The sequence below is a fragment of the Anarhichas minor genome, unplaced genomic scaffold (genome assembly GCF_050575085.1).
Source record: "Anarhichas minor isolate MPS153535 unplaced genomic scaffold, ASM5057508v1 ptg000016l, whole genome shotgun sequence".
NCBI classification, from domain to species: Eukaryota; Metazoa; Chordata; class Actinopteri; order Perciformes; family Anarhichadidae; genus Anarhichas; species Anarhichas minor.
Window position 1 is genome coordinate 288,195 of NW_027466462.1, and position 70,830 is coordinate 359,024.

Sequence of the window (70,830 nt, forward strand, 5' to 3'; positions counted from 1 at the left end):
CAGTGAATTTTAATAATGTCGAATTCAGACCGTTTTATTCAGTTTGTACAACATTTAACATTTGCAAACTTTCGCTTTTATTTTTTACTTAAAAAGGGGGTTTTCTAGAAAAAGTTTATTTTGCAAATGAATGTTGAGGTTGGTGCCTTTACTGTAACTTAGGCAGTGTAAGAATGTTTACAATAGTATCGAGCGCTAGCTAGCAGAGGAAGCATCCAATCCATCAACATTATTGAAAGAAAATCTTCAATGTTAATTGTATATTTATCCAGGTTCCATATAGTCCTGGCTGCCAAAACAAGAAATATTACCTTTCAAAATAAACTGGACAGGCAGTTTGCTGATAGCGACGTTTTCATTTAAGATCATATTAGACCCGTTGTCTTGAGTCAAGGTGATGGTCTGCCTGGTAAAGTCCTCCATCACCAGCTGGACAGCGTACGAACCTTCGTCACCGCTAGTAGTGGGGCTGAAAGACAGAGTGCAGGACTGCAAGAGGACAGAAAGGGACATGAGGTCAAAATAAGGTATTTTCTGTCAGTTAATGAAATACCCAACGTGTACATTTCATTTGGAACAAAATGTCTTTTCTTGTTTTATTAGTTTGGTCTTTTTGGTCAAAGTGAGCCGGAACCAGAGGTGAATGTAACTAAGTATATTTATTCGAGAACTGATATTCTTCAGCTGAATAAACTCTTTAAAAAGCCTCTTAGATCAGCTGGAAAATGCATCGTCACAAAACAGTTTGTTCTTTTTAGAGATACGTGGTTCTCACAGGACAGCGACGCTACAAACATATGATGATCTTTGACCTGTAGCATTATCACAGTGTCATTAAGTACTTCTACTGCAGTAAAGGATCTGATTCTGGGTTATGATTGGACTATAATGGTGCGATTGTAAAGCATCAGTGTCTGTGTTCACTCACTGAGGAGAGGCTGAGAACGGAGGGCGGTGTGCAGACGTCACACTCTGCTAACGTTGTGTTTCCATATCTGCATTTGATCTCGTCACCGTCGGGGTCGAACGCCAACAGGTGGAAATCTCTCCGACAGTTTGAAGGAACTCTGATGGAGAGAAACATTTCCATGTAAAGCTTGAGTCAGGAAGCCAATCGCTGCTGATGATTCACTTTTGTCTCGACAAAGGTATCTCTTCAATGTCACAAGACAATCTAGTGACTGTCTTTCTGTTGCAATTCATGTAACCTGACTCACTTCTTCCTCAACGTTTGCACCATGAACTTTACTGCAGACGTCTTTATGAACTTAACCTTGAATCTGAGCCTGAACACAAGTCAGCAGATTTCATCCTTTAAGCTGTTTTTAAGTATTTTTTTATCTTTCGGTTTAAAAGTTTAAATTGAGTGAAACAAATAAAATAAACCAAATTCACATATTTCTTCTTCTATTCTTTAAAAATGTGTCGTGAGGTCATCTTACAACATGTGTTGTGACACATTCAAATTTAAACACATTAAAGTGTATAATCACCTCAGAACTGGCACGATGGTGGTCTGGGGGGACCCGTTGGCTCGGCCGGTGTCTGACCGGTTCCTCAGCTCCACCAAAGTCTCAGCTCTCCAACTTGTGACACGTTGTTTGTTACTGATCCAGTCGCGACCGCTCAACCTTCAGTGGAAGTTATGAAAAAGTTATTTTTACCTCCTAATATAAAGTGTGCTAATAACTCATTAGTTCACATGATACCAGAGCAGCAGCACTGACAGGTAAAAATGTTTCAATCGTATCGTTGGGATGCCACAAATATGAGGAAATGAACACTCAAGGAAACAACCATCACAGCAAAATGTTAACTTTGTTAAACTTTACAAAACATTTTCATTGTCACCTGAAAGAAAAAAAACGGATTATCATTATTTTAGGAAAGTAACAGATAATTTGCATATTTTGAGAAATAAAAATAGACATGAGGAAATGTGTCTGTCTCCTCCTAACTGACTGACAGAGCGCCCCTACAACTATCATACTGTGTGATACACATGGCAAATTACATAAATGTTTCAGCAAAAGCTTCTTTTCTTTCCAGGGCCTCAAAATATTGATCCATTTCATTTTCTGTTTGCATCATCATGGTGCACTCACTGCAGCTGCAATGGAGCGTTGCCGTCAAACTGCCGAGTCATGATTCCCTCTCTCTGACACCACTCTCCGCTGAGCTCCCGGTCCACTATGTTCAGCTCTACAGAAATCTCGGTCCCACAGTTCCCGATGCAGGTCCACGGGTTGAATGCTCTGCAAGTTTCTAAGGTCAGCTTATAGCGGAAGACCACCTGTAGTGTCACAGTGGAGACGAGTCAAAGAAAACATCTTACTGTGAAGACAAACACGGGACAGAGGCCAGGTTGGTTTTTCTTCAGGTAGGTTTAGAAAAAGATCATCTCTTGACCCAGAAGTGTCGTTCCTGAATTAAGCAAGTTACGTGACAATAACATCAGTTTGTTGGAGCCGTTGACCCCCCCTCGTGCCCGGTGTGTGATTTAGAGGTCTTTATACTTCCTCGTTTATAACATACACAATACATGTTGTGAGATATCCACATTATTTTTCGTAGGTAAAGCTACGAATGCTGGATTAGACCAACCCGACCTGTCTTCCACAGAGATATTGGAAACGTTTCACTTCCAGTTAACAGACATTGGAATCAGCCACGTTTTGAAGAAGAGATTTGAAAGTCTGTCATTGTAGCCGGTTAACAATTTTCATCCAGAGTTGGGTCAAATGTTCTCATTGATGTTAATATTTTGTTTTGAGAGATTTAAAACAATGTACATACTATTACTTCAATTTTATTTTGAAAGGAAAGTTTGACTTTCTTGCTGAAGAATAGCCTGAAACATGTTTTAGAAATGGGCAGATATTCTATCAACTGTTTGAATCAAATGTCCGGATTGTTTCGAATTGAATCGATTCGATTCATTTTTTGTGACTAACTGTGTTTAGATGGTTCCACAGAAAACACCTCATGGAAAGTTATTCTTAAAACCCTTTACTGTGTAGTATATTTAAAACATTGTTGAGAGACATCCCAGAACTATTATCACTTTTTATTTCCTGCTTCTATTCATTCATTAACAGTTGAGTTATTTTTACTTCTGTCTTGTCACATTCTAAGCGGTAAATATGGAAGAGGGGAGCTGTGCACGTACCGTGATGGATCCAGATGCGTCGGGGTTTTTTGGGTAGTAATTCATCACTGTCCCAAAAAAATGAGAAGCCTGGGCGACGCTGACCAGCAGCAGCAACAGGGAGAGCGACATGGTGAATGTGTTGGTCTCTCCCCACAAAGACAGCAGGTGAATACCAACAGGATTCCAAGGACTCTCTCTCTCTCTTTCTCTCGCTCTCTGTCTCTGTCTCTGTCTCTCTCTCTCTCTCCCCATCTGAGTGAAACTGGTATGAGGAAATCTTTTGTGAACAATCACAAAATGAAAATACTTTTCTAGCTCTGCGTCAATAGTGCAAAGTAACTTGGAAACAATTTTTTTTTAAACTTTTGGCATGATGCTGATCATAGACGGTGAGATAAACAGTAAATATTGTGTATTTGCAGTTTGTTTCAGAAAACAGGTTGAACAGGCTCTGAGTGGACTCACCCTGAGATGGAGTTCATCAAAGGAGCTCTGATTCGTTTTAATCCAGTGGATGTAGATATTAATGTACGATATATGAAGACTGTGCACATGTATCTTAAAACAAGAGCCTGAGTCAGAGCGAGGAAAAGAGTCAAAAAGTTACAATGAGGGTTTGTTCCGTGTTGTCGATTCATCCATTATTTACCGAACGGGAACAAAGTACAGGCACCAACTGAAGATGAAAAATATAGTTGAAGATTTAAAAAATAGAGATCAGTAGACATAAGAGGTCTGACCGTAAGCTCACAATCTGATCCAGTAATAATGTGTTTGGTGATGTAAATGTAGTGGCTTTTCTTTCAGCTACTTCAACAAATGTAGTAAAGTTTAACAAAGTCGGAAATGCTGTTAAAACACGTTCACGATACGCAGCCTATTTTTAAAATAACTATTAACATATAATCTTCAATATCAGTAACATCAACTGTGTGCACAGTCAGAGCTGTTCAAATAAGTAACTCTAGATTATCCTGATACAAAGGATTCACATTGTCATTGACAGTAAACCGCTGCTAACTAATGTGCTGCGAGACAGAGAAGGAAAGTTAAAGCAGGTTAGGTTCACAGAGTCAGAGTTTAGGTCCTCTCTCTTTCTGAAACCCCAAACTTTCCTTCATCTCAGGGTTTCCTCTGAACCTGCTTTGTGAAACGGGGCCATGGCAGTATTAACCACGATGGCTTTCCTTTTGGAATTCGTGCCCCAACAATAAACAGTAAAGCATTTGAGTTGCGTGCCATCAATGTGTCAGAAACAAGTGAACTGTCCACTTCTCTGCGTTCAGACAGAGGAAGGAGAGAAAAGCAAAGCAGAGGTGGGTGTGAGAAAAAGAAACGTGATCCAGAAAATCCAGTTCCAGCAGTGTGAGGTGTTCAGGGGTCTTTGTTTCTAACCGCTGTGAACGCACCAAATTGGGCCTGAAAGAGGCTTAAACGCTGCATTCCACGCAAACGTTTTGACTTGGCAGGAAACATAAGGCTTTACTTTCACTTCATATTACACGTTATTCATATAGATCCACTGTCACGGGGTGTGGTGGAGGACTCAAACACAGACGAGACCAGAAGTAGAGTGAAGCAGGTATTTAATGAATACTTAAATCAGAACAGGAAACTTACAGAAACACACAGGGAATCCACGGACGAGACAAGAGACGAAGGGGGAAATCCAGCAGGACGAGGCAGGGCAGGCAGATGGGGAAACCGGGAACAGGACTAGCCAAACGGGCGGGTAGATATGACAATGATCCGGCAGTGAGTGACTGAGGGGCAGGGGTTTATATAGTGGCTGGATAGAGGCAGGTGAGGGGAGTTGTGCTGATGAGGAGGGAGTGCTTGATTATTGAACTGAGGCAGGTAATGATGGAGGCTCCTCTGAGGCCGAGAGTCAGAGTCCACAACCGGATGGGTGGAGGGGGTCCGGAGGAGGGACGTCTGGATCCAAAAGCTCAGGGGAACCGGACTGGGGAAACAGACAATGGGACTCTAGAGACTGGGAGTTGGGAGGACGGAACTCTAGAGACGGGGTCAGGAGGACGGAACCCTAGAGACTGGGGATCAAGAGGGGAACTGAACTCTAGAGGATGGGGATCAAGAGGGGAACTGAACTCTAGAGGCTGGGGATCAGGAGGAGACAGGGCTCCGGGGAACAGGATTCAACCTCTTAGAGACGGGGCGGCAGCGGCAGGAACTGGTGGATCGATGCGGCTCGGAGGCGGCAATGGCAGGAACTTGAGGTCGATGCAGCTCCCAGGTGGCAAATGTCATTTTTGCGGTTGTCGTAGCCGGTGTAGTGCTGGTTGCAGTTGTCGAGGGAGTGGGGACTGTCGTCTCTGCGGTTGTCATAGCCAGTGTAGTGCTGGTTGCAGTTGTCGAGGGAGTGGGGGATGTTGTTTGTGGGGCTGTCATAGTCGGTGTAGTGCTGGTTGCAGTCGTCGAGGGATTGGGGGCTGTCGTCTGTGCGTCTGTCGTAGCCGGTGTGGTGTTGGTTGCATTCGTCGAGAGAGTGGGGGCTGTCGTCTGTACGGTTGTCGTAGCCGGTGTGGTGCTGGTTGCAGTCGTCGAGGGAGTGGGGGCTGTCGTCGGTGCGGCTGTCGTAGCCGGTGTGGTACTGGTTACAGTCGTCGAGGGAGTGGGGTCTGTCGTCTGTGCGGCTGTCGTAGCCGGTGTGGTGCTGGTTGCAGTCGTCGAGGGAGTGGGCTCTGTCGTCTGTGCGGCTGTCGTAGCCGGTGTGGTACTGGTTGCAGTCATCGAGGGATTGGGGGCTGTCGCCTGTGCGGCTTTCGGAGCCGGTGTGGTGCTGGTTGCCGTCGTCGAGGGAATGGGGGCTGTCGTCGGTGCGGCTGTCGTAGCCGGTGTGGTGCTGGTTGCCGTCGTCGAGGGAGTGGGGGCTGTCGTCTGTGCGGCTGTCGTAGCCGGAGTGGTGCTGGTTGCAGTCGTCGAGGGAGTGGGGTCTGTCGTATGTGCGGCTGTCGTAGCCGGCGTGGTGCTGGTTGCAGTTCTCGAGGGATCGGGGGCTGTCGTTTGTGCGGTTGTCGTAGCCGATGTGGTGCTGTTTGCAGTCGTCGAGGGAGTGGGGGCTGTCGTCTGTGCGGCTGTCGTAGCCGGTGTTGTGGTGGTTGCAGTCGTCGAGGGAGTGGGGGCTGTCGTCTGTGCGGCTGTCGTAGCCGGTGTGGTGCTGGTTGCAGTCGTCGAGGGAGTGGGGGCTGTCGTCGGTGCGGCTGTCGTAGCCGGTGTCGTGCTGGTTGCAGTCGTCGAGGGAGTGGGGGCTGTCGTCTGTGCGGCTGTCGTAGCCAGTGTGGTGCTGGTTGCAGTCGTCGAGGGAGTGGGCTCTGTCGTCTGTGCGGCTGTCGTAGCCGGTGTGGTGCTGGTTGCAATTCTCGAGGGATTGGGGTCTGTCGTTTGTGCGATTGTCGTAGCCGATGTGGTGCTGTTTGCAGTCGTCGAGGGAGTGGGGGCTGTCGTCTGTGCGGCTGTCGTAGCCGGTGTGGTGCTGGTTGCAGTCGTCGAGGGAGTGGGGGCTGTCGTCTGTACGGTTGTCGTAGCCGGTGTGGTGCTGGTTGCAGTCGTCGAGGGAGTGGGGGCTGTCGTCTGTGCGGCTGTCGTAGCCGGTGTGGTACTGGTTGCAGTCGTCGAGGGATTGGGGGCTGTCGTCTGTGCGGCTGTCGTAGCCGGTGTGGTACTGGTTACAGTCGTCGAGGGAGTGGGGTCTGTCGTCTGTGCGGCTGTCGTAGCCGGTGTGGTGCTGGTTGCAGTCGTCGAGGGAGTGGGCTCTGTCGTCTGTGCGGCTGTCGTAGCCGGTGTGGTACTGGTTGCAGTCGTCGAGGGATTGGGGGCTGTCGCCTGTGCGGCTTTCGGAGCCGGTGTGGTGCTGGTTGCCGTCGTCGAGGGAATGGGGGCTGTCGTCGGTGCGGCTGTCGTAGCCGGTGTGGTGCTGGTTGCCGTCGTCGAGGGAGTGGGGGCTGTCGTCTGTGCGGCTGTCGTAGCCGGAGTGGTGCTGGTTGCAGTCGTCGAGGGAGTGGGGTCTGTTGTATGTGCGGCTGTCGTAGCCGGCGTGGTGCTGGTTGCAGTTCTCGAGGGATCGGGGGCTGTCGTTTGTGCGGTTGTCGTAGCCGATGTGGTGCTGTTTGCAGTCGTCGAGGGAGTGGGGGCTGTCGTCTGTGCGGCTGTCGTAGCCGGTGTTGTGGTGGTTGCAGTCGTCGAGGGAGTGGGGGCTGTCGTCTGTGCGGCTGTCGTAGCCGGTGTGGTGCTGGTTGCAGTCGTCGAGGGAGTGGGGGCTGTCGTCGGTGCGGCTGTCGTAGCCGGTGTCGTGCTGGTTGCAGTCGTCGAGGGAGTGGGGGCTGTCGTCTGTGCGGCTGTCGTAGCCGGTGTGGTGCTGGTTGCAGTCGTCGAGGGAGTGGGCTCTGTCGTCTGTGCGGCTGTCGTAGCCGGTGTGGTGCTGGTTGCAATTCTCGAGGGATTGGGGGCTGTCGTTTGTGCGATTGTCGTAGCCGATGTGGTGCTGTTTGCAGTCGTCGAGGGAGTGGGGGCTGTCGTCTGTGCGGCTGTCGTAGCCGGTGTGGTGCTGGTTGCAGTCGTCGAGGGAGTGGGGGCTGTCGTCTGTGCGGCTGTCGTAGCCGGTGTGGTGCTGGTTGCAGTCGTCGAGGGAGTGGGGGCTGTCGTCTGTGCGGCTGTCGTAGCCGGTGTGGTGCTGGTTGCAGTCGTCGAGGGAGTGGGGGCTGTCGTCTGTGCGGCTGTCGTAGCCGGTGTGGTGCTGGTTGCAGTCGTCGAGGGAGTGGGGGCTGTCGTCTGTGCGGCTGTCGTAGCCGGTGTGGTGCTGGTTGCAGTCGTCGAGGGAGTGGGGGCTGTCGTCTGTGCGGCTGTCGTAGCCGGTGTGGTGCTGGTTGCAGTCGTCGAGGGAGTGGGGGCTGTCGTATGTGCGGTTGTCGTAGCCGGTGTAGTGCTGGTTGTAGTCGTCGAGGGTGTGGGGGCTGTCGTCTGTGCGGCTGTCGTAGCCGGTGTGGTGCTGGTTGCAGTCGTCGAGGGATTTGGGGTTGTCGTCTGTGCGGCTGTCGTAGCCGGTGTGGTGCTGGTTGCAGTCGTCGAGAGAGTGGGGGCTGTCGTTTGTGTGGCAGTCGTAGCCGGAGTGGTGCTGGTTGCAGTCGTCGAGGGAATTTGGGCTGTCGTCTGTGCGGCTGTCGTAGCCGGTGTGGTGCCGGTTGCAGTCGTCGAGGGATTGGGGGCTTTCGTCTTTGCGGCTCTCGTAGCCGGTGTGGTGTCGGTTGCAGTCGTCGAGGGAGTGGGCTCCGTCTTCTGTGCGGCTGTCGTAGCCGGTGTGGTACTAGTTGCAGTCGTCGACGGATTGGGGGCTGTCTTTTGTGCGGCTGTCGTAGCCGGTGTGGTGCTGGTTGCAGTCGTCGTGGGAATGGGGGCTGTCGTCTGTGCAGCTGTCGTAGCCAGTGTGGTGCTGGTTGCAGTTGTCGAGGGAGTGGGGGCTCTGCGGGTGTCATAGCCGGTGTGATGCTGGTTTCAGTCGTCGAGGGAGTGGGGGCTGTCGTCTGTGCGGCTGTCGTAGCCGGTGTAGTGCTGGTTGCAGTCGTCGAGGGAAAGGGGGCTGTCGTCTCTGCGGCTGTCGTAGCCAGTGTAGTGCTGGTTGCAGTTGTCGAGGGAGTGGGGGCTGTCGTCTGTGCGGTTGTCGTAGCCGGTGTGGTGCTGGTTGCAGTCAAAGAGGGAGTGGGGGCTGTCGTCTGTGCGGCTGTCGTAGCCGGTGTGGTGCTGGTAGCAGTCGTCGAGGGAGTGTGGGCTGTCGTCTGTGCAGCAGTCGTAGCCGTTGTGGTGCTGGTTGCAGTAGTTGAGGGAGTGGGAGCTGTCGTTTGTGCGGCTGTCGTAGCCGGTGTGGTGCTGGTTGCAATCGTCGAGGGAGTGGGGGCTGTCCTTTGTGCGACTGTCGTAGCCGGTGTGGTGCTGGTTGCAGTCATCGAGGGAGTGGGGGCTGTCGTCTGTGTGGCTGTCGTAACCGGTGTAGTGCTGGTTGCAGTCGTCGAGGGAATGGGGGCTGTCGTCTGTACGGTTGTCGTAGCCGGTGTGGTGCTGGTTGCAGTCATCGTGGGAGTGGGGGCTGTCGTCTCTGTGGCTGTCGTAGCCGGTGTAGTGCTGGTTGCAGTTGTCGTGGGAGTGGGGGCTGTCGTAGCCGGTGTGGTGCTGGTTGCAGTAGTTGAGGGAGTGGGAGCTGTCGTTTGTGCGGCTGTCGTACCCATTGTGGTGCTGGTTGCAGTCGTCGAGGGAGTGGTGGCTGTCGTCTGTGCGGCTGTCGTAGCCGGTGTGGTGCTGGTTGCAGTAGTCGAGGGAGTGGGGGCTGTCGTCTGTGCAGCAGTCGTAGCCGTTGTGGTGCTGGTTGCAGTAGTTGAGGGAGTGGGAGCTGTCGTCTGTGCGGCTGTCGTAGCCGGTGTGGTGCTGGTTGCAGTAGTTGAGGGAGTGGGAGCTGTCGTTTGTGCGGCTGTCTTAGCCGGTGTGGTGCTGGTTGCAGTCTTCGAGGGATTAGGGGCTGTCGTCTGTGCGGCTGTCGTAGCCGGTGTGGTGCTGGTTGCAGTCGTCGAGGGATTGTTGGCTGTCGTCTGTGTGGCTGTCGTAGCTGGTGTGGTACTGGTTGCAGTCGTCGAGGTATTGTTGGCTGTCGTCTGTGCGGCTGTCGTAGCCGGTGCGATGCTGGTTGCATTCGTCGAGGGAGTGGGGACTGTCCTTTGTCCGGCTGTCGTAGCCGGTGTAGTGCTGGTTGCAGTCGTCGAGGGAGTGGGGGCTGTCGTCTGGGCGGCTGTCGTAGCCGGTGTGGTGCTGTTTGCAGTCGTCGAGGGAGTGGGGGTTGTCGTTTGTGCGGCTGTAGTAGCCGGTGTGGTGCTGGTTGCTGTTGTCGAGGGAGTGGGGGCTGTCGTTTGTGCGGTTGTCGTAGCCGGTGTAGTGCTGGATGTTTCAGTTGGTAGGGATGTTTTGGATGGAGTAGTTGTTGTAGCTGGTGTGGTTGTTGTAGTGATGATGGTTGTTGTCACTGGTGTAGTTAGTAGACGATTGGTTGCGGTTGTCATTGGTTTTGTAAAAAGAAGTGTATATAAAAGATTACGAATGAACTTTATCTATCCAGCGACATAAAAAATAAGGAGGAGTTCCACTCACCGATTCCAACACTCACAATGACACATCGGAGCTCAGAGTGATACTTGACTGAACTGTGGAGATAAATCAGTACGATAGATCTTTTACACAATTGTGTCAATGATCCCAAATTATTTTTAGATATTAAAAGTCACAGTCTTTCTTGCCATAGCTCTTCTTCATATTAAAGGAATAGAGAGAACTGCTTCTGAAACGCAATGCGTCGCAATAGATGGAATCACAAGCATTGTCTGCAGTTACTGTCCCTGACCTGGTGGAGGCTAACTGTCACAAACATCAGTCAGATAAGTCTTTCAGTCCAAGTCTTTCATAATGTTTAAAAGTATGTGAGTGTCTTTCTTTTCTTTTGGGCATGCATCTCTACTCCAGCTCTGCAAACTATTGGCTAGTTGGTTTGTGTTCAATGCAAAAGTGTGTCGCAAAGTGACTCCTATTGTGAATGAGCTGTACACATGTCCAAAGAATGCTCCTAAAACCAGAATAATATCAACATATCACACGTCTTTGTCGGAAAACGCTCCATTCGAAATAAGACCTATTTCAGAATATCCAAACGGAATATGATGTTTACATAAACTATATCAGATTTGGAAAATTGTCATATTCTGAGTAATAGTTCTATATGAGTGTTCATGTAAACAGAGTCAGTGTTAAAGGGAAATGTTCATGGGAGAAGTGACTGACTTGAAAACTGCCTGGAAGCTGAAACAGATGGGGTGGCTTTCTCCATCTTCGTTGTCAGATGGCGTCCATCTCAGGATGTACTCTCCTACTCCTACTCTAGTCTGGTTGACGTTGTGCGGCCCGCTGAACAGCAGCTCGGAAATCCTTTTAACAAACAGAAGAAAAAAAGTCATTGCACGTTAAGATAACTTTTCCAAAAACAGCCACACCCACAAATGCAAACAAATTGTCTTCCGTGACGGCATGCTGGGAATCCTCACCTGGCACCTTCCTCTTTCAAACGTTTCCTCAATGGCAATTCTTCCACTGCTGGCTGTTGTTTATAACAGTCACACTTGTAGCATTTAGGTGGATCTTACCAGTAATCACCTTTTTAAACCCTGAGCTTGTGAAACTACAACTGAAACAACATGGTGCTTGCACACAGTGTTCTAGGTCTAGGACGTTTTTCATGTTTTTTGTGGCTTCAAATGCAAACTGCATTGTTATATTTGATACAGTTGGTTGGTTTTTACACTCTTGTCAATCCTGTCCAATGCATCAGTGTTGACAGAACACAACAGATCAGATTCCTTGTACGCCTGAATTTTGCATCATTAATCTTCTTTGAATTTTTTGTTTGACTTACGTGGAGACATTTGCCTCAGCAATGATGCTGATATCCAGGGACTGATTGACAGGCGTGTACAGCCGAGCTCTGTTTGCTGGGGTTGGAGGCAGGAACTTGGGCAGATAGACTCCCTCTGTGCAGGACGGCACCACAGGATCCACTGGAACAACAGAGACAAGCAAGACTTTTTCTAAGGATGGAAATACCAGTCGGTCCACCACTTTGGTTTGGAGTAGAATATCTCGGCAACTGTTTGATTGCCATAAAATGCTTTACAGACATTCATGTTGCCCAGAGGATGAACCCGAATGACTTTAATGACCCAAGAGTTTCACTTGCTCTGTGAAATGTTCACATCTACTATATCGACTGGAACAAACGTGCTTGCTGGAGCTTTACATTGAGCTTAATGTTAGAGACACCAAACTAGCAATCGACCCTTCCATAGACTCTCATGCAATTGTTTCAGATTTTCTTCTTTTTCATGCTGGTTTAGTGGATTTGTAGCTCGTTATGGTTAAACGTGAACAATGATATATTTACGTATATATATATACGTATATATATGTATATGATTCTAAAACGTTACCTTTCTACCTAAAGATCTGTGGAGCTAACATTAGCAGAGTATGTTAGCACATCTAACGTTAGCACTTCTATGCTACGCTGAAGGTACTGAATGTATACACATGGTGCTGTTGCTTTTCAATGATTGTTACAGTGAATAAAGACCTACCCGGCTTTACAGGAACAGTGAATTTTAATAATGTCGAATTCAGACCGTTTTATTCAGTTTGTACAACATTTAACATTTGCAAACTTTCGCTTTTATTTTTTACTTAAAAAGGGGGTTTTCTAGAAAAAGTTTATTTTGCAAATGAATGTTGAGGTTGGTGCCTTTACTGTAACTTAGGCAGTGTAAGAATGTTTACAATAGTATCGAGCGCTAGCTAGCAGAGGAAGCATCCAATCCATCAACAACATTATTGAAAGAAAATCTTCAGTTAATTGTATATTTATCCAGGTTCCATATAGTCCTGGCTGCCAAAACAAGAAATATTACCTTTCAAAATAAACTGGACAGGCAGTTTGCTGATAGCGACGTTTTCATTTAAGATCGTATTAGACCCGTTGTCTTGAGTCAAGGTGATGGTCTGCCTGGTAAAGTCCTCCATCACCAGCTGGACAGCGTACGAACCTTCGTCACCGCTAGTAGTGGGGCTGAAAGACAGAGTGCAGGACTGCAAGAGGACAGAAAGGGACATGAGGTCAAAATAAGGTATTTTCTGTCAGTTAATGAAATACCCAACGTGTACATTTCATTTGGAACAAAATGTCTTTTCTTGTTTTATTAGTTTGGTCTTTTTGGTCAAAGTGAGCCGGAACCAGAGGTGAATGTAACTAAGTATATTTATTCGAGAACTGATATTCTTCAGCTGAATAAACTCTTTAAAAAGCCTCTTAGATCAGCTGGAAAATGCATCGTCACAAAACAGTTTGTTCTTTTTAGAGATACGTGGTTCTCACAGGACAGCAACGCTACAAACATATGATGATCTTTGACCTGTAGCATTATCACAGTGTCATTAAGTACTTCTACTGCAGTAAAGGATCTGATTCTGGGTTATGATTGGACTATAATGGTGCGATTATAAAGCATCAGTGTCTGTGTTCACTCACTGAGGAGAGGCTGAGAACGGAGGGCGGTGTGCAGACGTCACACTCTGCTAACGTTGTGTTTCCATATCTGCATTTGATCTCGTCACCGTCGGGGTCGAAAGCCAACAGGTGGAAATCTCTCCGACAGTTTGAAGGAACTCTGATGGAGAGAAACATTTCCATGTAAAGCTTGAGTCAGGAAGCCAATCGCTGCTGATGATTCACTTTTGTCTCGACAAAGGTATCTCTTCAATGTCACAAGACAATCTAGTGACTGCCTTTCTGTTGGAATTAGATACTTCATGTACACATTAAAGTGTATAATCACCTCAGAACTGGCACGATGGTGGTCTGGGGGGACCCGTTGGCTCGGCCGGTGTCCGACCGGTTCCTCAGCTCCACCAAAGTCTCAGCTCTCCAACTTGTGACATTGTTTTTGGTACTGTTCGAGTTGCCACCGCTCAACCTTCAGAGGAAGTTATGAAAAAGTCATTTTTACCTCCTAATATAAAGTGTGCTAATAACTCATTAGTTCACATGATACCAGAGCAGCAGCACTGACAGGTAAAAATGTTTCAATCGTATCGTTGGGATGCCACAAATATGAGGAAATGAACACTCAAGGAAACAACCATCACAGCAAAAAGTTAACTTTGTTAAACTTTACAAAACATTTTCATTGTCACCTGAAAGAAAAAAAACAGATTATCATTATTTTAGGAAAGTAACGGATAATTTGCATATTTTGAGAAATAAAAATAGACATGAGGAAATGTGTCTGTGTCCTCCTAACTGACTGACAGAGCGCCCCTACAACTATCGTACTGTGTGATACACATGGCAAATTACATAAATGTTTCAGCAAAAGCTTCTTTTCTTTCCAGGGCCTCAAAATATTGATCCATTTCATTTTTTGCATCATCATGGTGCACTCACTGCAGCTGCAATGGAGCGTTGCCGACAAACTGCCGAGTCATGATTCCCTCTCTCTGACACCACTCTCCGCTGAGCTCCTGGTCCACTATGTTCAGCACTACAGAAATCTCGGTCCCACAGTTCCCGATGCAGGTCCACGAGTCGATTTGTGTGCAACTGTGGAAGGTCAGCTTATAGCGGAAGACCACCTGTAGTGCCACAGTGGAGACGAGTCAAAGAAAACATCTTACTGTGAAGACAAACACGGGACAGAGGCCAGGTTGGTTGGTACGCGGTTAATTTCTGGTCCTCTAAAGGTCAATCTTTGCTTTCTTGACCTGCACTCATCGAAGATGTTAAAACATCTGAAAATCACTAACTTTTGGCGGGATTTTATTCAGGTAGGTTTAGAAAAAGATCATCTCTTGACCCAGAAGTGTCGTTCCTGAATTAAAGCAAGTTACGTGACAAAAAACAACGTTGACTTCTCGTTTCACATTGGGAACGAACATCGGTCTCCTGCTAGAAAGATTTTCATCCAGAGTTGGGTCAAATGTTCTCATTGATGTTAATATTTTGTTTTGAGAGATTTAAAACAAAGTACATACTATTACTTCAATTTTATTTTGAGAGGAAAGTTTGACTTTCTTCCTGAAGAATAGCCTTCAACATGTTTTAGAGATGGGCAGATATTCTATCAACTGTCTGAATCAAATGTCCGGATTGTTTCAAATTGAATCGATTCGCTTCATTTTTTGTGACTAACTGTGTTTAGATGGTTCCACAGAAAAAACCTCATGGAAAGTGTCTTGTCACATTCTAAGCGGTAAATATTGAAGAGGGGAGCTGTGCACGTACCGTGATGGATCCAGATGCGTCGGGGTTTTTTGGGTAGTAATTCATCACTGTCCCAAAAAAATGAGAAGCCTGGGCGACGCTGACCAGCAGCAGCAACAGGGAGAGCGACATGGTGAATGTGTTGGTCTCTCCCCACAAAGACAGCAGGTGAATACCAACAGGCTTCACTGGTATGAGGAAATGTTTTGTGTACAAGATTATAATCACAAAATGAAAATGCTTTTCTATCTCTACGTGTCAATAGTGCAAAGTAACTTGGAAACAATTGAGGCATGATGCGGATCATAGACGGTGAGATAAACATTAAATATTCTGTGTTTGCAGTTTGTTTCAGGAAACAGTTTGAACAGGCTCTGAGTGGACTCACCGTGAGATGGAGTTCATCAAAGGAGCTCCGATCCGTTTGAATCCAGAGGATGTAGATATTAATGTACGATATATGAAGACTGTGCACATGTATCTTAAAACAATGGCCCAACAATAAACAGTAAAGCGTTCGAGTTACGTGCCATCAATGTGTCAGAAACAAGTGAACTGTCCACTTCTCTGCGTTCAGACAGAGGAAGGAGAGAAAAGCAAAGCAGAGGTGGGTGTGAGAAAAAGAAACGTGATCCAGAAAATCCAGTTCCAGCAGTGTGAGGTGTTCAGGGGTCTTTGTTTCTAACCGCTGTGAACGCACCAAATTGGGCCTGAAAGAGGCTTAAACGCTGCATTCCACGCAAACGTTTTGACTTGGCAGGAAACATAAGGCTTTACTTTGACTTCATATTACACATTATTCATATAGATCCACTTCATCATAAACATTCAAACCATCAGTGTTGGTGCTGGTGAGCCATAACTAAATCATAAGCACCTTTCAGTTGTAAAAGTGTCTCAAATCATTTATGTTCTGGAGCAGATGATGAAACCATCATTTGTTTTTGGGGGCGTCAGTGAGCTGGTTTGGAACAAGTTGTAGTTTATCTTTTAAAAAAGCAAAGGTCTCTCCTTGTGACTCATTTAAAGTCAAATGTTTTCACCCACATAGATCATTTCTTCACGTCTGGGCTCAAGCAAACATAGGACACAAAGTAAGGACATTAGTGTTTGATAGATTATTTCTTTATTGTAACGATGCTTCTTGGCAATAAGTCTCATACCGTTGGCAAGCCGGTTTATTCCCCTTTTAAATGGGGCCACATTCATAAGGAACATGCATTTATGGGATGAGCAGCAGAGCTGAGCATGTGGGTTGCGGCCATGAAAAATTTGGCAAATCTTCTCTGCCAATGCCAATTATTACCTAACTCCACGGTTCCCTTCAGCTCTACGGAGCATTCATCAACTTCACTGTTGAGTCACAGAACTGCAATGATGTGAACCTGACAGTAATATTTATATTTCATAAACTCAAACACTTCTGACACGACATCTGTTATGTTTCTGCTGATTTCCATGATGTGAACTTTTTACTATCATGAACGTGCATCTACTCCGGATCATGTGACTTCATCAAGTTGAAACGAGCACTTTAAGACTAAAATATTCCTGCATGAGGTCCATGATCTGTCCGCTCAAAGCAGGAGATGTGAATATATAATCTGCCTTTTCTTTCTTTCCAGAATGGGGAATGTGGAACGATGCAAGCTGCAGGGAGAAGAGAGACTTTGTGTGCATGATGAAAACTTGATCATCACCAGCTGATCTTTGCTTTCACGTGTTCAATCATCTGATCAGCTGAGCTGCAGGAGGACCAGTCTGGTTCATGATAACCTGTAAACACACGCTCTGAACTTTACTGCAGTAAACGCTTCAGCACTCATCCTCCAGCGTCTCCTTTCATTTGTTCACGTTCAGCAGTACGAGTGTAGAAATCTTGTTCAACTTCTTCCAGACTCGTTTCTTTTTAACACAACTGGTGAAACAACAGTCCTGCAGCAGACGTCATGGTGTCAGCATTCTGTGCTCACGAACCTCTTTAAAGGGGAAGTTTAATCATTTTCTAAATGTCTCTACCAACCAATGAATCCCATGAAAACACCAAATCCAACAACGAATAGATTCCAATAAATATCGACTTAACGAAAGCTTGAGATGTTGTCCTTGAAGACCTCTAATCTGATGATATCCAGTAGGATGAATCCTCCAACGCTGTGCTCCAAAAACCCTTTTGTATTTCGTAATGTCATTATGACATTTGTTATTGAGATTGATGACTTGTTCAGTGTTCATGCTGTAATGTTAAACTACCCAACAGTGTAAAGAGGTTGAATTAGCAGAACGTTAAACATCTACACCAGGGGTCACTAATAGGCGGTTCCGGACCCAAACGCCGTTGTATGTGGACCCGGACCTAAAACCGATAGTCGATCATAAATAAATTCGAACAGAGCGCTTCTAATTTTACCGGCACAGCTTCTCCAGCCTGTACGGCACTCGGTCACATGTGTTGTAAATCATACGTGTGTGTATTCCTGTAAACGCCTCAACTCCAGTGACATTTACACACACACAGGAGACGAGAGACCCAACAGTCAGAGAAGTTATTTCACATGACGTTCTCTAAGAAGAGAAATGAGACCAGAGAGACCAGAGACACCAGAGAGACCAGAGAGACCAGAGAGACCAGAGAAACCAGAGAGACCAGAGAGACCAGAGACACCAGAGAGACCAGAGAGACCAGACTCTTTAACCAGGAATGTACAGACTCGTATATCTTCATTCTTCCTACAGACAGTTCAAAACCAGTACGTCTCGTACGTACAGAGACCACGGAGTGAGTTTAGAAGCGGTCATGTGAAGCGTCACTACGAGACAAAGCACGCACTGAAATCTGAAATGAAGGTAGAAAAAATAAACGATCTAAGAGCCCAAAATGATCAGAATCCTAACACATGAATTCACTGCCCAACAATGACGTCAACAGAGAGAATAGAGCTGAAACAATCTGTTTAATAACCACACATAAAGCCCCTTATTAGAAGATGAGCATAATATGGATATCGTGGCTTTTTTGATTGACTACTTCACACCTCACAGTGTAAAGCTGCAGGACAAAGACAATTCAGTTCAATTCATTCTTCTAAAATTAAGTACTTTATTTTAAGAGTCACATTCTTCAAAAGCTTTCTGATATGTATTGTATTGTTTAATTCAGCCTACATGTTACTTGAAATAAGAGAACATTTATTTATTATTAGAGTATATTATTTATAATTATTGAATTATAATTATTGATTATTGAATCCAGTTCAATTTGAAATCTGACAATAAATATTGTTTAGATATTTTTCTATTTCTTTATTTGCTTTGACAGTCAGATGTTGACGACATACAGACGTTAATACAACTGTTGGCTACTTCGCTATACATGGGACTCAGTGATAGAACAAGTTGAGACATTATTTGGTGCTCCGGACCTTTGGACGAGGAAATTCTCTCTAATGGACCTCGCTGGACTTTAGTTGAATACCCCTGATCGACACTAACACATTAACAATCAGACCGTCTGAGTTCAGCACCACGGACAGAGACGGCAGAAGACCCCCTCTCTGTCCAGCAACAACTATTTCCCTTCACTGTAAGTCACCGTGTCTGTTATTTAAACAGTGTGTCTGTTTCTACACGAGGTGTCAAACATCACACCTGATCCACATCAAACCTTACTTCATGGATACCGACCGTGTTTATTCTTAACTGTTCTTCTTCATGTGTTGTCAGCATACGTACAGTGTTGTTCGACAGTGTTTGCTGTAGCATTCTACTGATAACCTGTCCAGGGGACTACAGACTCTATCTAACTCTGGCACATTGAGGTGGAGACTGAAGTGTTGATTAATGTGCACTGTCCCGGTAAATTAAGAAATAAATATACAAAGTGGGAGACAAAACGTATTGTTGGACACAATGTTGAGGTTTAAACCAACAAATGGATTTACTTTGACACAACCTCCAGCAGCACTGCAGGAGAGACCGTTACTGCTTAAAGAACTTCTCACATTCTTGTAGATTAGACGTCTATGAGGACAAAATCAAAAGCTTGCTCCAAGTCAATATGTATAGGACTCAATTCATCATTGGATTTGGTGGTTCATGAGGTTTATTGAAATGAAGTGACAAACTGAAAATTATTATTTATTGATAAGGCTAGTGGACACAGAACGCTTTCACCAGGAAATCTGCTGCAGGACAGTTTGTCCACAAACATGTTTAAAAGAAGAGAAAAAAGGTTTTCTACAATCATGATGCTAAAAATCAACTAATAAAAGGAGCCGCTGCGTTGACACTGATAGATTGGGATGAAAGGTAAACAGTGTTGGGTGTTTAGCTGTAGGTCTGTGTGAAAGCCTGCTGCGCCCTCTTGTGGTTGAACTGAGTGGATCTGTTCACGAGGAGACGACTCATGAAGAAGAACAGTCGTATAAATAACACGTGTAGAGTGATACAGTAACCGCTGTCTCTGTCCGTGGTGCTGAACTCACACAGACCACCACTGAGCCGTCATATTGATTCTTATCTTATTATCTATACGAGTATTTAATCAGCGAACCATCACTGTGGTAAAAAAGTAACACTGGTGGAAGTATTTAGATCCTTTTACTACATTAAAAGTACTAATACCATTCTGTAGAAAAAATAAAATAAAATCCATGTACTCAAAACCTTACTTAAGTAAAAGTATGTAAGTATTATCAGCTAAATACTTACTAACACAATAGTTCCCCTGAAATGTAGTGGAGTAGAACTATAAAGTTATTTAAACGGGACATACTTAAAGTACAAGTACTTCAAATTTGTACAATAAATGAGTAGTTACATTCTACCACTAAAGAGTACACAAAGTACATTAATAAACTGGCCACTTTGACGAGAACGTTACTGCATGACGGTAGCGGTTCATGTAGCTCTATTATTATTATATGTAAATTAAAAGACTAAAGAAATATATGGACTTTTGTTTTCACTTAGACGCCTTCTGGTAGTAAAAGCAAAAGCTATAGCGTCCTAAAGATGAGAGACGGAGGAGAACGAGCAGGGAACAGACCAGGTTTGTCTGTAGTCCTGTAGTGATGAAGTCCGTGGGCAGTGGTGGAATGTAGCTGAGTCAACATTTCATGGTTGAAAATGGCTCAAAACGCCATCAACTGAAAATATTCTGCATTGTTATGGCTTTAACTGCGCAGCAGCATATCAAGTTGTGATATTACTCTAATTTTACCAGCTGCAACATTAACGAGTTAGTTAGTCTGCATAATGAGTCCGTTTACTTCTGCTACTTCAAGTGATTTATGTTCATTTTTTATACTTTTGTATTTTAACTTGAGTAAGATTTTGAATTCATTACTTTAACTTGTAAAAGTATTTCTACATTATAGTGCTTTTACTAAAAGGTGATCAACGCCAAATCCGGAGCATTGCTATTGCCTCTCAGTGGCTCTCAACATGGCCCCGGCTGAGCCGTCACCATGGTGAGCTAGCAAGAGGGGCACAATCGCATCCACTAAATGTCACTTTATCTACAAAGCCAGGAAAAGCTCCGTTTACAACACACACAGAGGGAGATCCACAATGTACACCATGTTCACCATCTTTATTTAGCGTGTTAGCATGCTAATATGAGCTAATTAACAGCTGAAGCTCATTAGTTTTGCAGGTATTACATATTTTCTGTTGTTGCAAAAAACATCTGTATTTTAATTGTGTCTGTGAATTATTTTGTGCATATATTTAATCCTTGAGGCCTTGTTTGCAATATATGTAATACATTCTTCATATTTTTCATGATCTGATTCCTTTATAAAAGGTAACTTAAATGAACTTGTTGCATCTCTACTCGACGATTTGTTCTTTAAGAATTAAGAAATAAATGACTTTAAGTTCATGAATAAGTTCTTCTCACATTCTACAAACACATTCAATCTGATGAAAGCATTTGATTTTATTCAATCTAATTATAAGTGTCTAAACTCTACAAAGGAGTCACCATGTTGTTACCTTTCTTCTCCACTAGGTGTCACTAACGGCTTGTTTTTAACAGTGTAGATGTTCTGTGTTCAGACAGAAAGAACTCAGTTTACTTTTAAACTAAAACTAGAGTTGTACGATAACGTCACAAACTGAAAGCAGTCAGTGACTCTTACAGTTTAATCTGTTGTTGAGGTAATAGATGCATCGCATCACTGTTGCATACAGTAGAGAGAAACTGCAGTGATATATGTTGTTATTACTATTGGCCTTGTCCGCTACACGAGACGGACCAATAGTAGATCGGCCTTCTTTCACATGATTCAGATGTCATCAAGAAGTTTTCCGCTTCAAACACATGACAAAAAACATTTACTGGCAGAGAGGCGAGGGAAGTGCTCAGTAAATGACGTGGGACACCATTTGTGTTGTTCCGCAAACAGGAAACGTGCATCTAACGTCTCGCTCTCCTTAATGTTTCTTTTGTGTCCCCACTTGTCCTCGTATCTTCAGGGTCCCCGCTTCGCCCCGCTGTGTACCTATGAGTGTGTGTGTGTGTCTCGTTCCTGTGTTGCCACCCACGTGGGCCCTACCCACCAGCGCACCTGCCTTCAATCAGCTCATCACCTCACAGCTTATCAACCCCGGCTCTCCTCCCTCTCCTCACCAGATCGTTGTTCCTGCGCTCAAGCTTCTAGCTTGCGGTATCCCGAGACATTCTCCCCATTCCACCGTAAGACTCATTTCTCTTTATTTGTTCTCTTTTTTCACCAACATGCAGCTCAACACAACAGCAGCCAAAAAGACCTCACACACAACCCCAGGATCAATTATCGTCCCAGATCACCGAGCACTTTTCTTTCCAAACTATAAAATGTTTTTCATCCATTACACAATGTACACAAAAACACTGACAACAGGAAGCATCACCAAATGTGTCTCTATTGTCTCTGAAGTATGTTTTATTTATTTATAATCAGCATAAAGAAGGGCACTTTCACCAGAGGCCCAACAATAAGACATTACCACTAAACTTAAGTCACAACACCATTGTGTTGCGATTTTAAACATTTTGCGATTTGTAACGTTTTTTCAACTGCAACTCGTACAGTTTGTCAACATCAGTTTTATCTAATACGATAAAGATGCGCAGTATCAGTCTTATCATATGTGTAGTACTACTTTTCACTTTGCATTGTGGGATACTTTGAGTCCATTCGGGTAAAATACAGTTTACAGTCCTATAAAATGGTGAACCCCTCGTATAGTGTGGACTCTTTAGTGCGTATTGATTGAAACGGACACGGCCAGTAGAAATACAAGATGTTTAATAGCTTGATAACAACATATGTTTGTAGTTTGAGAAAACAGTGCTTACAGCAAATAATAGCTCTCATTACAAAAAGCCTAATTCATTTTTAAGAGACAGCGTTAATAAAACAGGTTGCTGCTGAAGGCACCAGCTAAAATCGCTGAGTCATCTGGCTCATTGGCTTAGCTGGTGGTTAGTTCAGGTTAACTGAGCTAACTCTTGTTTGACAGTTATGTCCATTTAGATATAAACCCATTATCAGGATGTGCTGAATCCATCCACACAACCCAGAACATGAAGCGTAAGCGAGCTCTTTCTGTTTCCAGCTTGGTGGTTCACATTTATACGCTCTTCACTGGCAAATAAAAGACCGAAACACTTGAAGACCTTTTTACAGCCACAGTCGTGACCTCCATGTTGAGCTGTGGGGTCGTCATTGGAGGTGCAAAGATGAAGAGGAGAAGGAGAAGGGGAGGACAGAAGAAGAAGCGTCCGGAGAGATGAGGAGCTGATCGCACAACGCCGCCTCATCAAGGTTTATTTCAACAAACGGGTCCCTGGAGCAAACCGCTAAAGAAAAGGGGATAAAAAAAGTACATGACATTTTAGATTTAGATATATTTTCATAAAATATTCAGCAAAATGCACTTTTATTCTCTCTGAACTGAAACTGAAATTGAATGCAGCGCAAACGTTTTTGAGTATACTCTTTGGCGTACCTCATACCGTATATTAAACGTTGACAAGGTGGTTTAAAACCACATTTTGTTCATTTGGGCACATATTGTAATTATATCCATGACACCTGCCCGGCTCCTGTCCTTTAAGGGTCATTCCACCAATCATGAACATGAAGTTCAGTATACTCAAACAAATACTACTCTAGGCCTACTAATACTGCTGTGTGCTGGTTTTTGTATTGGTATTTTGTGTTTGTATGTATTTTAAGTATCTTACACGGGTTGTTGTTGTTCTCGTTCTGCTGGTCCTCCCCAACAGCATCGAAGAACATGTTAATACAGCTCATTGGGCTGGGTGGCTTGTCCGCCGGGCCGTCGCTCAGCGAGGGACTGTAGTTACTGGTGTTACTGGTGTTACTGGTGTTACTGGTGGGCGACGTCTCCGTACCGTTTGCATCTGGCTGTTCCTGTGGAGCTGGAGCGAGCAGAAGGAGAGAAGGAAAGGTAAGACGGGAATGTTTTCTGAGTGCACCAGAGAATATTTAATATATTTAATATATATTTAATATATATATTTATATTTATAATACCAGAGAACACCATTATTGGCGTCTTCTATTTCTTCCCTTTGTCATCTGTTCTATTTACTACCTGAGAACCTTATTTCTTGTTGTCATCTCGTGACCTACATTACCTCGACTCTGTGACAAAAGTCTAAGTTTTTAATGGAGAGCTATTAAGAACAAAACAGAGATTTGATCAGAGGCAAGATGCGTTGTTGATAACATGGAAACTAACACAGGAACAGGTGTTTGTGGTGAGGATGAGGCTTTTAACTTGACTTTAGTTTTCAAGAGTCATGGAGGGGAAAACATAAACGCATCCGAGAAACGTTTGATTTCCTCTTGTGGCAAACTGGGCTCAGTGCATCCATGCTAGATCCATAGTTTCCTGTTTCCTGTGATAATATGAGCTGGTGGTATTTTCATGGACTACACATTGATATCTATAACCTAGAGACTCATGTAGCCTGTGATGGATGACAGTTTAGCTCGTGTTTGGGTTTTCACCACATGGTTTGCTGTCGAAAGAGTTTTTAATGGTATTGACTTCACAATGTTAAATATTGTAATATAGCATTTGATGTACCGCTCTCTCCATCGGAGCGCCGTTCCTCCGACGGCAGAGTTGTGCCGTTGGATACAGGAGGAGGTGGAAGGTCGCCGGTGGTCACTTGGTCTTTAGAAGATGGTCGCTCTGAAATACAACACACAACCCGGAGAACACGCGTCAGGACATGCTCATACACACTCATGTTACAGTCATTTAAAAACATCAACACACCCAGGTCGTCCAGGTAGACTGTTTCAAAGGTGCCGATGGGTTCGTTCAGATGGTTGGCGGGAGCCGGACGATGGAGGTCGAACGAGTACGTCTACACGAACAAACAAACGCAACGTCAGCGCTAACTGCTTAGCATTGAACGAGCGGATGTAAAATGTGTATTTTAAAGGAGATGTCATGAAAAACGTGGTTGTCTTACCCTGGAGACTCTCCTGAGGAAGTAGAGGATGGCACACAGAATAATGATCACCAAGATGATCAATACGAGGATCACATAGCCTGCAGACAGAGACGGTTTCATTAGCTTTGAGGGTCTTCGTGCCACTTGTAGAGTTTATCTAATTACGTTTGGGCCTTTTTGAGTGTTTTACACCTTAAAAAGTAATTATATACATTATAATAAGTCAGTTTAATAGTAGTTGCAGGAGCATCAGTAGGGGACAGAAGGATGAATAGAATAGATGCTGGTTTACACTGATTAATAATAGAAAACGTAACAGTACAATAAACTTACCCCAGTTAAAGGACGAATGACCCGCGTCTTCAATTTTTACGAAAAGAAACAGACTTCAGGTTAACGTTCAGTAACTCAATCCAAACAGGTTCATGCCCCCTCGTGGAGAACATAAATAAATATAATATACAGACATAAACCTTTTCTTCCCCTCTTGATTAATCCATTAATCATTTCAGCTGTTAAACATCAGAAAACAGAAGTAAATAGATTCCCAGAGCCCAAAGTGATCTCTTCAGAGAGCTTGTTTTATCCAAACAATAAAAAGACCTGGGTGACATACCGGCTGTTATGTGTCAGAGTGAGTGTTTGTGTGGCGGTTAGCAGTAACAGAGAGTGTGAGCATGTGATGGTTGTGGTTTGACACACAGGAAGACACACTGAGGCACAGCAGGCCTTCTGCATCCGCACCAGTCGGGTACCTGGTATGGCCGTCGGTGTCGATGTGCTGCTTTTGACTTCATCTGTTATCGTCGTAAGCGGGCCGTCTGTACCGGATGTTTCTGCTTCTCGAGTCTGTAAAAGACGGTTAAAGCTTCACGTAACCGACCAGCTGACATCTACTGTGTGAGTGACCACGCACGGGGTGAATTCATGTGAATTCAGCTTTTAATGTGTTGCATTTAAACCGTGGAGATGTTCTATTGCAGTGATGGAAGAAGTACTATCATGTACTCAAGTAAAAGTAGCAACACCTCACTGTTGAAATACTGCAGTACAACGTTTAGTAAAAGCATCAACATGTACTTAAAGCACTCATTATGCAGAATGGCCCATTTCAGAATAATATATATTTATTATCTTATTGTATTTTAGTGGTGCAGTTAAGATTTATCTTAATTGCTTTATAAAACATTATCTGCTGAGTAGATTGTGAATTTTCCCCCCAACGACCAATAATGTCTTATCTTATTTATCTATAATAAAACATAATTAATCTGTTAAATATACTGTATCATTAATCTCAATCAAAGTAACTAAACTGTTTCCTGAGATGTAGTGGAGTAGACGTGGAAAGTAGCGAAATAGTAATATTCAATTAAAGTACTTGTACCTACAAATTGTTCAGCACTTGAGTAAATGTATTTAGTTACTTTCCAGCACTGTGGTATTGTTTCTTAGTAGTTTACAGTGTTTTTTAAGGACAGTGCTAGTGTTTGGGGTTATTTTAGCTCAATTTAAACACGCTGTATTACCCAAACATTTTCAGGAAAGGATAACTTTTTGTGTTTCATTTCCGACGTTCCAGAAAGCAATTGTCTCCTTTTAGTTCCACGTGATTATCAACCATCAGAACAACTGGTCACCATTATGTATTCGTCTATTTTTCTCAGAGAAAGACAGAGAATAAAGGTTGAATAATGTCTTCAGCATGAAATAAAGTCTGGTGTGGTACGACCTCCTCAGTAATGAGAAGATAACTTCAGGTTCCACTTTGATTGATTGAGTTGTTGTTGGGTGGTCACATGCTACAGGATGACGGGCTCAGGTTGGCTGTTACCGTAGAGCCTGATGGAGGCAGATCTGTTGTATTGGTTGATGGATCATTCTGAGGAGACGAGGAGGGCGGCGTGGTGCCGGTAGTCGTATTCTGACGTTCAGCTTGTAACGGAGGTGGGGTAGGGTTGAGTTCAGGATCTGTATTAGACGTGAAAGACGCAAACAGAATCAGACTTTGTGGCTCCGAGACCGCCTCCCCTCACACGACACCGATACAGGATGTGGTGGGCCCTGTCCCCATGGCTGTGACTCAGAGACGGAGGGTGAAGGGACAACAGAAAAACAGTACAGAGCCCAACATGCTTAACACAGCACATGAAGTCACATCCAGATATTACCTGACAAGACATTCACATTTCAGGACTGCAGAGTACAATACGTGGTGGTTCCTAAAGTGGTTCAAGACTCTATGTAAGAAGGGAACCCATTGGTTTCTGGACTGCTGTTGAAGCCTTGAGTTCGGCATATTGGCCGTGTTTTTTTTGTCTGTCGTCACCTTATTTTTTTGGCCCGTCACCACCCTTGTTTTCAGCTGTCACCATCATGTTTTTTGGGCCGTAGCCATCTTGGTGAGGGGGTGGAGCTAAGTACAAGCTAAGCTAATGCTGGCTTCACATTTCAGAACCAGAAGTTGCTGCCTGCTCAAGGACAAGCTAAGGCTGCCTTAAGACTTGTTTCTCACTTTAATATGTAATGTATATATTAATGTATATATAAATATATATATGTATGTTTAATATATAAAAACACTTAAACTGATCCCACACTCACAATCGGCGTGATGACATTACTAGTTTAAAACACTTTGGGAACCACTGCAATACAGAACTGTCCATGACGGACACGACCAACCCTGATCCACAATAAATCAGTTATCAAGTCCGTCGTCACTGTACCTTCCCTCCCCTCACCTGCAGCAACAGTAGATGTATTTTGGCCTCTGGAAATTGAAGAAATTGCTAGAACTGAAACAGAAAGAGAGAATGATGAGGGGAGGAACATAAACAACAAATGTGACTTTTAGATGATGTTTTACTTTGTACTGCAAACATTTGTATTCATATTAATTAAGTACACAGGTTCTGGCTAATGTAAGCTAAAGGAGCGTCCGCTCTGAAACCTTCTGCACATATTCTCTGTTGCAGTTGACAGGTCAACTTGTTGAAGGTGCTAGTTTTACTTCACAGATCTGTTGATGCAACAAGTTTTCACACGTGTGAAGAAAGACAAACGTTGGTGTGAAAATGTGATCAGTGAAGTAAAGAAGAGCAGTAGAGAAGGTAGATCTAAAGCATAATATAGTCACACTCTATTCTGCCTACGTTGACCTCTGCACTGTCTGTTGCTGCGTGATTTGAAAACTGGAGCTTGATCTTCTATTGAGATCATTTGATTTATTTTAATATGTAATGCATGAAATGCTTTATGCCCCATATAACATACTTCATATATACACAGTGTCTCATACTTTCTGTGGCAGAAGAAATCGGATTAATAAGATTAATTAATTAATTAACGATTGCTTGATGCCTCCCATCATTTTCAAAAATAAATATATATATATATATTCAGATGTACTTAGTTTCATATTGAATAAGGAAGATCAATAAATTGGGCAATAATACCTGCATTATTTTTGCACATTTTAGGCAGATTAAATGAGGCTGTGCTGTTGAGAAAAGTCAGGGAACATAAAGACAAAGTGACAGTAAAGACTAATTATGTGAAAATGGTTTAAAATTAATAATTGACTGTTTTGCTTTGTAATTTCCTGAAAGTTCACTTTTAGTCACTTAGTCTTAAGTTCCCCCTTGTATCGAAGCATTGGTGTGCTCCACATGACTTCCTGCATTATGTTCCCGAGTCCTTGAATGAACCTTAAAATCATTCAAGGACATTCAAGAGTAGATTTGAGACTAAATCAAGGCCTTGGAAGTGTTGGTAAATTAAACGGATGGAAGCGGGAGCAGCTAGATTAGAGATTTCACAAGAACTTCTTGAATCGACACCATGATCAGTGAAACCACGAGGCGTCTGCAGCGTCTTATTCAACAATCTGAACTCCAGCCTGGAAAGTTTAGAATTGCTGGAGTCTGTGTGAGTGCAGGAGATCAGCGTACAAATGTAGTCGATATCAATAAATCAATAAATAATTCTGTAAGATATCGCTCTGAAAGGTGAACAAGAGTTTAACATCTGAGGCAGTTTGGTCTGAACTCACCGAGGAAGCAGAGGCGACTCCACGACTTCATCGTGGTGACGAATTTACTTCTCTCTCTAAAAATATCTTCTTAAAGATGGTGGAGGATCATCCACAAGGCTGTGGAGGGTCCTATTTTCTTTATTGTTATTCCTTTTTCCACAAACTCTCTTCCTCTTCTCTCACTTTTTAGTGAGCTTTCTGTTTTGTGATCTCTCTCTCTCTCTCTCTCTCTGTCTCTCTCTCTCTCTCTCTCTCTCTCTCTCAACCTCCTCCCCCTCTCCTCTCTCTTGTTGTGTCTCTCATCCCACCTACAACTCACATGTTGCCTCCCTTCCTTCTTTGCTTTATTCTCACTCTCCATCTCTTGCTTTGTGTCTGTTCTAATCCTAGATGGCCAAAAGTATGTGGACACATAACAGTGGTACTATGATACGATGTTTTTCTAACTTTGTGGGAATTCAACTCTTTCCTGTTTCATCCCGTTCCCACTTCAACTCGTCAAATGGGAATTGTTTTTGTGGTTCCGACACATTACAAATGGCTGAAATGAGCTTCATTCGTAGGGAGACTGGGCTCAGCATTAGAGGTACGGTTGAGGAGCTCAGACATCCGGAGGGAGCTCAGAGTTGAGCCGATGCGCCTTCGCGGCAGAAGAGACCTGCTGAGGAGGTTCAACATCTGTGCTGGGAGTGAGAACGTGTTGAAATGACGATGAACCCTTGAGCAAAGCCAGCTCACTTTTATCCTTCTTCCTCTTGCTATTTCTTATATCTGGTACTTTCCGGCTACTGTATGTTTTTTCTCCACCCTAACCTTTCCTCTCTCCCCCCTCTTTGTCTCAACATCTAGACCCACACTCGTTCTCGCTCTCTCTCTGCTATACTCTCTGTCTCTCTACCCTCTTATTCTCTCTCGGTATCTGTCAGTATTCAGGAACTGAGTAATCAACCGCAGCGCTAGCTGCAGATTGACACAGGATGCTAGCTCAGTTTTTGGTTCCCCACCTCAGTAGCACATCAATAGGACCTGCAAAGTATTAATTCTCACTTTGTCATGTTTGCAGCCACAACATACAGTGCACACAAACGGCATCATGACACCCCTGCAACTACATTTGGCAGACCTCCTCTAAAAGCTATTGAAAACCAGCTGTATTTATTTTTAAAGATTTCACTGATTTCAGATCAGTCTAAGAATGTCTTACTTCTCGACAAGTTGAGAAACTTATCTAAAACATCTAGTTTTTTTTTTTTTTCAATCTTTGGATAACTGGCCAAGATGTGATGTCAACAGCAGCACCAGTGGAATTTGATTTTGATGAAAAAAATGTCAGATTTTAGAGTCTGATTGGGTGGAAGAAGTACTCAGATCCCACAAGTAGCAATACCACGAAACAAACAAAGGACTTTCACCAAGGAGACCGCTGTTCTTGCTCTATTCTGGTGTGAAATCAAAAGTCAACGTTGCCTTTAAGCTTGTTACGTGATGCTGTTGTACGTGACGTTACAAAACAAAGTATATTAAAGACGGTTGTTTAATTCCGGTACTTCCGGTTATTACGTTGTTGCGTTACGTTGTTGCGTTACGTTGTTGCGTTACGTTGTTGCGTTACGTTGTTGCGTTACGTTGTTGCGTTACGTTGTTGCGGTAGGCGTTACGTTGTTGCGTTACGTTGTTGCGTTACGTTGTTGCGTTACGTTGTTGCGTTACGTTGTTGCGTTACATTGTTGCATTACGTTGTTGCGTTACGTTGTTGCGTTACGTTGTTGCGGTACGTTTTTGCGGTACGTTGTTGCGTTGTTATGACCTTTTTTCTAACCTGAACCAAGTAGCTAACTAACTTTAGTTCAGAAGCGTTTCCATTTGAATAGATTAGCACTAAAATGTTCTGTGCCATCAATGTTAAATTCCTGAAAAGTTGATATTTTTGGTTCAGTGTTTCTAATTTTGCAATTGAAGATCGTATTTCACGTTGAATTATTATTAATTTAGTAAGTAAAAACCATAATAATAAAGTAAACACTGAAATTAGTTCCAGCACCCAAAAGTAATGGACCTGCTCTATTGAAATCCACAACAAAATAAAAACTTTATTATTATTATTAATTATATCAAACTTTATTGATCAAACATTTTTACTCATAAATTATTTGAAACATTTTCACTTTAGTTACTTTATAATGTACATCGGAAGCAAATTAAAGATAATGAGCAGCATCATCTGCATACAGACACATCGCAATAACTCCAGCAAGCAATGCAAACAAAATCATATCCTGGCTGGATAAAATAAAGAGATTCAGAGATAAAGGTGTATTCACTAAGTCTATCATTAAATAAGATGCTATTTTAATATGCTAACATGAACAGAACCAAGAGAACATAGACCAGACAGAGCGGGTGGAGGTTAGCTGTGGAGGAGGAGGAAGAGTCCTTGGTGGTGTTTCTTGCATCTGTAGGTAGAGAGAGACGACAGGTGAGCCATTAAAATGTAACAACACGAGGGAGAGAACATTTTATGAATGAGTAAAAGGCCCAGTCACACCACAAAGTGGCACAGCAAGGTTTACCCATCTTTGACTCTAGGAGCTGGTAAGCTAACAGCTAACACACTAGCAAGCCAGAAAAATGCTAGTGCTATTTAACCACAAGCTTTGTTTTCTCTGGCATTTTGTTCTCAGAGTTGTACATCATTTCATTACAGAAAGAGTTATTGAAGGGGTCGAGGTGCACTCCAGCTAACTGTAACTTAGATTCAGGAAGTTAAATAAAAGTGATTGGTACCAATAGCTTCCTCTGTTTGGAAATCTAAGCTCAAATTCATGTGGCACATAAAATGTATGGTTGTTGTAGTTTGTACTATTTGAAGACGAGAACGTAGATACTGGAGAGTTCTGCAAAAACAACAATGTTTTTTTCTCGCTTTCTATGTGACTGTGATTGTGCCAAACAAACTATTATGGTTAAAGATGAATGTAAAACACCCATCCACCAACCTAAACGCTGCACCTTCACGATCCACATCTCAATGCATGGCATATTACTTCCTCTATCAGTTGGCTGGCTGTCCCCGGTTAGCTTGATAGCCCTTATATTACAGTATGATAAAGAAAAATGTCAAATGTCTGGAAGCTTATTTTAGAAATACGTACTTGGATAAGCAGAACAGGGGTTTGATTTTGTTTTAAACTTTATTGTTTATTTTTTCAACTTTAACTGTAAACTTCCCCCAAATCCATCTTAAAGAGTTGGACGGATCGGCTACGTTAGTTATCATAGTGTTGACATGAATAAAACAAATGAGTGATCATGGAGTAGATTGAGGTTACCTGAGGAAGAAAGAGAGGAAGAGTCATTTTGAACTAGCCATGGATCTGTGAGTGTCAAGTTACCAGGTATGAATAGGTCGTAGCTTGATTCACCGATGCCAGATGCTGAAAAATCCAAGTTATCGTAATCATCGTCTCCCTTTAATAAAACAGCTGCAGCACCTACAGGAAGAGCAATCAAAGTGTGTTAAAATGCAACAACAAGCTGTTTTGTTAGCTGTTTTTATTTGTGACCCCTCAATACAAAGCGTGTCTGCTACACTTGTAACAGCGAGAATAAGTTATTACGTAAGTTGTGAGTAGTTTAATGGAAATTTCCCAGAATTTTTTTTTACATTTTAGATCAGAGATAAAGGCAATGATAAGTGAGAAGTCTGAAAAATAAACATAATTTAGTTTTGTTTATCCAGAACATAAATCTGGACATTGGATAAAGATGTTCATAATTCTTGTTTTCTTCTGTTGTCAAAGGTTTTTAAAGAGGGGATGTAGTATAAATGAGTGTGTGAGTGATGTGTGAACCTTCAGCACACAGAGAGGAATGAACGAGTGAAGTTTGGTGAATGTAAGAGCTGCTGAAGTGGAGATTTATCATCAGAGTCTGAGAACAAACTCATTGAGAGGAAACGTCCTTTAAAGAGACGTTTAGTTACATTACAGACATTTAGAGACTCTACAGGTGAACACATGAACTCATAGATATCACCATGAAACTTCACCACTTCATCACTCACATTAAGAGGAGTATTTATTGTGTTAAAAGTTTACTGAAATGTTATGTTTCAATATGTTAATGAGGCATTATGTAATGGTAACTTTTGGTAAATTTAAGATAAATCTACAGACGCAAACAGATAAAGAAGTAAAATAAAAACCTAAATGTATATTTTGGAAGTTTTCTTTCCACTAGTCTGAAAGAAGACATGATATGAAAGAGATTTACCTCACTGATCCAAACTGAAATAAGATCCTTGTTACAATGAAGCAGAGATATTTCAGAGCAAACAGTTCTTTCTCTGACTCACCGAGAACCCAAATCAGCAGGTAAACCTTCTTCATCATCACCTCCTGTCCTCCTCTTCTTCTCCTGCAAACGTTGAAAAACACCAAAGTTTACCGACTCTGTGCCGTCTGTGCCCTCACGTCTGTGTAACCTGAATACATAATCAGGTTACCAACAGGAACTAGCTCACCACAGCTTCTCGAAGAGGAGACGAACTTGCTGTCTCAGCTGATATCTTTCTGATTGTATATTGACGTACTTATATCAAAGAGTAGTGTTTGACCCTGCAGACAGCAATCTTTTACTGCAGTAAAAGTATTAATACACTAATACCACATCTGGAGATACGAGGTTTCCACTGGACAGGAGCCAAATACATTTAGGAAGCCTTTTGAATTAGTGCATCATGTAATTAATAACAAATACAACAAGAAACACACAAACACATCTCCAGGATGTTTTCTGAAAATCAGATTGTCAAAATCAGTTTTATTATTTTTACGTCATTTTGGCAATAATTTATTCCAAAAGCAGAGACGAGAAACGGTAAAGAGCAGCGACGAGGCCCAGCTGGTCTTCACCAGCAGGAGGCAGCATCAACACACGGCAGTGCATCCCATAACGCCCCCATGGTAACACAGTGTGCACTGTGCAGAGGCTGGCAGTGTGAAGGCTGCAGTCAGTCGCATCAAAAGCGGCAAAAGCAGTTGCTGTCACTTTCTATTCATCTTTTGAGAAGAAAAGTATTTCTGCTGTATTTGCTGAACGATGTCTGATTTCACACTCGACCTGATTTTGCACACAGAACGCCGTAGAAGCCTGACAACAAAAACAAATGACACACTTTACACTGAAAACAATGAAATGCACGTTGATAGAAGAGCAAATGAGAAAAATCAACATCTGGTGATTGCAGAAGAATTTAGATTCATTTCATTTGTTGCATCTTGGTTTCTTGCACTAAAATATCAGTGTTGGTTAAAGTAAGGCTTTGACATTACTGTGTGTGTGTGTGTGTGTGTGTGTGTGTGTGTGTGTGTGTGTGTGTGCGTGTGTGTGTGCAGATAAAGACACAACAGGAAAACAAACAGGTTGACATAATCAATCACAGATGCTCTGCCCGTTTCATCCTTTTCATTTTAGGTAATAAAACGTCATACATCTGGTTCAAAGTGCTGTAAAAATCCACAAATAGCTGCAGCAGTAAAGACAAATAGTTAACAACTGGTGCAGACATTTACTGGACATGTGCTCAAAGGTTGAGGTGAAGCAGCTCAATAACACAACAGGGGGACAAAACAAAGATGTACAACTGAAGAGCTTCTCTTTTTTTGTTTGTAAAGGGCCAGTGTGTGTAGCATGTCAGGGGATCTATTATCAGAATATATAATAATATAATATTCATAACTACGATTTCATGAGTGTTTAAACACCTGAAACTAAGAATCCTTGTGTTTTCGTTAGCTTGGAATGAGCCCTTCATATCTACATTGGAAGCGGGTGGCGGGGTCCGCCATGTTGAACCGCCACGTTTCTACAGTAGCCCAGAAAGGACAAACCAAACACTTATATATTTAGGTAACCTGAAGGCCACCGTAGTTCTCTCCACGCTTGTGAAACTGCGGCCGTCTGACTTCCTCTCCTAAAGTAGTCTTATCATGAACCCGTTTACAGCCGACAACCAGAACACGTGTGTGCTAACACTTACGTCGTCGTTGTCTACAAACTGTAAAAGGGTCGGTGTTACTGCGTTACCACGGTTTTGCACTCTGCGGCTCTCGATCTGCACTCTTGTAACGGGAGGAGTGAGCGGAGGAGATTCAGCTGGTTGCAACCGGCAACTATCGCATGCTGTGTATTACTTCAAAACAAAAAAGTTGCTCTAAAAAATAAAAAGGAAGACATTTTGGAGCAACAAGAAGGAAGTAGCTTGTTAAAGCATAAACAATGATTAAGTTGAGCAGGTAAAGCTTTTCTTTTCAAGACGTAACATTTTGAATCAGATCTGGTTTGTGTCTAAGTTTCCAAATTGAATTTCCAAACCTTCAGCCCGAGCAGCTATAGCTAGCAGACAAGTTAACGTGTTGATAAATGTTAAGAACATCTGCTGTAAAGTCACTTCAATGCGTTCGATTAAGGTTACTGTTATTACTGCTCAAATGAGGTTGATTTAAAATGGCCGACACAGGCATTTTGAAATAAGACTAAATAATAAAACTCTGAAATAACCAAAATTTGTTCCGTATCAAGAAGTGCAAAGAGTTCAGAAAACAGAGTAGAAAACTGTTTGATCCCACAAATATATAGAAAACTTGATTTCTCTTCAAAATAATATTCATCAACATATAAATATCATCCGTATTCACACGGGGAAAATGTTCAAGTACTGCTAGAAATATAAAGATACTGTACATGTAAATATTATACTGTGACATCATTCGTGTTGCATGTTTTGTGCTTGGCAGTTTCTCAGATATTTAAAGCCGGGCGGGGGCGGTGAGTCACTCCTCCGCGGTGCATTCAAGTGCGACGCTGTGCTCCTGGGCGATGGCGGCCAGCTCTTTCAGGAACTCGGCGAACAGGACGATGGCGAACACTCGGCTCTTGGCTTGAGGGGGGATGGGAGGGCATGGCGGCAGGGCGGCGAGAGGAGGCAAGGCCAGCGCGGTCCTCACGGAGCCGTTGGGGAGAGACGGGTCCAGGATGATGTCGCCGCCCCGAGACTGGAGGCACTCTGGGACACGAACGTGACAGAGACGGCTTCAGACAAAGATCGACAAACTGTGTCTGAAAATATACGACTTTGAATTCATGCAGCACATAGAGGATGTCGTATTTTAGTTTGCCCACAGGAGGTTAGCGTCACTGGTTCCCTCAACAAAAAGCCATATGGCCCCTAGACCGTGGTAGAGTCCTGTCAATCACAGTAGCCCCGCCCTAAAGCATCCCCTGCTTTATGGTCTGTTTGACTCTAAATGGACCATAATGTACTAAATGAACATCATGCTGTATTGAAGAAGACTTGAAACTAGAGATTGAGACCATAAACTCATGTTTACAATGTTTACTGAGGTAATAAATCAAGAGAGAAGTAGAGTCATTTTCTCATAGACTTCTATACAACCAGAGGAGTCGCCCCCTGGTGGACACTAGAGAGAATGCACGTTTTTGGCTTCACTCGGCAGGACCGGAGTTTACCGCCTGAGTAGGATTTGTAAACAAGCAACCGGGAGGATTAACGATTAACTTCCTGGAGTCGCTGCTAACCGCCTCCTCGCTGTAGCTTCATATTTAACGGACACAGAATGAGATCTTCTGATCAAACCATTTTAAAGCAAACTAACATAATAAACCCATTAATACTGCTGCTGTAACTTCCACATAAACTACGTCAGAGTTTTATTCCGGCACTAAAACCTCCAGCTGGGGCGGTTTCTTGTCCCATCTGTGTGTGTGTTGAAGTGTGTGTGTGTGTGTGTGTGTGTTCATTAACCTCTTAACTTGCTGTCTTGGTCTTTAGCCAACAAGAACCTCCAGGCCTGAGTGACCAGGGCGGAGAAGTCCGGCCTGGCCGCCACGTAGCGCTCAATCTGAGCGTGCACCGACACCAACACCTACGGGAATAAACGGGTCCCCGTCGTTATCATTTAGAGGCCTGAAGCATTGGCATCAGACGTACATGACGTGTGGATGTTACCTGGTGCAGTGTGCGTACGTTGGGATGGTCGTGAGCGTCGGTGCGGAGCAGGAAGGACCTCAGAAGAGGTTGCGGGTACGACGCCAGCTGGGCCAGGATGCCCGTCACCAGCAGGTTCACGGCGATGGAGTTTTCCAGGAGGTTCTCGAGGCGGGACAACAGCACGCTGATGAACGGACCTACAGGTTAGTGAACCAATAAAAGTGATTATTCAGTAATGAAGATATTTTAACTGTGATGACCCGACAGCAACGCAGCTTCTTATTGTTTTTGGACATCTGACATTTTCCTCTTAATTACTTTATGTATTCTTCTTTAAGTCACTTTTAACGAGTCTCCAAGTAAAACATTAACCAACCGTTGTTAACTATAGAATACATCTCAGTAAATTAGAATATGTGCAACTTCTTTACTGCCAACAGAATAAATGAAGCTCTACAAACGTTTCTTCAACTTGCACTCTTCATCAAATAAATATTCCAATGTCGTTGCATCTTTAAAAGATGAGTTTCTGCACAACAGTTGGATTTACACTTGTATGATATTTGCATAATGCTTTGATGTTGACCAGAGAAGAGCATTAAGAAATGATTGGTCACCTGAAAAGGTCAAATTGAAAACTATTCTGCTGCATTATTTATCAGCTATCTTTACATTTACATTGTGACTCCCTCCTCTTTTTGGTGGCCGACTTTTCACTTCCTCCACTTTTCCTTTCTGTTCGCTCGTTAAGTTTGAGGAAACCCTGACTTTTGTGCAACAACAAAGCCCCTTCAAGGTGCTTCTCTACTCACTTCAACATCGTATTCAGTCGTGGTTGAAAACACAGACCTGTAAAGGGAACTCCATGCCTCCTGCTGCCTTTCTTACAGCTACTGTTCCTCTCCTCTCCTTCCTCTTCCACTTCCTCCATCGCCTCCTCCTCTCCTTCTTCCTCCTCTCCGTCATCCCACGAGGAGCTAAAGAAGGACTCCTCCTCTTCTTCCAGTTTTTGCCTCAGCACTCGCACCCGCCTCCTGAAAGCGTTGATGTCGTTAGTGACGTCGTCACAGTCCGGGTCCACCCCTAAAGAGAGCATGAGCTCGTGGTATTGGGACAGGAAGTCATCATTGTTGGAGACTCTGTTGCCAGGCGGACTTGGAAACTTTGCATCGGTCGCCAAAGGGTCACGTGGCTCAAATTCAGTGTGGCCATTGGGTAAAGTCGGTAAACATGGCGTGGGATGTTGTGTTTTGCGATGTTCGTGATTGACAGTAGCTTTGAAGTCACTCAGGTTTTGCTTAAATGTCTCGTTGTCTTCGACCGTATCATCACATTCGTTGATGATGTGATTCTGAGCGTTACAGCCGTTGGTGAAAAACTGACATCCTCCTTGTACATCCATCCTCTTTATCTCATCTTCTGCTTCCTCCTTCCTTCTCCCCATCTCTTTCCCTCCATCCTCACTCCTCTTCCTCCTCACCTCCTTCACATAATCCTCGCTCCTTCTTTCCTCTTTCCCTCCGTCCTCGCTCCTCCTCCTTGTCGACATTATACTGTTAACCGTTTCTATGACGGTCTTTCCCGTTGTCGTAAACATTGTTGTTATCGTCATCGTCGTCGCCGTCGCCGTCAACACCCGCTGGCCTTTTGAGATGCCCCCGCGTGCCCGCCGGTTTGCCGCCATGATTCGCTCCAAAATGTCTGCCTTCGTTTCCCTCTGGGCGACTAGATTGTAGACCAGAACGTCGTCCTCGAACTCAGATTCCTCCACGTACGAGCCACGCACCAGCTTGGTCGCAGTGCGTCGCATTTCCTGGATGTGTTGAGGCGTCGAGACGAATCTGTCGACCTCGGCGGTCACGCCGCCGTTCGCTAGTGCCGCGTCCGTCAACGCTGGCGAAGAGGGATCGTTGTCTGCAAAAATGTCGTCCCACTCCAGCTCCAGGGCGGAGCTGGCTCGTCCTGCCTGGTTGCCCGTGGAGATGATATCTGAGGAGGACGGCGTCGGGGAGAGGGCTGAGGGCGGAGGAGCGATGAAGAAAGAGTAGATGGAGTCACTGTTGACTCGCCGTACGATCTCGTCCTCGTCTTCTATGTCGTCCCCGGGTGTGTCCGATCGGAAGTCTTGAGGTGGAGGGTCGATCCCGTCATACGGAGACGACCAGAGCCGACAAGCCCTGCAGACAAAGCAGAACTCATCAGAACTGAAGATGCTGGACATATAAGATAATATCTTATTTGGATCAACGGATCATCTGTCTGTCGATTCACCACTACTCAACAAAAACTGGATGCGTTGCCATCAAACTGAGAGCCACTGAGGCCCAATCCTACTGACTTTAGTGATCCCCTAATTTTCCCTCTAGTGTCGCCATGAGGCCTTAAAACGACAGGTGATTCAATCCTTCCCAAAAAATGTAATTCCAAATGATGCCCAGCAGATGTCCCAAAACTCAATGTTTCCTCCGTCACTAGTCTGATGTGGAATCTCTGTGTCTCCAGAATAAAACCAATGAGTAATAGGTTATGCCAACAACAACAATATGGCCAAAACTACGAAATAATAACCATTCATGGCTCCAATCAGCAGCATCTAAACAAAAAGGTCCCGGTTGATCTGTAGTCCGTCCCCTGATTTCCTGGTGGAGGAGGTGAGGACGCACTAACCTGAGGGCAGTAGAGATGGCTTGGTGGGCGTCCCAGAGGTAGTGCAGGTAGTTTACATCCATCAGAAAGTCTGAGCCCCGACAGTAACCAACGCTGTCTGACACTGACAGATCTGACGCAGACAGAAAGGTTAATGTTAGCGTGATAGCACGTGTTAAGACAGTACTTACATGTGTACGTTGAATGATACCGACCTGCTCCTTTGGGCCAGTGGATGTGCTCTGAGTGTGTGGTAACGGTGAGGAGGTTCCCGGGACTCCAGGAGGGCAAGAGGAGCAGGAAGGAGGCGGCGCCGGAGGAGCAACAGTCCCTCCGCTTTAGGGACGAGCGCTGCTTCCCGCTCAGGTGGCTACAGGGAATCAGATACCTGAGGACACACGGACGCCGCTCAGTCCCAGCATGCATCACTGCCGAAAGAGATCGTGAAGACCCAATGCAACTGCTAGTATCTCTGATCAATGCTGGGCGCCGGAGTTCTGTCTCTTTGCTTTATTTAACATGTTTTCAAACAGTTTATCTGATTTTTACAAAAGAGAAGGCTTCAAGGATGCAGACTTAACGGTTAGTTTGGCAAATTAATTCTTCATATCTAAAATGTATCTGTTGATCTGTCACCCTGAGGATCTGTACTGTACATTTATTGTGTTGTTTATTCTTTATTCTTACTGAGTTACTATTCTACGGTAGAACAAGCACCATTGGTTCTCTTCTCACAGATGAACCAACATCTAATACCTGGTGTTTGTTTTCTACGTTCAGAGAAACTGACCTGAACACCAGCTGCAGCATGACGTCTTCACAGAAGAGACCAATCAGAGTCCTGAACAGAGCCAGCGACACCGTGCCCAACTGAAGGACACGGAAACGGTTCAAAGGTTCATCTCATTAGGAGCGATGAAGCATGAAGAGGTGATGAAGATGAGGAGGAAGAAGAAACAAAAGAAGCAGAAAAAGAAGAAGAAGAAGAAGCGTGCGTTACCTGGAAAGGTGTGTTGACCCTGCTGACCAGCGTGTCCAGGATGTGCACGTTGTCGTGCGCGTGCAGCAGGATGAAGGACAGGAAGCTCCGGAGGAGGGCGGGCTCTGAGATGGAGCGCAGGAACAGATCCAGGTAGGCCGTGGTGGTCATCACCTCCTCCACCGTCAGCTGCACGTTAACACACACACACACACACACACACACACACACACACACATTAACGTTTATGGAAGCGTGAAGCGTTTAATTCATGTGCTGCTTCTTTACTTTTACTATTCTAACAGATAAAAACTGTGTAATTTAGACACCAAATGTTTTATCAGCATCGGCGATCAACACGTTAGCCAACAGCAACGAGTCTTCGTACCTTGTGCAGAGCAGGAGCCAGGACCGGCACCAGGAAGCCGTTGTAGATGTAACCCAGCAGCTGAGACCGGATGGAGGGATGAGCCACCTGAGAGACAGACAGCTGGCTGTAGCATCAATCAGTGTGTGAGAGAGTGTGTGTGTGTGTGTGTGTGTGTGTGTGTGTGTGTGTGTGTGTGTGTGTGTGTGTTACCTTACCTTGGTAACAGCGCTGCAGAAGTCCAGGGAGTGCAGGAAGTGGACGAGAGCTGGAACCTGTGGACCCAAACACCAGGTAGGAGTGACGTCATCGATCAATCAGTCTTTTATTTATTGTTTATTAGTTTAGTTTAGGAGCAGAAAGAGACCAGAAGGCAACTCATTGGTTGTAAATATTATCTTCTGCAGGAGCAAATAAATGCTGCAGGAAACAATCTTTTGGGTTGTTTCAGACTGAAATATCTCAACAACGATTGGATGGATTGACATGAACTATGGTGCAAACATTCATGTTCCCCAGAGGATGAACTCTAATAACTCATCTATCGCCATCATCAGAGCCAAAACGTAGTAATTCACTCACTCAAACATTCTCAAACATCGTCATCTGTTAATCCTTCTATTATTCACACACAGGACCTCTTTTCTGTTCACTCATTAACAACAAACTCACTACTGTCATGGATCCATTCATCCATTCATCCATCCATCCATCCATCCATCCATCCATCCATTCATTCATTCATTCATTCATTCATTCATCACTCACTCACTGTGTGGTCATCATTACCTGCTGCCAGTCGGCCTGGTCCAGACAGTGCCAGTCTTCGCTGTAAACCTGCAGCCGGGCCGGAAGAGACGAGTACAGACCGGACAGACCTGTGGCCAGCACCTGTAGACACACACACACACACACACACACACACACACACACACACACACACACACACACAGGTAAGATGGATACAGGTGAGGTAAACACACACACAAGCTTATGTGAAAATGAAATTGCAGGTCAGATTAGTGACGCTCGTTCCATAAATAGCAGAGAACAAAGGGCATCTTTACACAGGAGGAGAGGCAGGAAGTGTTTCATTGATTCATTTAACATCATTAATCAACTTACACATCCATTGAGGGAATAGTTCAGCATTGTGTCACAGTGAATATGAAGCTACAGCCGTCAGTGGTTAGCTTAGCTTAGCATAAAGGCAGGAAACAGCTAGCCTGGCTCTGTCCAAAACATCTGAACATTACACTTTGATTTATGTCCTGGTTAGCGGTGCTGGTAATGGTGCCCTTTGGACAGTCAGGCTAGCTGTTTCCTGTATTTATGCTAAGCTAAGCTAACTGACTGTAGCCTTATATTTACAGTAAGAAAACAATCGTCTTTCTGCATTGAAGCAAATAAGTGTGTTTCCCAAAAAATGCAAAATGATTCCTTGAATAAAAAGGAATGCAGAGCAACAACAACACAAACAACAACATAAACAACATAAACAACAACATAAACAATAACAACATAAACATAAACATCAACAGCTGCAGTCTTGAGTCTCACTAACAATCGGGCAACCGTCCAATCACGTGCAGACTCACTAATCCCTCTCTGTGTACGAGCCAATCTCACCCTGATTTACTAATCTGCTCTCTGCATGAAGATTGAGGTCAGAGCGTGGTTACATGGGCTTAAATCTGACACACACACACACACACACACACACACACACACACACACACACACACACTCTATGGTTTGCAATGATTCTTCATTCATTCTGAAGCCTTTGTGCTCATGATAGCATGCTAGCATGCTAAACTTCCAATGGTTAGCATTTAGCTCAAAGCGCTGTTAAGTATAAGTGCAGCCTGATGGAGCCGCTGCTGTAGTCTGTTAATCCTGTTTGAATCTTGAAGACTTTAAATGTTTACATGTTTTTTTAGTGAAATCATATTTTTATTATTATTATTATTATTATTGTTGGGTTTAAGTTGTTTGTTATTTATTACATGTGCACAAAAACTACAGAGCAGTCAATGGCAATGAAAATGTAAAGTAAGAATTTAAGATGTGAAATAGTGCAGAAGTTAAATATCGGGATACAAAATGTATAAAATATACATTTTTATATAAATGTTAATTGATTTTTCTTTTCTTTCTCCACAATACTGTATTTCATGATAACTTTATCACTTTTACTGAAAACCAGAATCAGATCATTTCAGTCTCTATGTCCTCGTCGTTTCCTTCTTCTGTCTCTCTCTCTTTCTTTACCTCTCTCTCTCTCTTTACCTCTCTCTTTCTTCACCTCTCTCTCTTTCTTCACCTCTCTCTCTCTTTACCTCTCTCTCTTTCTTCACCTCTCTCTCTCTCTTCACCTCTCTCTCTCTTTACCTCTCTCTTCACCTCTCTCTCTCTCTCACCTCTCTCTCTCTTTACCTCTCTCTTTACCTCTCTCCCTCTGAACATCTCCCGCTGTGGTCGTACGGTTTATCTCACCCTCTCTCTAACTCTCCCGAGGACGCAGTATGAGCTCATTAGTTATTACATAACTCGTGATAATGAGATCACAATGCAGAGGGGAGATGAATGAATCCACAGCACCAGAACTCATTCACACAAATAAAGAAACTAAATCTGATTCAAAGCTCTTACTGTAAAACTCTAACGCTATTTCTTTACATATATACACACAATTCAGAAGAATAGCATGTAATTGTAATACTGTGTGTATATATATATATATATAGTCATATAACAATGTTGTGTTAATATTAATATAACTTTGTACTTTTTATGTTGATGCTTTAGCAACATTGTTTTTTGTTTGTCTTTTAAATTAAATTAAATGAATTTGGCTTTATTGGCATGAAAGTAAAAAGACTAAACCACAGTAACCTCTCGTGGTGTTAGCAGTGTGCTTATCTCTGTGATCCACATCGACTGAGCGACGCTGATCCTCAACAAGTCCTTGACATTTCCAGACGAGCAGACGACCGTGAGACTCGACGTCGTCTCCTCGGCCGTCTTGGAATGAACCGGCAAGGTTTAGTGACGAAGGACGCAAACTATCTGACCTCGAGTGTCGACGTGACGTCGTCTGGCTTTGGTTTGGTTCGTGTTCGTGTACTTACAGGACAGAAGTACGTGTTCTCAGCGATGTGCAGGGCGACGCGGGGATCAGAGGCCGACAGAGACATGATGAGCAGCAGAGCGTCTCTGGCCTGCTGACCCACAGAACCCTGTCTGACCAAGAGAGAGAGAGAGAGAGAATAGAGTTTAAATATATAGTGTATATATATATATATATATATATATATACTATATATATACATATGTGTATATATAAAAATGTGATTATCCACTAAATGTGTCTTGCTTTACCCTACTAGTGTGTGTCTTAACCCTATCTCTACCACTGTTAGTGTGTGTGTGTGTGTGTGTGTGTGTGTGTGTGTGTGTGTGTGTGTGTGTGTGTGTGTGTGTGTGTGTGTGTGTGTGTGTGTGTGTGTGTGTGTGTGTGTGTGTGCGCGTGTGTGTGTCTGGACCCCACCTGTTTGCACCCATTCTATTTGTGTGCTCCATACTTCTGTGTGTGTGTGTTAGTACCTGTGTATATATTTGCGTGGATGAATACTTGTGCATGCGTATCTTACTCTTGTTTGTATACCTGTGTGTGCGACTTCCTGTTTGTGCATGCAACATATTTCTTTATGCACCATATATGTGTGTGTGTCATATGTATGTGCATATACCTGTGTTTGGATACTGTGTGTACTTTTGTGGGTGCAACAATTGTGTGCGTCGGTACACCACACCGTGTGTGTGTGTGTGTGTGTGTGTGTGTGTGTGTGTGTGTGTGTGTACACTGCCTGTGTATATACGGCATGTCATATATTTGTATACTGTATATCTACTTGGGTGTGTCCCTCTGCGCGTCCAGCAGGTTCAACATGTGTGTGCACCTTTTTGTGTGTGTTTGTGTGTGTGTGTGTGTGTGTACCTGTGTGTGTACCTGTGTGTGTATGGTATGAGCAGGGAGAAGAGCAGGAAGTTGGCGGCTCCCTGGTCCTCACTGGTGTGGAAGAACAGTTCCAGCACTGAGGGATCTTTGACCAGAGCGACACACAGCTGGTTCAACAGGAGGACAAGCTCCGCCTCCACCACACCGCCGCTGTCTGGGGGGGGGGTTCAGGTGATTAACTATCCGGGTAACTGTTTAAACATCTTACCAGCTACACCTGCATTTGACAGCACTTCCTTATTAACAGCTTAAAACAGATTAGATGTCTTCAGACTCCAACGTCTTTAAACTGATTAGTTACTTTAAGGAAAGAAGGAAATCCACGACAATGACGGCTGTCTTTGAGTAAAGATTAGAAAGATGTATGTGTGGCGACGTGGCACAAGCCGTCACCAGTATGTGATGAAGAAAACTGTCTGAACACAAAGTTTCTAAACAAACTTTGTTTTTATTTCAATTTAAAAGGAAAATAATTTCAGTACTTTTAGTTTAACCACAAATTAAACAAACAGTGAATATAAAATGTAAACAGTGGCAAATAGTTCATATTAAAATACATAAAATACAAGAAATAGTCTGGCACCTAACACCACATATCATTTTTATGCTTTGATGTTCGTACGTAATAAAGAAAGGAGATAAAACATGTTCATTATAAAGCTTTGGACAGGGCCAGGGCTAGCTGTTTCCTCCTGTTTCCAGTCTTTGTGCTAAGCTAAGCTAACCAGCTAGTGACTCCATAGACGTTTGTAACGGGCAGTTATGAGAGTGGTACAGTATCGCCTATCTAATAATACTCGGCAAGAAAGCAGTAAACATAAGTGTATTTCCCCTAAACGTCCTTGGACCACCGACTCACCAGTTCCAGCTCCGGCACAGGAGGCCAGCAGCATCATGAGCGGTCGTAGAACCGGTTTGTGGTGCAGCAGAGGTTGCCTGGCCTGAGATAGAAGCATCTGGTACATCCTGAGCTGCTCCAGCTTCATGTCCTCAGTGAACTGTCTCCTCAGGCTCCACAGGAACAGCCTCTCCATCACACCCTCCACGACCACGAACTCCAGGATGGGACCCATCGCTCCTCCTGTGCCAAAACAGGCATGAGACCAAATACAATAGTGGGGCGATGGCACGTGTTCTTCTTTTGCTCTCTTACCTTGGCCCGCCTCCTCCTCCATCAGCAGGAAGAGCATGTGTTCCACGTAGTTCTGGACGGCGCTGGCCTCGTCGGCCGGGATGGGGCCGAGGCGTAGCGCTCCGCCGTGACCGGAGAGGAAGCTCAAAGCGCCGGTGAGGCTACGACCCGGCTCGTGTTTCTCCAGGATCTTCACTACCTGCAGAGAGACGGGACATCGGACACGTCCTCAACATTAACGGTCACTAGGTGTGAGGAACTCTGGCGTTGTTGAAGAGATTGTGGAAAACCTTCAAGATACAGAGTCGATGAATTGTTTCCTGCTAATTGTGAAAAGAACCTTTTGACAGTGTGTTTTCTGTTCATGGAAGGTAACATTGTGATTGGCTAAAAATGTCTTCTTCAGCGCTCGCTTGTACTTTGCTTCATCCTCTTGAGTCACGTTTGGTTCCAAAAAAACAAGATGGCGACGGATAAAGATGGCAATGGCCATATACCAAGATGGCGACAGGCAATTAGTAAAGATGGCGACAACAAAAACCAAGATGGCGACGGAAATAAAACAAGATGGCGTCATCCTTTTTGCCAAAATTTTAATTTCCTGCCTCCAGTAAACCACCTATGAACCTAAATGTCAGGCCTCATAACGTCCCCTGTAAAACTGTGGAATTCTGGTTTTGCATCGTTAATATTCATACTTATAAACAGCAAACACTTAATTCATCACTATAAGAAATGTAAGATACAATAGAGAACGGATCGCTGTGGGAGGAACGAATACATGAATGAAAAAAGAGACACAGAAGAATTTAATTCACTGTCTGGACTTGTGTTAACCTTTGCTTCAGACAAGGACAACACACAGACACACACACACACACACACACGTACACACACACACGTGCGTGCGTGCGTGCGTGCGTGCGTGTGTGTGTGTGTGTTTTCTTGGCGGCCGTAGAGAGAGAGGCTTGTTTCTAAATGGATCCTTTGTTTAAGGGCCAAAGTCTGGGTCAGTAATGCTCTCACACACACACACACACTGTCTTTCAACCATTATGAGGACAACAGGACAGGCTGAAGACACTGGGGGACAGAATCTCTCTGATTGGTTGATGAGCTTATTGATTAGTAGATGAGGTGGTTACCTGTGACCAGTGGTTCTTGAACACGATCATACAGGTCTCGGGGTCCACCCCTCTCAGCATGAGAGACCTTCTCCGGGTGCCTCCGACAGCCACCGAGGCCATCATGTTGATTGGCAGTCAGGTGGTTATAGCATGTTTCAGATCAGTGTGGTGGGTGGTGGCTGGACCAAAGGGGCTCTCTCAGCCCAGGATCAGGCTCTTTTCCTGGGCTTGTCGTGGCAGCTGCTGGCCTGCAGGAGGCGGAGAGAGTGGACACTTTTTTATTATTCCTCTAATTACCGTGGTAATGATAAGTCAGGAGGATCCTTTAAAAGCATCCTTCTCTGGGTCATAATCTGTACACACACATTTTGCTGCTTTTACCTGCAGAACCTGCCTGAGAATCACACGTTTTAAAGTTTTCTGCAGTTTCAAACTATTTCAGTGACAGTTGTCTGAACAGTCTCGGGTTCACTGCAAACAGGAGCTCTCAACGGCTTTTTGCCAAAATGTGGCGTTAAACAAATATGGGCTAAAAAAACCTGCTTGTGCAGTCAAACAATTAAGCGACTCCATGGCAGCATTGTGCATCCTTGTTTACGTGTGTGTGTCTTAAACTTAACTACATACTGAGGCTCTAGTATTATATCGCTTTGACTACATGAGTTTTTATAGTTGAGTATGCTGACATGAACGAAAATCAGCTCTGTGAACGGAGAGCAGAGAGGATCAATACACAACCAATCATCTGATGGTCTCCATGTCTGCCTTCATATCATTGTGTTTCTCTGTGTCTCTGTCTAAACACGAGCAAGAGCCAAGGCCCGAAACAGGAAGTGAGGGTCTTCAGCGGCAACAAGCAGACGGGAAACGCGTCCCGAGTCCCACCCTCTGTTTCCTCGGGACATTCCACAAATTCCTACAGAGATCTCCAAGAAACCTAATGAACACTACTGTAAATAATACTACTGTAGAGAACACTACCGTAGAGAACACTACCGTAAATAATACTACTGTAGAGAACACTACTGTAGAGAACACTACCGTAAACACTACTGTACCTCTGTCCTGCAGCTGCTGAGGGGACGACATGGACGAGTGTCGTCGTCCTGAGAAAGAGACGGAGATACATGAAAGGTTGTCTGGCTCACATACAAACACACACTTTACAAATCCATCCTTCCCCATCTGGGCCTCTAATCTGTGTGTGTGTGTGTGTGTGTGTGTGTGTGTGTGTGTGTGTGTGTGTGTGTGTGTGTGTGTGTGTGTGTGTGTGTGTGTGTGTGTGTGTGTGTGTGTGTGTGTGTGTGTGTGTGTGTGTGTCAAACTGTTGTATTTCAGTCCAATTTCCTGTTTGAATCATCAAGTTGTCGTGTTAATGTGAACATCTTTTGGGAGGGAGGACGTTTTTGGGTTGCGGTTAGGCGTCCAGTCTTTTTCACGAGGATTAGGAATAGATTTCGTAATTTTCAGTATTTTATCGCCGTATCAACCGCAGTTTATTTTAAATGTATTTCTGTGCGCTTCACAATAAAACGTAAAATCAGAGACGCAAGAAAAACCCTCACCGTGAAAGAGAGAGAGGAGTAATCTGAGATGAGACAGTGATGTTTAATCCCAAAGCACCGCCGTGTGTGTGTGTGTGTGTGTAAGTGTGTGTGTGTGTGTTGCATGCCATCACACACACACACACCAGGGATTAAACACACACAGATTTTCTGACCTGTTTTTTCACGTTTTTCTGACATTTAGCTGATTGAGTTTTAAATTCATTTGATAATGAAACACCTGTTGTGTTCGAGGGCGCTGCGGCAGCCTGGCGAGGGCATCAAACCTGCAACCTTTCAGTCACAGGGAGGACAGTCGGCCGAGTTCTCACTGATTTATAAAGAGTTCACACACGTGTTCATATCCCTCAAAGACAGCGGCTGTTTGGTTTCTCACAGACAAACTCCACGTTTGCAGTTTCTAAAAAATGTAAATGTTGAACACGTTGAACACACAAGTATTTAGATCCTTTACTGCAGTAAAAGTACTAATACCACACTGTGATGATACTCACTACAAGTAGAGGTCCTGCTTTCAAACCCTTACTGAAGTAAACGTATAAATGAAAGTATCGGTTGATCCGTTGAATGTTTTATTGTTGTGTCTGATGGTTCTGGATTATTGTTACTGTTATTAAACTGTAGTTTAATCTACAGCAATGCATCATAAAATATAAAAGAGACTTCTTACTGACCCTGAACGCACCACCACAGACAGCGTGTGCGGGTTCAATGAGGGTCACTGAGCTGAACAGTGTGAGCACGAGCGTGCTACACTTTCTTAATGCTTCACACACACACACACACACACACCTGAAAAGTCAATAGAATAAAGTAGAAGAGGATATAAAGCTTTAATTACAAAAGCACACAGATGTCTCATATGTAAGAGTTTCTCTATTTAGTTCCACACTTTATACTTTTGTTTTGTAATCCAGTCCAAACGCTTTAAATGTGTTTCTATTGTGCTTTATTTACTGTTTCTATTCTTTTTATTTTAAAGTATTTAGTACTTTCTAGTGTAATTTGCTCTTTTTTATTCTTTTAACTCAGCTGCTGTTATTGTGCGATACTCATGTTAAAACCTCTGATACTACAGCATGAATGTATATTTCGACATTATATTAAACATCTTGTTCGCCTCACAGGTACAGCTCACCTGAGGCTCGGACAGACGGATCTCACCTCAGCTGCTCACAGAAGAAGGAATCTGAGTTTAAAGACTTCTTGTTGCAGGAAAACGATCGTAAAGTAGATTTAAAGTCCGTTAGGCTGAAGGAGACGTTCACGAGTCCCGAGGTCTCCTCCTCTAAACCGGCTGCTCGTGTCGCCTCTGACCGCAGCTCTCTCTGAGGCTTTAAGCCGCTCAGCCGTCAATCACTGCGCTGCTAGGCAACAGTCTGGCCCCGCCCAAATATACAGGAAACCACGCCCCCCAGAGTGAGCGAGAGGGTTGACAGTTTTAATGATGTAAACAAACCATTAAATACATTAAACACATTAAACAGTAAGTTATAGATTGTATGATTGTTTCTCACCACACACTGGGATGTTTTACTCACTTTCCACTTACATTCATTCATTCATTCAAACTTTATTTATACCCCAGAGTCAAACAACAAAACAAAACAAAGAGATATACTAACAGAGATAAAAAATAAAAACATATATATATATATATATTTTTAAAAAATCCATTTAAACGTTCAAATTAGGTAAAATAATTTGATATAAAAATTGGGATAATTAAGACGTGTAAACAAATACAGGTTTGTAAAAAAAATAGAATTCTGCAATAAAGTACAGTTGCAGAGATGCTGTATTTAGGTCCGGGATAGAAATATATATATAAATACATTAATAGACATGTTATGAATCCCAAAAGGAAATGACTGTGCTACAGCATATATATTACATACATATTGCAGTATATTGAGACAGTAACAATTTACTCTAAAATGTATTTGAATTGTTGAAAACATAAAGACGAGTCCCCATAATGTCAACATAGTTTAGTGCTCTGGGTATTTGGTTTAAGTTTGAATGCAGGATGTGTACTTGTAACAGAGTATTTCTACACTGTGGTACTGCTACGTTTAGTCAAATATCTGACTGCTTCTTCCACCAATGTGTTTTTCACAATATATTTCACTGTTTTACATTAAAAACTGCGATAAATATATTATATATTAATATTATTTTCCACTTTCACTGGGTTAAATATTTAAACAACTTGAGTCCTGGTCATCTATATTAATTGTATATATTTTTTTGTTTTTTGTATACTGAATGCTAGTTTTTCTTGTTCTTTACAGTCTAAGGTATCTTAATTATTAGCAGCAATATTGATGTTGATGCATTGCATCAAACACCGCAGTGCTCCAGAATACAGCAGCGACGCCCCCTAGTGGAGACCAGGAAGACAGCATGTCATTTAAAATATGAGAAAATAAATAAATAAAAACACACAACAATATGTGTCATGCGCATTAAAGTCAGAAAGAATGGTTTAAAAAAAAAAGTGTTTATTTCAGGAAGTCTCGTAATTGTTTTGTCCTCCTTTTCTTTCTCAGTTGGTGACGTCACGCAGCCGGAGCGCGTGCGGCTCCGTATCTAGAGCTCGCGACCTGGGAGTGTGGTGGTGGGGGGCAAACAGGGAAGCTCGGAGAGAAACTCTTCATCCCCAAAACAATAACACAACGAGAGTTATTGTTTTTAATTTTAACCCGCTTAACGTCTCTGGAGCCGGTAAACGGTGAAGCCGAAGCGTTCAACCGACCCGGGACAGTCGTTTTCCGGGACTTTAAAGTTTCGCCGTTTGTTGTGGGTGAACTTGCCCCGGAGGCTCGTGCTGGTGCATGTTAGCGTCGAATAAAACAACAGCAGCAGCAGCAGCAGCAGGAGGATAATGTCTCTGTTCTGACCCGGCTCCATTTTCCAAAAGTGGGAATAAAGAAGGAGAGACAGAAAGAAGGGAGGGAGGGAGAAATGGCCGAAGCCCGGTCAGAGGAGGAGGAGGACAACATGATGAGGGACAACAGGGAACAAGTGGTTCGACGGAGCGCCGGAGGTAAAAAACAGAGAAAATGTGACTTTATGTCGACTGTTCAAACTGTTTCCACGTGGGATCGATACAATGTATCAATATGTGTGTGTGAGTACGCTGTCACGAGCCAACACTGCAAACACAAACACACTGTGTACGTTCTGACCAGGACGCTCACAAACTCCTTGAACTCTTCTTCTTCGTGGTGCATTGCAGTATTTGTGTGGTGATGTCGGTGAGCTTAAAGGTACTTCTACCTCCTCAGTACTTCTTCAAGTTCTGTGGTATTTGTAGTATCGCTGTTAAATCTCTCATAGTGATGCAGCTGTTTGTACAAATGTGGCCTTTACAGTGCGGACTGGGCTGAAACACCAGAAACATACTGGTTTACTGTGCAGACTGGGCTGAAACACCAGTAACATACTGGTTTACTGTGCAGACTGGGCTGAAACACCAGTAACATACTGGTTTACTGTGCAGACTGGGCTGAAACACCAGAAACATACTGGTTTACTGTGCAGACTGGGCTGAAACACCAGTAACATACTGGTTTACTGTGCAGACTGGGCTGAAACACCAGTAACATACTGGTTTACTGTGCAGACTGGGCTGAAACACCAGAAACATACTGGTTTACTGTGCAGACTGGGCTGAAACACCAGTAACATACTGGTTTACTGTGCAGACTGGGCTGAAACACCAGTAACATACTGGTTTACTGTGCAGACTGGGCTGAAACACCAGAAACATACTGGTTTACTGTGCAGACTGGGCTGAAACACCAGTAACATACTGGTTTACTGTGCGGACTGGGCTGAAACACCAGTAACATACTGGTTTACTGTGCAGACTGGGCTGAAACACCAGAAACATACTGGTTTACTGTGCAGACTGGGCTGAAACACCAGTAACATACTGGTTTACTGTGCAGACTGGGCTGAAACACCAGTAACATACTGGTTTACTGTGCGGACTGGGCTGAAACACCAGTAACATACTGGTTTACTGTGCGGACTGGGCTGAAACACCAGTGACAGACTGGTTTACTGTGCAGACTGGGCTGAAACACCAGAAACATACTGGTTTACTGTGCAGACTGGGCTGAAACACCAGTAACATACTGGTTTACTGTGCGGACTGGGCTGAAACACCAGTAACATACTGGTTTACTGTGCGGACTGGGCTGAAACACCAGTAACATACTGGTTTACTGTGCGGACTGGGCTGAAACACCAGAAACATACTGGTTTACTGTGCAGACTGGGCTGAAACACCAGTAACATACTGGTTTACTGTGCGGACTGGGCTGAAACACCAGTAACATACTGGTTTACTGTGCGGACTGGGCTGAAACACCAGTAACATACTGGTTTACTGTGCGGACTGGGCTGAAACACCAGTGACAGACTGGTTTACTGTGCGGACTGGGCTGAAACACCAGTGACATACTGGTTTACTGTGCTGACTGGGCTGAAACACCAGAAACATACTGGTTTACTGTGCAGACTGGGCTGAAACACCAGTAACATACTGGTTTACTGTGCGGACTGGGCTGAAACACCAGTAACATACTGGTTTACTGTGCGGACTGGGCTGAAACACCAGTAACATACTGGTTTACTGTGCGGACTGGGCTGAAACACCAGTGACAGACTGGTTTACTGTGCGGACTGGGCTGAAACACCAGTGACATACTGGTTTACTGTGCGGACTGGGCTGAAACACCAGTAACATACTGGTTTACTGTGCGGACTGGGCTGAAACACCAGTAACATACTGGTTTACTGTGCGGACTGGGCTGAAACACCAGTAACATACTGGTTTACTGTGCAGACTGGGCTGAAACACCAGTGACATACTGGTTTACTGTGCTGACTGGGCTGAAACACCAGTAACATACTGGTTTACTGTGCGGACTGGGCTGAAACACCAGTGACATACTGGTTTACTGTGCGGACTGGGCTGAAACACCAGTGACATACTAGTTTACTGTGCGGACTGGGCTGAAACACCAGTGACATACTGGTTTACTGTGCTGACTGGGCTGAAACACCAGTGACATACTGGTTTACTGTGCAGACTGGGCTGAAACACCAGTGACATACTAGTTTACTGTGCAGACTGGGCTGAAACACCAGTGACATACTAGTTTACTGTGCAGACTGGGCTGAAACACCAGTGACATACTGGTTTACTGTGCAGACTGGGCTGAAACACCAGTGACATACTAGTTTACTGTGCAGACTGGGCTGAAACACCAGTGACACACTGGTTTACTGTGCAGACTGGGCTGAAACACCAGTGACATACTGGTTTACTGTGCAGACTGGGCTGAAACACCAGTGACATACTGGTTTACTGTGCAGACGGGGCTGAAACACCAGTGACATACTGGTTTACTGTGCAGACTGGGCTGAAACACCAGTGACATACTGGTTTACTGTGCAGACTGGGCTGAAACACCAGTGACATACTGGTTTACTGTGCAGACTGGGCTGAAACACCAGTGACATACTGGTTTACTGTGCAGACTGGGCTGAAACACCAGTGACATACTGGTTTACTGTGCAGACTGGGCTGAAACACCAGTGACATACTGGTTTACTGTGCAGACTGGGCTGAAACACCAGTGACATACTGGTTTACTGTGCAGACTGGGCTGAAACACCAGTGACATACTGGTTTACTGTGCAGACTGGGCTAAAACACCAGTAACATACTGGTTTACTGTGCTGACTGGGCTAAAACACCAGTAACATACTGGTTTACTGTGCTGACTGGGCTGAAACACCAGTAACATACTGGTTTACTGTGCTGACTGGGCTAAAACACCAGTAACATACTGGTTTATTGTGCTGACGGGGCTAAAACACCAGTAACATACTGGTTTACTGTGCTGACTGGGCTAAAACACCAGTAACATACTGGTTTACTGTGCTGACTGGGCTGAAACACCAGTAACATACTGGTTTACTGTGCTGACTGGGCTAAAACACCAGTAACATACTGGTTTACTGTGCTGACGGGGCTGAAACACCAGTAACATACTGGTTTACTGTGCTGACTGGGCTAAAACACCAGTAACATACTGGTTTACTGTGCAGACTGGGCTAAAACACCAGTAACATACTGGTTTACTGTGCTGACGGGGCTGAAACACCAGTGACAGACTTCTATTGATTTATCAGGAGAACATTGCAGGAATATAAACTTGTAGGTGATTCAACTTGCAGGCCAATCGTACCGTGAGAGTGTGGGTGTAGTCTGAAACCAAAGCCATAAATTCTTGCATCAACATGTGGAGATGTGGGTCAAAGTTCCCACATGCAGGCTTACATTCACACAGAGACCCAGTGGTAGTGGTGCAGGCCTGAGCCAAGACGTTCAGCCATTAGTGTTGAAGTGTCTGTACATCTCATTCACACACAGGTTTTAAATAACGCGTCTCATCACGGCTGCTCTTTGTGTGTGAGACCAGAGCAGTGATGTCATCCCACCTCCAGGCGAGGGCCGGGTTCATCTGTGGGAGCATTAAAGCACCGTCTGTTTGAAGTGATACCAGAACATAATACCACCGACCACTCGGTCCAGACTTTAGAACTGAGAGGATACAGTAGAACCTGAGATATTAGTGTTAGTCTTTAAATATTGTTTCACGGTGAACAGAGGTTCCTTCAGCACAGACTTTATCTGTTGACTTTGTCCTCTTGTGTTCGGTAAATAGCCGCTCTGAAAGAAGATACTTCCTCATGACGTCAGGGTTCAGCAATATGATGATGAATAATATTATGGTTCCAAATCCACAGAATTCATCTACTTATGGAACCTGTTGAGGTTTAACTCTCATCATTAGCAAGAAGCTAAAGTTACAAACAACTAAAACACCGTTTTTAGTGGTAGCTAGTATATTAGCATGATTTAAGCTAGCCTGTTTAATGTTGAGACGCTACCGCAGTGGTTCCTGCATTAGTCTTTAATATAATATGATGACAAATAAACAGTTGAATGAGAGATTTATTAGCATCTGAGATTAACAGGAAACTAAACCTCTGATGTTTATGAGACGGAGATTTGTCACCATATCTCTACACTATATTTGATTAGGCAATCGCATACAATGGTGCTAATCAATGAGCGTCATGATAATAATGATATATTATATGTACGCCACGCTTTTCAGGATACTCAAAGACCCGTTAACTAAAAACACGCCACGGACACACGGCAGCAGACGACATTAAAGCAACATCATGCAACGTTTTTAGTTGTTTAAATGTGATATTATTTTATTATTAAACACATCTAAATGACATATTGAGTCTCTGGTCTGAACTCGTAGCCGACACTTTGATTGTAGCGGCATTTAAAATACGATTTATTGAGAAATAGGATTACGGATTTCAAATATACTTTTGTGTTTTCTTACTGTTAAACTTGTGGACTTGTCGTAGGTTTAAACTGTTTGACGCTGATCCATTTATTCAGGCTTGTATTTCATTTATCTTAGTCTGGTGTTCATTAGTCTCTTCATCTTCTCTCCAGTTTCATCTCGTTTCGTTCTCGTTTGTGAAGCACTTTGAGTTGCATTTGTTTTGTTGAGAGCGGCTGAAATACAACGTGAGTGATTGATCAGGTAAAGTTAGTGGTAAGGATTGATCTCTGTTGAGCAATAATCAAATTAAAGCAAAAATATCCCAGGAAATCTGCGATATCATGATTTGTATTTGATTAATCAGGATGGATGTAGGATACTTTACCTTCACTGAGAAGAGGAAGTGATGCTTTTTTCAACTTATTTAGAGTAAACAGAAGAAGAAGAAACAGGAAGTTATGATTGAATCGACAGGTGATCAGGTGAGCTGACGGGGAAGTGGAAAACATTCAAAAACAACTAGAAAGAGATCTGCTGTTGATCGATCAGCGAATGCTCTCATGAGGAAAGAGGCTTAAACACTCCGATCTGTTGTGCGATGAAACTCATGTGAGCGTGACGAGCTGACCTCACTGCTGTGTTGTTTCTTATTTGTGCTTCTCATCTGAACACGCAGGGAATTAAATAGTAAGTCATGGAAATGATCCGGAGGCTCACCGTGAACTGGACCTCTGGAAACGATCTGTGTTTGAGAGCAGCGGTCCAGCTCCGTGGTTCTGGTTTGAAGGCGGTCTGTGATTCATTTCTGTGGCATCTGAAGTGTGTGTGTGTGTGTGTGTGTGTGTGTGTCCTCATCGGCTCCTTTAGCAGCTTAAACAACACCATCTCAAAACAAAGCTTTAGCTTTTTTATTGATGAAAGAGTGAAGATGATCACACGTTCAAAGATGGAGGTGAAAGTCTTTCACTGATGGAGTTCCTCAGCCGGTCAAAATCACCACAAAGTGACCCGCTAGCCCGAGATGTCTGTGATAACAAACTCAATATCTTTAGGTGATGCTCTTTGTGGGTAAAAAGCAATTTGATTGTCATTTTACAGACCAATCAGTAATGAAAAGAATCCTTAGTTGTAGTCGTGTTCTTCGTCTGATATTCTCTCTTGTTGCTCTGGTTTGGTCTCCTCCTGATGCAAACATCTGTCTCCGCTATGTCCTCCAGCTGCTCTCTAGTTGTGTCTGTTGTTAATACAGAGAGATTTATTAAAGCTGCTGAAGGTTCCACTTTATTTCAGTACAAGTACTTACATTTGAGTACTTTCCAGATACGGATACGGATATGAGTACTTGGTAATACATTACACTTCTAACAATAATAATATATAGTTGCTGACATTTTAACATTCATTATTGTGTCTTTCTGATGCATAGCTCTTTGCAGTAGTGATGTTAATAATGAGCTGTTTAACCGTGCCCCCCCCGTGCCAAACAAGAAACCCAACCGATGACGAGCGCTGAGGAAGAATCTGCTGGCGTGTGCATTTACATGTCTGAACGCAGCTCCAGCTGAGGCAGGAAGAAAACATCTGGAAGTGTTAAAAAAAACTCTCCTGATGACTGCAGCAGAATGCCACGGCAGCCAATCACAGCCTCGCTTCCTGGGTGCTCTCGGGCAATCGGGAAGCTTGGACGGAGCAGACGGGCGGTCCAGTTTAGAGTTTTAGAGACGGAGAGAGAGAGAGAAGTGGAGGAAAGAGAGAAGACAGAAAAGAACAAATAGTGGAGCAAGAAGAAAGACGTCTCTTTATATTCTAGAAAGGTGTAAAGTTTTAGTTTCTCTGGACGCTACAGGAAGAGAAGCCGACCTGGTTATCAGTTTGGTGTGAAGAGACGCCGAGGAAGAGGAGGTAGGAGACGATAAAAGGCAAGAAGAGAGGAGCTAGAAGCTACCTTTTCTGTCTCTTTGGAGGTTCAGGTGAGGACGCATTGATTCTCATCACTGTGGTCGTTCTGAACTACATTTCCCAGAGATCACCTGTCGATCAGTGTAAACAGGACGTGGACGTCCTTCCTTTGGGATTGTCTGTGGGTGTAGTTTCTGTAGGTGGCGCTATTTACTGTGTGCTCCACCACGACAGCCAGTTCTTCTTCTGTGTATTCTAAACAAGCTGGAAATGTATGACATCACTTCCTGTGAGGTGGAGGATTGTTTTTAATGCAGAACAATCCAATGCATCCTCTTTGTTAGATTCTCCCTACAATCAATGGATTAATTGACGGTTTGCAACTTATTTGTAGTTCTTCAGGATTTTATCGTCCTTGATGCAGAAACAATACTTGAGTTAAATAACCTTCTTTATACGAGATTCAACCCTTTGTTCTTTTCTTTCTTTCAACAAATTGCTTTCTGCATCAGTGTTTAAATAACTTTTAATTTCATAGAAAACAAGCGCACACAATGCAGAAGGTACCTGTGTGTCACAGGAGCTGCATGAAAAACCAGAATGAATGAGCAACATGTTTGTGAACCCTGTACACACACACACACACACACACACACACACACACACACACACTGGTGTCCTGTTACACTAACACACATCTGGACTCTTATCGCTCTGCAGCGCCTTCATTTAAAACACACACATTCTACTTGTTTTGTAGTATTTCCTTTATGTATAATATGTGTATTCTATATTTAGGTTTCCTGACATTTGCAGTTCCTGCTTCTTTACTTCATTGTTCTGCACCAAAGCACAAGAATTTGATCAAAGAACATCGTTTAATCACAATCTGTTCTTCTTCACAGGTCGTCCCGACAGAAGAAAGCCGGAGCATCGTCTTAGGTAAGACACTCCTCTTCCTCGTCTACAGGTCGGCCGAGAGAGAGGGAGAGAGAGGGAGAGAGGGGGAGAGAGGGAGAGAGAGAGGGAGAGAGAGAGGGAGAGAGAGGGAGAGAGGGAGAGGGAGAATTATCTCGTTGGTTCATAAAGTTCTTTGAAGTATTTTTCCTGTAGAATAAATCTGAGGTTCTGAACTCGTGTCCAGCTGTTTGACTCCAGATTGGGACTATTTTCTTAGTTGTGTCCTCTCAGAGCTGCAGGAACTACTTTCCTCCTCTTCCTCCTCTTCACTCCGACAAGTGTTTATCTCTGTTGGCCAGTTGGCATGGAAACCAGCCAGAGAAGTCAGCGAGTTCAGAGACTTTGTGTTTCCGAGGGGGCGGAGCCTCAGTTAGACTTAGTTTAACTGAGAAACTACAGTGACTAAGAAGGTTGTGAAACATTTAACAATCCCCTGAATGAATGAATGAATGAATGAATGAATGAATGAATGAACAGCAGCGTGTTCATGTTAGTCTCTACTAACAGGGAGAGGACGACGTCAGAGGAGCTCATCTGAGGCCTTAATTTGTGCTGTTTTAAATGAATATTTAATATTTAAACTCTTTAAGAGTGTAATGTGTGTAATAGTCAGTCGACAGGAGTCAGCTGAGGTGGTTCAGCATCTAATTAGGATGCCTCCTGGACGCCTCCCACTGGAGGTTTTCCAGGCACGTCCAACTGGGAAGAGACCCCGGGGAAGACCCAGAACACGCTGGAGAGATTACATCTCCCAGCTGGCCTGGGAACGCCTCGGGATCCCCCAGAATGAGCTGGAACATGTTGCCGGTGAGAGGGAGGTCTGGGTCAGCCTGCTTGGCCTGTTGCCACCGCGACCCGACCCTGGATAAGCGGAGGAACATGGATGGATGGATGGATGTGTGTAATAGTGTTTGATTTCAATTCAATCCAGAGGCTATGAGTTTAGTTTCATATTTATTGTCGTTATTATCGACCCAACGTCTTCCTCACTGTCAGCGTTTCTGTACATTTTGTAAAAAGATGTAACAATGAAACACCAAAGGACGGTTTACATGTTGCACTAGCTTGTCATTTGCAAGTGCCTTCATCAATTCAACAAAGAGTGTTTATTGAAAAAGGAAATTATATATATACTTTACATTAAAAGCCATAATCGGCTTTCTGTTATAATCTTAAGCATGCTGACATGGCAATAGATCTGCTCTCCGATAGCGCTCTGTTCCTGCCATGTGCTGATGATGTTATAAGACGCACACGTCTCTCTTAAGGTGTCCTGTCCGGCTCTTCTCATCCAGCATTCCTAGCTAACCCGACCGCACATAATGCACCGTAATTCAATGTTTGTTATCCACGTCATCGTGAACGAGGAGGTACAGAGACAGCCCAAATACGAACTACTGTATGAAGAGACGTTGGCCCTGTAAATGACAAACACTGTCTTTCTAAAAACATTAAATCGTGCATGTTTGATGGCGAGCACTCTGCCTCTTCAGCCGTTGTTGTTGCGTCGTGTTGCTACGGTGTCTCTTCTTCTTCTACAAAGTTAGGAAGATGATGTTTATTTCCTTCCTCACACATTTAAAATAAGTGTGCTTCTTGTGATTAATCCGGTCCGTCCTATGAAGAGGTCTTTGAACTCCGTTTATTATGCTGACGACTAAATCCTTCACTTTCTCTGCTGGACCGCCGGTCACACACACACACACACACACACACACACACCTAAAAATGACGTAATGGGAACAGAAGAAAAAAGGTTCCATCACGGAAAAACTACATCAGCAAAGAGGGGCGGTGTCTAAAAGTAGACGCTCACAAACTGACTTCACTAAAACACAAAGTAGCCTCAAACTGTTTGTGGTGTTTATGTCCAACTCCTTTTTGTCAGGAGACTGGGAGAAATAGTTTATTTTCCATCAGTGTTTAAAGTAAAGCAGTGGTGTGTGTGTGTGTGTGTGTGTGTGTGTGTGTGTGTGTGTGTGTGTGTGTGTGTGTGTGTGTGTGTGTGTGTGTGTGTGTGTGTGTGTGTGTGTGTGTGTGTGTGTGTGTGTGTGGTCAGAGGTGAGTCATGTGCGTCTGTTCATAGTTAGCTGCTCTGTGGCAGAAAGAGAGAGAGAGAGACGCTCAGAGACAAAGAAAACAGGCTGAAAGAGGATTCAAAAAGACATTAGACGTCTGACCTTCTGTCATCTGGGTGAGTCTGATGATTCCTATCCTGCCTAGCAACAGCTACTTCTATTTGAACAGGAAGAAGTTTGTGTGAAAACAGACAGAATTTAGAGAAATGGTCAGATTCTTTGCTGTAGAAGATTACGGGTGAAAACTATGGCGTCACACTTATTGTCACAGCCACAGACTCCATCGACAGAAAGAGTCATTCGACCTTTTAGAACACAGGAGTTTTCTCCCCGATGCCTTGCTCAAGGACATGCCAGCTGTTTGGGGGATCGAACCCGTGACCCTCTGACCTCCTTCCTGCGCTTCAGACAAAATACTTTTTAACTTGTCGTTGCTCCGAATTGTCCAGAGAAAATCCAAACTGTAGAAGCTGAGGACGAGGTGGGACGAGCGAGCTTTGTTTGTCACTGAGAGAGAGAGAGAGAAGTGATGTGACTCATGGTTTCTCTCTCTCTCTCCTCTCTCTCTCTCTCTCTCTCTCTCTCTCTCTCTCTCTCTCTCTCTCTCTCTCTCTCTCTCTCTCTCTCTCTCTCTCTGTAGCCAGGGTCCTCTCTCGTCCATCAGAGCAGCCATCAAGAGAAGTGAGTAGTCCTCCTCTACCTCTTCATCAAGTTCTCCTTCTGCTTCTTCCCCTCCTTCTTCTTCTCCTCCTGCTTCTTCTCCTCCTCCTTCTTCTTCTCCTCCTCCTGCTTCTTCTCCTCCTGCTTCTTCTCCTCCTGCTTCTTCTCCTTCTTTCTTCTCCTTCTTTCTTCTCTTTTCTCCTTCCGTCAAGTGAACATAAGATGGAGCAAAAACAATCCAGACGCCTTGAGCTTACCGTTTGTGCTTATCTATGTTTTTAAATAAAGCTCTGTGGGTTTGAATAGACGCATTGATTACTTTATTATTTTCCTCATGCTGTGTTTATTCTGTGACACTTACAGACGCTTTGTGATCCTTTAATCCAGTTTTTAACTGTTTCCTGTCTGTCTCCTCAGCCTCCACCAGGTCGACCTCTGTCTCTGAGCCGTCCAGAGACAGGGACCGGGACAGAGAGAGAGACAGAGACAGAGACAGAGACAGGAGGTGAGACACAGAGCGCTGGTTCTTCAAACTTAATTAATTAAGTCAGAAAACTCCCCTCAACAGCTTTTAGTTTTCTCTTGATGCTCTTTAGTTAATCTGTCGAGTCAGGAAAACAATGAGAGATATTTGTGGTCAACAAGCGAGCGTGATCTCTTGTTTACAGTAAATAAACTTCACGTATAGTTTCACCTCCTCTTCCTCCTCCTCTTCCTCACATTCTCTCTGATTTGAGTCATTAGGACACTTGTTGTCGACACTATATGTATATTTACACAACTAAACAGTCACTTTGCAGATGATTTAATAATAATAATAATTTAATAACACGGGCTGTTCTACCTGAATAAACAGACTTCCTTGATGGAGACGTGTCACATGTATGTCATCATTCCCTCTGCTGACGCGTGTCGATACCGTGTGTTTGCTCTGTTGTTGACTTCCTGTGTTACCTGTCGCTAGGCGACCGGAGATCACCATCCTGTCCGCTGAGCCGCTGTCATCCACTTCCTGGTTCCCCGGAGCTTCAGGAGGATTCCCACCTCCCCCTCCCCCCGCGGCGCAGATCTGGGGATCCACAATCCCTCCGTCTGTGCAGGTACCTCGTGGACGTGGATCCGGTTGTTGTGTGTGTGTGGTTGGTGTTACGGTTGTTTGTTAGTTGCAGGATAAAAACATTCAATCAGACGTGAATGAGATTTGGTTAAAACGTTTTACCTGCAGGGGGAGAATCTGTTAGTTTCATTCGTCATCATATTGTCTTCTCCTCCTCAGCCTCCTCCGTCCTACGAGGAGGTGATCAGAGAGAAGACTCAGGAGCAGGTTCTCCTTCCTCCTCCGTCCTCCTGCTCCTCCTCTTCCTCACCACGTCCGGCGTCTTCAACAACGATCGCCACCCAGACTTACCCGGGATCAGCCCCCAACCCCGAGGACTCTCCGGGTGAGAGGGAAGCTCCTCTTTTTCTTTATTTATTCATTTATTTATTGTAAATATTTGTGTGATTTGTGTGCAGTGAGAAGACCGGTGAGACCGCCGCGCCCTCCCAGACCGTCTCACGTTGATGACATCACCGTCGCAGCCAGCCAATCGTCTCCCGACCTCCTCGCCGAACTCTGCCCACCTCTGACCTCGACCTCCGGCGCTCAGACCGACCGATGGGATCCGTCTTTCGCCGCTGTTGACGTGGCAACCCCTCCGGCCACTTCCTCCCTCGTCCCGTCGGAGCGTCCCAGGCCACGCCCCCGCACCAGGCTCGACGCTCGGCCGATCGACGGCGACATCAGGGTTCAGACGCTGGTGAAGCTGCGCGAGGACGGCGCGGCGACGCTGCTGGCCGCCCGCACGGGAGCTACCGCCAACCAGGAAGTGAGTCGGGGGAAGTACCTCCAGGAGCTGCTCGAGGCCTTCGGCGACGACGACTGGGGATTCCCCGATCGCCGCAGCAACAGCAGTGAGGACAGCCAATCGGAGAGCGAGGACGAGGAGGACATGGCGACTCTGAAGGCGAGGATACAAGCCTTCGAGCAGCAGCAGCAGGTGGCTGACGGGAGCAGCGGAGACGGTGACAACGCCGACTTTGTCGTCGCAAAGAGACCTGAACCTCGGCCACGCCCTCGTCTTCAGGGGCAGCCGGCCAAATCCGTCCCGCCCACCATCGCCCCGAAACCTAAGAACTTTTCACAAGCACCCAAACCGTCCAGCAAGGTATTCTGGGAGGACAGAGGTTTGACAGACTCGAGTCGCGCTGTGGCACAAACTGCGACCGAACCGACGGTTCCGCCGAAATCTGCTCCAGCTTTGGGGCCCCAACCCTGCAGAACCACTGAGAAACCCTCAGTGGCACCAAAACCCCAGTCTGCCACGGACCCCCTCCAGTCTGGTACCTCCGCCCCCGTCCCGGCCCCCAGACCAGCTCTACCCAAGCTCTCCTCCTCTGTCAGTGAGCCGGCCAACCCCAAACCTCCGCCCAGACCTCCAGTGGCCCCCAGGGCCAGCCTAGGAGCTCCACTCCGGGATAAGAGCACCACAGCCGGGCACGACACCCCGACTCTGACCCCGAGACCCTCTGTGGAGGTCAGCGGTCCGGATCAGGCCGGAGGCGACGAGACGCTGGACAACGCAAACCAGACCGGTGAGTGCGTTTCTGTCTGAGCTCTTCACTGACCTCTGCAGGCAGCTGGCAGGAACTACAACAACAATGATCCTCCAACAGCAGCTGAAGACACAAAGGTTTTCAGTCTCTCACGACCCACAGATGTGTTCCCGTGTTGTGTTTCTGCTGCTGTCGTAAACAGAGTGACTCATAATAAATGACAGACGTGTTTTTACTGAGAACAGGACCTTAAACTTTAAATATAGAGAGAAACCATCATAACTAGAGATGAATCGATGAGCAGAAAAACAGATTCCTTCTCTCTTAAATATGTATATTTGTTGTTTTATTGATCTTCTGGGATAATAAACTAACAGAAAAACAAGCTGTTTGAATAAGTCACACTGAGCTTTGGGAAGTTATTACATCTTTTTACAATCAGCACAGAAAGGATTGTTTCAGTCAAAGAACTGTGGAATAATAATGAAGAACATACATTCTGAGACACAACACTGGTGTTAATCTGCTCTCAGTGCAGCTGAGTTTGGACTGAACTTTAAAACCTCAGCTGGTGAACTCCTCCACTTCTTCTGTTTCACACATATTTACCCGAGGTTTGGTGGAAGCGTGCTGCTGCTCACTCTCTGCTCATCCAGCAGATAACAGAGAGAAGCTGCTGATAAGAGTTCAGAGTCATTCACTGAACCTCAGACCTGATTACAGGCTGCAGTCGATACACGGACTGAAACTAAACCTGCAGCACAGAGAGTTAGCTTAGCGCTAGCGGAGGTTGAGTTACATGGTGATGTGTTCAAGCTCCGTTCAGTAAAAATGAATTGTGAGCGAAGAGACGCTGAAGTCTTTATACGACTATTAAACATGTGCAGTGGTTAGCTTCCTGTAAACAGCTGTCAGAGCCAAGTCTAACTAAACCAGTGTGTAATGTGGCACCAGAACAACTAAAACATCATCAGTAATACTTCTGTAAAATCATAATTCTAGTTTTTATATTTTAGTTTTTTCATGATTTCTTTTGTTTCAGTGAAAGCAGGAAGTGTTCGTCCAGGAGTCCCGACCAAACCAGCAGCGCTGACGTCACCACGCAGAGCCAGCAGTAAGTGTAAGTGTGTGTGTGTGTGTGTGTGTGTGTGTGTGTGTGTGTGTGTGTGTGTGTGAGAGCTGGATGTAGCTTTGGTACAATGGATCGTTTGAGAGCTTAGAGACACAAAACTTGCTCATTATGTTGCAGGAATATGTAAACGTGGAGAGATGGTGTGTGTGTGTGTAACAGAAAGAGGGGGGGGGGGGGGGGTTCTTGTATTCAATCCACAGCTTGTGAAAGAAAATGCAGCGATTGTGTGAGAGGAAAAAGCCTCCTCTGTTGTCAGTGCTGTGTGATTTCTACGTGTGTGTGTTCTTCAGCCAAGCCTTGTGATTGGTCAGCTTGACAGAGAATTCCCATTCTGCAACTCTCCAGGCTTCTTATTGGCTGCTCCATAAACCAGGAAGTTTACAGTCGGCACTCTCAGTTGTGTCTCAGCTGTTTTACCGTTGTCTCAAGAAAAGGAAGTGTGTGTGCAAGATGTTTGTTACCTTGAGTTTTAAAAAAGCTCAGAAGTGTGTGACATGATATCCAAGGTTTGACCTGTTTGTAACATAAACACAGAGGTGTTTCTGACTTTATACATATGATGTCATTTAACCTGTGAAGGACATCATGAATGTTTAGAATGAGATAACACGGTTTGTTGTTTTGTCTTCTTTTAGACAATAACTATATTAAAATGTTCCTGCTTGTTGTTGCACTTCATCGTCTGACATGAATAACGTGTGACGATGTCACCAGCTCCTAATCTGGCCCCCAAACCCACCGGAGCCGCACCGACGCCTCCGGATCCCAACCCGGTAGTCCCGTCCAGACCTACAGCCGCCGCCACGGCACCCAGACCCTCGGCTCCGGCCCCGGCCCTCAGGAAAGGCCCCGTGATCCAGACCAGACCAGAGACCACCGCTGCAAACCAGAACTCCTCAGACCCCCCTCTGCCTCCACGGTAACTGAGAGATCCGTCCTGTTTATTCAATAGAAACTAAGGGAAGTGAAGTCAAAGTGTTTTTGACTCAAAAAGTCAAAGTCAAACTTTTTTCCATCACCATCTTTTCCAACACAAACAGGAAGCTGTAGCTCTGTTTTATTTTGAAAAGCAGCTTCTCTTCCTGTTTGGTGCCAGAAATCATTATCCCTCTTTCTCTCCAGGCCTTCCAGCGCGAAGCTCCTCCCCCTTCGTCCTCCTCCAATCAAATCCAGCCCTGGGCGACCGCCGCCTCCAGCCGTCAGCTCCACGTCCTCGGCCAACCAGACGACTCCTCCTCCGTCCAGAACAAGCCCCGCCCCCTCCGTTTCCTCAGCTGGCCAGTCGTCGCCTTCTCAAACCACTACGCCCCCTTCTCCTGTACCAGCCAATCAGATGCAGCCTCCACGGGCGTCAAAGAGAGGACCGCCTCTGCCCCCCCGCCCAAAACCTGGACACCCCCTCTATAACAGCTATGTGGTATGAACACACACACACACACACACACACAAATGCTGTCATAGACTTCTCTTCATTTTCTTAACTTTGTCTCAGAAACAGGAAGTCCTGATCGTCCTGGACGACCCGAGTCCCTCAGAGCACCAATCAGGTGAAGGGAGGAGTCAAACCGCCGTCATCGACCCATCACAGTGTCTCCTGGACCTGGACGCCCAACCAGAGCCTGCTCCAGATCAGGACGGCCAATCAAAAGCTTCCTTGGCGGGCCTCAGCCTATCGGACTCACAGGTAACTAAACAGACTTCAGACAACGTGGAGCTGCCGAACCTGAGAGGCGTTCGAGTTCCGCTTTAGCTTAGATGATCGCACGTTGTATGAATGAGATGTATCTGCACTAATATAATACAAACAGGAGTGAACCTTCTTACTTCACAGGATGTAAGTTCTCTGTGTCTTTGTTTTCAGTCCATTCTTCCTGTTCAGCCCTCTGAGCCCAAAGAGCAGCCCGACCCTCCTGCCGTCAGGTCAGACGCTCTAACGCCACACTCATGAATACAGACAGCTGTTTATAGGAGTGTGTATGTGTTTAACCGTGTGTGTGTGTGTGTGTGTGTGTGTGTGTGTGTGTGTGTGTGTGTGTGTGTGTGTGTGTGTGTGTGTGTGTGTGTGTGTGTGTGTGTGTGTGTGTGTGTGTGTGTGTGTGTGTGTGTGTGTGTGTGTGTGTGTGTGTGCAGCGGTCCTCGCTGCATCGCTTTGTTCGACTACGAGGGCGAGGAGGACGACGAGCTCACCTTCTCTCAGGGTGACGTCATCGCCCTCCTGGAGCTCATCGGGCAAGAGTGGGGGCGGGGCCAGATCCACGGGCGGGTCGGGGTGTTCCCCCTGAACTTCGCCGAGGTGGTGGAGCCGCCGGCAGCGGTGTCGTCATCGTCATCGCCAGACGGAAAACCAACGTCAACGGAGAACTCGGTTACAGAAAGTACCGGTGAGCAGAAAGATGTTTTTACCTCGAATGACGTTGAGGTTGTTTGATGTTTAAAACACAATAAACTGTTGTGAAAATATACATGTAACTATAATTAATAATAATAATATATCGCCTTACATACAAGAAATGTGTGCTTTACAATAAGGAAAAATAGACTTAAAATAAAATTTATAATTAATATAAAATAAGACTAACACTTAAAAATAAGATAAAAATTAAGATGAAATAGAATACATAGAATGCATGTCATAAAATGGAAATAATCACACTGAACAATAATAATAATATATAATCTATATAATAATAATGATAAAATAAACACTGCAGCCGTTTCAAAATGTCTCCGTTCTCTTCTGTTATTGTCTTCATCATTTTAACACAGAAACTCAAAGTGTTGCATCGCGTGCACTCAAACTCTGCACAAGTACGAACTGATCGACTATTATTGTTTTTATTATATTATATTATATTACATTATATTATATTGCAGCTGGTACTGGTACGTTTCTCAAAAAAACATCATTAAATATTTAATTAAAGAAAAGTAGTTCACTAAATACAGTTGACATTAAACTTTCATTCTCGTTTTGAAAGCGAATTCAGTGCAGTTGAAATTTTGAATTTCATTGTAATGTTTTTGGTTGTTTTTTTGTCAACAGCACCAAAGACCTCACAGGACCCCGACTCAGAGGTGTGTGTGTGTGTGTGTGTGTGTGTGTGTGTGGTTGTATTGTTGGTGTTAGAAAGCTCCTTCATTTTCTAAAGCTGTTTTCAATGAAGATAAACAAGAGATTTTATTTATAGTCACATTCTTTCTCTATAAATTACACCGATGAGTCTGTAATGAATATTCATACTCATGCTTCTGCAGGAGGAGGAGTGGGCTGAGGCTCTGTTCGACTTCCCCGGTCAGACTGCAGACGACCTGTCCTTCCACAAGGGGGCGATCATCAGGGTGACGGAGCGCATCGACGCCCAGTGGAGGAGAGGAAGAGTGGAGGGGAGGGAGGGCATCTACCCCGCTGCCTTCACTCAGGCCTGTCAGGGTAACACACACACACCTGTCAGGGTAACACACACACACACACACACACACCTGTCAGGGTAACACACACACACCTGTCAGGGTAACACACACACACCTGTCAGGGTAACACACACACACACACACACACACCTGTCAGGGTAACACACACACACACAAACATGTCAGGGTAACACACACACACACACACACACACAAACATGTCAGGGTAACACACACACACACACACACGCGCGCGCGCATACACACTAACATCTCAGTTTAACACACACACGCCTGTCAGGGTAACACACACACACAGTATTTTATACTGAAGTAAAAGTATTTATACCATGCAGTGAAAATGTTATTTCAGTAAAAGTAAATAACTTTAAAGGATACATTTTTATTTTTTATTTTTTTTAACAAACTTATTTAATTATCTGTTAAGTATGCAGTGATTTGTGTGTGTGTGTGTTTGTGTTTGTGTTTGCTGAGGTCTCTGAACACAACTTCCTCTTCCTGTTTCCAGCTCAGCCAATCACAGACCAGCAGTCGGCAGTTAAAGGAGTGGCCAAGTTTGACTTCACGGCAGAGAGCGAAGATGAGCTCACTTTAAAGGTGTGTGTGTGTGTGTGTGTGTGTGTGTGTGTGTGTGTGTGTGTGTGTGTGTGTGTGTGTGTGTGTGTGTGTGTGTGTGTGTGTGTGTGTGAGAGAGATGAGGACATTTGTTTGTTTAATATTTGTTATTTAGACCATAGTTAATGTAAGTGAAGTCAAAACAAAGCAGCAGTTGAAATTTCTTACTAACATTAAAACATCTCATTGTTTTTGTCTTCTCTTCCTCTCTTCTTCTCCTTCTTTTTCTCTCCTTTTTCTCTCTTCTTCTCTTCTTCTTTTTCTCTCTTCTTCTCTTCTTCTTTTTCTCTCTTCCTCTCTTCTTCTCTTCCTCCTGCAGGTCGGTGATGTCATGACGCAGGTGGAGTTTGTGGATGAGCAGTGGATTCTGGGAGTTGTGGGCGGGAAGCGTGGGATTGTTCCTAAAAACTACATTTCACTTCTCTGATGAGGAAATCATGAAAACGTCTAATGAGGAGAAAACAACTTCTTCTTCTTCTTCTTCTATTGTAGTTTTTGCAGCTCCTCTGAGTGATGCGTTCACTGAAGTCCAGAGTTTCAACTCAACATCTTTTTAATGAAACAAAAAACGCTTCTTTTATCACTGAACTATAAAGTGGAGCTCTGAGTTGTGATTGGATCGTCGCTCTGATCGACGGAGTTCAACAGATTTCAACGACTCTTTCAGCGCCTGGACTAAAGTTGACTGTTTGTCTTTCACCGACTCTTCCTCGGCTCATTAGTGCTGAAGAAGCAGTGATCAGTGGACCTACACCGGTTCTAAAGGTTCTAAAGGATCAGTAAGATGGTGGTCTCTGCTCTGAGGAGCTTCTGTTGGTTCACCTTTCTGTTACACTTCCTCTCACATCTATGATGCTTTAAAAACATACTTTTAGTGCGTTAATATCTGCTTACAGCTGTTTAATTATAGTTATAGGAGCTCATTAACTTCCATAATCAACTAGACAAGAAATAAAAACCCTCCTTTCACTTGATGCTCTGGTGTGTAGCATTGATGAACATGTACATGGATATGAATGCATGGAATACAGAAGAACAGTGCTGTGAGCAGATTATAACGCATCGTAATAACGTTTATAACGTATCACAGACGTCATATAGAACGTTCTACCGACGGCTTTTTAACATGTTTTATGTGTCGGATACTTTTTAAACTTCAAACTGGAAAACCTTCAAAGGTTCAGAGACGACTAACTCTCTTTAATCATGAGCGTGGTGTAACGTGGACGATCAGGAGACCGTGTGGAGGAGTGAGGAGGAGGAGGAGGAGGAGTGAGGAGGAGGGTGGAGGATGTGTTGTGTCTTTAAGACGTTTGGTTGAGATGAACCGTGAGAATCTTTAGTCTCATGACGCTGCAGGATTCCGGAGCTATTTATAGAAGTTCCTTATTGTTGCACAAGAAATGTTTTACGATCACTAAACTCTGACCTTTGACCCGGAACATTTTACATAACCAACACTAAAGCTGCATTTCATCTGTCGTCTACAAACTGATTATTATTCAGAGTTTCACGATGTTGTTATGAAATGTTTGTAAAGTAAACGATAAGATTTAAACGTGACACTAAAGCAGCAAAACGCTCAATAAAAACAAACAAAACGTGAATCATGAACTTATTTTGACGATGTGTATTAAGATATTAAAAACAAGCTTTACAATATCCTACTTTAAAGGCATCGTCATAAAA

General features: G+C 44.2%; 3 protein-coding genes and 1 long non-coding RNA gene across 7 annotated transcripts; 1 reads left to right on the forward strand and 3 right to left on the reverse strand.

Annotated features, from left to right (window-relative positions):
- Positions 1–22,280: 22,280 nt before the first annotated feature.
- LOC142950711 (uncharacterized) lies at positions 22,281–28,842 on the reverse strand. 2 transcript variants are annotated; one of them, XM_076092279.1, is made up of 10 exons: positions 28,541–28,842; positions 27,216–27,284; positions 26,321–26,457; positions 25,242–25,335; positions 24,820–24,846; positions 24,505–24,584; positions 24,306–24,396; positions 24,111–24,218; positions 23,239–23,436; positions 22,281–22,851 (listed from the first exon to the last, which is right to left on the reverse strand). In XM_076092279.1, exons 1-10 carry the CDS (start codon positions 28,569–28,571, stop codon positions 22,715–22,717), a joined length of 972 nt encoding a protein of 323 aa, XP_075948394.1. In that variant the 5' UTR covers positions 28,572–28,842; the 3' UTR covers positions 22,281–22,714. The 2 variants fall into 2 exon arrangements, with proteins under 2 accessions (XP_075948394.1, XP_075948396.1); XM_076092281.1 differs by having other exon boundaries at positions 27,231–27,284; positions 28,541–28,840.
- A 1,769-nt stretch (positions 28,843–30,611) lies between these two features.
- On the reverse strand, positions 30,612–33,005 carry LOC142950724 (uncharacterized). The gene is made up of 3 exons (XR_012954492.1): positions 32,877–33,005; positions 31,915–32,013; positions 30,612–30,975 (listed from the first exon to the last, which is right to left on the reverse strand). It is a non-coding gene; the product is annotated as an uncharacterized LOC142950724 (long non-coding RNA).
- Positions 33,006–35,237: 2,232 nt separating this feature from the next.
- LOC142950705 (FHF complex subunit HOOK-interacting protein 1A-like) lies at positions 35,238–46,931 on the reverse strand. The gene is made up of 16 exons (XM_076092268.1): positions 46,827–46,931; positions 45,703–45,880; positions 45,409–45,630; positions 44,541–44,703; positions 43,660–43,771; positions 41,315–41,416; positions 40,744–40,800; positions 40,547–40,633; positions 40,180–40,347; positions 39,970–40,049; positions 39,395–39,567; positions 39,201–39,312; positions 37,383–38,710; positions 36,552–36,730; positions 36,348–36,468; positions 35,238–35,588 (listed from the first exon to the last, which is right to left on the reverse strand). The coding sequence occupies exons 1-16, from the start codon at positions 46,929–46,931 to the stop codon at positions 35,356–35,358; spliced, it is 3,420 nt and encodes a 1,139-aa protein (XP_075948383.1). The 3' UTR covers positions 35,238–35,355.
- A 4,022-nt stretch (positions 46,932–50,953) lies between these two features.
- Positions 50,954–70,399, forward strand: LOC142950706 (SH3 domain-containing protein 19-like). 3 transcript variants are annotated; one of them, XM_076092269.1, is made up of 17 exons: positions 50,954–51,422; positions 58,575–58,611; positions 61,348–61,388; positions 61,785–61,872; positions 62,332–62,467; positions 62,644–62,809; positions 62,883–64,001; positions 65,005–65,082; positions 65,809–66,013; positions 66,217–66,511; positions 66,587–66,778; positions 66,956–67,014; positions 67,225–67,475; positions 68,138–68,169; positions 68,350–68,524; positions 69,035–69,123; positions 69,461–70,399. In XM_076092269.1, exons 1-17 carry the CDS (start codon positions 51,341–51,343, stop codon positions 69,566–69,568), a joined length of 3,153 nt encoding a protein of 1,050 aa, XP_075948384.1. In that variant the 5' UTR covers positions 50,954–51,340; the 3' UTR covers positions 69,569–70,399. The 3 variants fall into 3 exon arrangements, with proteins under 3 accessions (XP_075948384.1, XP_075948386.1, XP_075948385.1); XM_076092271.1 differs by having other exon boundaries at positions 69,634–70,399; XM_076092270.1 differs by having other exon boundaries at positions 65,005–65,076.
- The last annotated feature ends 431 nt before the right edge of the window (positions 70,400–70,830 follow it).

Bases quoted from the DNA above. Each gene is read 5' to 3' on its own strand.
- LOC142950711 (XM_076092279.1), bottom strand. From the start codon at position 28,571: ATGAAGTCGTGGAGTCGCCTCTGCTTCCTCG. The intron at 27,285-28,540 runs GTGAGTTCAGAC...TTTCTGTTTCAG, and splicing joins GAGTCGCCTCTGCTTCCTCG to TTCTAGCAATTTCTTCAATT. The intron at 24,585-24,819 runs GTAAGTTTATTG...CTCTGTCTGCAG, and splicing joins TCATTCGTCCTTTAACTGGG to GCTATGTGATCCTCGTATTG.
- LOC142950705 (XM_076092268.1), bottom strand. From the start codon at position 46,931: ATGATGGCCTCGGTGGCTGTCGGAGGCACCCGGAGAAGGTCTCTCATG. The intron at 39,313-39,394 runs GTCGGTATCATT...TGTCTGCGTCAG, and splicing joins CCACTGGCCCAAAGGAGCAG to ATCTGTCAGTGTCAGACAGC. The intron at 36,731-37,382 runs GTCTGTGTTTTC...ACTAACCTGTAG, and splicing joins GCATGGAGTTCCCTTTACAG to GTCCGTTCATCAGCGTGCTG.
- LOC142950706 (XM_076092269.1), top strand. From the start codon at position 51,341: ATGGCCGAAGCCCGGTCAGAGGAGGAGGAGGACAACATGATGAGGGAC. The intron at 66,014-66,216 runs GTAACTGAGAGA...CTTTCTCTCCAG, and splicing joins GACCCCCCTCTGCCTCCACG to GCCTTCCAGCGCGAAGCTCC. The intron at 67,015-67,224 runs GTCAGACGCTCT...GTGTGTGTGCAG, and splicing joins CCCGACCCTCCTGCCGTCAG to CGGTCCTCGCTGCATCGCTT.